Source organism: Daphnia magna, linkage group LG2 (genome assembly GCF_020631705.1).
Source record: "Daphnia magna isolate NIES linkage group LG2, ASM2063170v1.1, whole genome shotgun sequence".
Lineage (NCBI taxonomy): Eukaryota > Metazoa > Arthropoda > Branchiopoda > Diplostraca > Daphniidae > Daphnia > Daphnia magna.
This window is the reverse complement of record NC_059183.1, coordinates 3307137-3375038: the sequence shown is the minus strand read 5'-3', so window position 1 is coordinate 3375038 and position 67902 is coordinate 3307137. Positions and strand designations below refer to the sequence as shown.

Here is a 67902-nt window from a genome sequence, read left to right as displayed (position 1 = left end):
GCCAATCACAGCGCAGGCCGCCTTAGGCTCCTCCCCCTCGGGTTTCTTAGGTTTCATCGCCCGCTCCTTCTTTCCTTTCTAGCAGCTTCTCGCAATGTGTCCTTCTTCATTGCAATTAAAAGAGCGAATCAGATTATTCTTTTTCTGCTTCTTCCTCCTTCCTTTGGCTGGATGCGTAGCTTCCTTTCTGTCTGCAACTTCAGGTTTACCGCAACGAACTGCTTCAGGAACATTGTCTTGAGCCCACGCTCCTCTCTGTCGTGCGACGGTCGGCTATCCGGACCGTCTGGTCCTCCCAGTGCTCCGGGTGGGCATTTCTCGCCTAAAGGCCTACAATCCATTTGTAGGCAGCACCCTCGAGCGACACATCAATAGCCCTTGCAAGATCGTTATTGGACCAACGATTATGGCGACCAATCCCTTCGAATCGGTCTATCCACTCAATTGCGTTTTCCCTTGGCAGGCCTCAGAATTTTTCCAGCTTCTTGTAGTGGAACATTGGGCGTTCCGCCATGTCTTCCTCTTCTTCCAAAACCGGGTCCCACTCGAGTTCAGGATCCTCCAGAGACTGTCGGCTTGGTTATCCTCCGACGCTGAATGCGCTGCGTCCCTGTCTCACCGTTGCTGCTTCCTGCGGAATACTAAACGCTCTAGGCCGTAGGCCTTCGCGTGGGCATCTTCTTTCCAAGCCCCCTCCTCATTCCTCGTCGTCCCTCTCTTCTGACGGCCGTACGCTACCAGTACTCGACGATCGGTTGATGACCCCAGTGATATCAGCTTCCACGGAAGCCGTGCGTCTTCCGTCGGCAGCCACTTCCACCCACGCTGACTTCTGCTGCACCTCTCGGTTTCCAGTCACCGAACCCTGTGTTCCGAGGAAATTTGGGTTGTACGACTTCCTCCGCTCCGACTGCGATACCAGACTCCCTCCGTCTTCGCTTCCGCTGAGACGTCCTGTGCGTCAATTCTTTCCTGGACACTGGCGACTGACACCTGCGGGATAAGCGACACGCGGTCATTGAACTCTGCCTGACGCGTACGCGAAACCTGATCGCGATCGACGACCCTTACTTTCTGCCGCTTCTCGTCCCACCGCTCCGATATGTGCGTCCACCCCTCCTTCGTTCCCTACCTCACGAGCCCCTTAATACTGCTTACGTGCAGCTACCGGCGCGTATGCCCCTTCCGTCACAGCACTCCCTGCTTCCGTATTCCGAGAATCCTGGTAGCTCTGTGCGTCCTCGAATTCCTCGCCCTGTGGCTCGGAATCAGACTGAAATTGTGATGGATCTGGAACCTCCCGAGGTAGGGACACTTGACTGGCCAACCACGTACTTTTCTGTCCCAAAGTGAGGTAGCTAACTTTTCCAGGAGGGCCTCTTGAACGGTTCTTTGACCGAAGTGGAGCTACGTTTGCTACCTGCAATCCTGTGAAGATCGTGTTAGAGGGGCTGCCGCCCTCAAACCCGAGTAATAGGTCTGAATCTCCTTGGCAACCTCCTCTGCTGCTCATATACGGCTTCTTTCTCCAGCGTCTATTATCACACCTCTCTCGTGTGACATTCACACGAGAATCCGCTGCTATCCCACTGTCAAATACACGCTCTCCCAGACCGTTGCTGTTGCCTTGCGTACGGCAATAAATTGCCGAGCTCGTTTTCCAGCGACCCCTCACAGCGAACCCCTACCCGAGTTAAAACGTGTACCTGTTCAGTGAAAAACGCAGGAGCATCTCGTAACAGATTCACTGGGTTAAGGGATTTATTCATAGACAGCTTACACGACACACTCACACAGCAATACACAGTGACAGCACTAACAGCACTAGCAACTAGTCTGAATCACTACATTGGACCGCTCCTCTGGCCGGCCATAGACGGGCTTTTGAGTCCTCTGACATCCGAACAGAGTGGCAAAAGCCATTGACATCGTACATTTGCATCTCTTAGCATCCGACGGTAAGCGATAAAGTACATAAGGCGCTACAATACACCTAATTCAGGCATGAACATAGTAGAAAGTGATACACACCTAACAAGTGCCCAATTTTGGCCTCTTATGCCTATCACTATTTACCATAAGTCATATTGTTACACTTGGGGGTGATGTGTAACACGATTATATTAGGACGTCCACACTTTAGGACGTCAAGTGAGAACATTACATTCAAGAGACACTACATCGCCTATTTATGGTAGGCGAACAGCAAGGTTGAATCATCGAGTGCTTTCGCCCTTGCTGTTTCTACGAACAATCGAGATAACCCGTATGACTTATTACTGAGCAAGGCCGGTTGTACGAGTACATCCGCCCTTGCTTGTTTCTACAAAAGAAGAAGATACCCTTAACCATTTACAACAATGCAAGGCCGAACATTTGAGTACATTTGCCCTTGCTTGTTTCCCCGAAGCGTTAGAGAAGGTGTAAACGTCATGTGTTGCTAACGCAACATTAAGACAAACCAAGGTCGAATGTACTCGTACATTCGCCCTTGCTTGTTTCTAAGAAGGAGATGAGTGTGGCGGTAAGTCTCACGCGTATGTCACGTGATCTCCACGTGACAGATCCCCCCTTGTGAAGGCGGTCGCCCCCGACTGCTTGATAACTAAAATAAAACCCCCATAACGGTTACCCCAAAAGCCCTAAAACCCTAAATCAGAAAACCCAACACACCAAATTAAAGCATAAACAAAAAATCCTGAAAACTAAAATTCCAAAAGAACACCAAAAAGAAACATTCAAAAGGAAATGTCATGTCAAACCTCCGCCACCTGTTCGAGGTGCGGTAGGAAGTGATCGTCTTGAATATCTAATTGTTCATGGGCCCTCATACGGCCTCTCAGCCAAACAGTTTGGTAACTGTGATAAGTTGTTGCCAACACCAGTAATAGTAACATGATCAGAAGTTCAAACGGATATCTTGGCTCCGACAGCTGAAATTCTTCGGTCGTCTTCTTCATTAACTCTTGAATCTGGAATCCTGTCATTTCAGACGACGCACGAGCGCCGTCGTTTCGGTGCAGTAGGTCGCTGATGAAGTTAATTGATGTGGCGTTCGCGTTCGGGAGCTCAATGATGGCGACCGATTAGAACGTTGTTACATTAAATCCCACTGCGGCCAGCGTGGGTGCCACCAGAGGATCTAACGAGGCCTCCAATCGTCCGTCCAAACTGGCGGGGAAGACCCAGTCTTCCGTTCGAGCCGTACATCCAGGAGGGACATCAAAAATCCCAAACGGAGGCAGCAACAGTAATTATGGGGGCCCTTGGCTGCTACCGATCGGACCTGAGAACACCACCGCATGAGCTGTAATGGCTGAGAACACCCAGCGATTCCCTCCAAGATAAGCTACTTCGGATCCTTTCCATTCTTTAAATTGTTGTCTGCATTGCGTTAGCTTACGGTTGGCGTCATTGGTGAAGAACGAAATCGCACAGGATTTCCGTGTTCCACGTTTTCCTAAACCTGCATTAAAATTAAAAATTTATCGTTCCAATTGTTTGCTACCCCAAACGTCGGCAGTCGAAAGTTCAATAAAAGTCTCCAAGTCTGTGGAAACGGCCAGAAAATTGGGTATGTCCCCGATCGCCACTCCATGGGTGCCATTGTCTGCTGCTCGTGGTTAACTGAAAATTTCAAACAGGGTATACTGCTGTGCGTGATCGTATATCGGAATTTTGATAAAGAGACGAAAACGACCCTCCACCGCCGCCACCGTCACCATGGCTTCACGATAGGTCACCCATAATTCTTTACTCGATACTGCCCAACCCAAGGGTAGTTGTCGATTAACTGCTTTCAACACCGAGGCGATTTGAGCAGGTGGAAATATTTGAGGCGCTAATCGGCCGTTTGCCAAGAGGGCCAACCATTCTTCAAGAGCGTCTGCCAAGTCTCGAAGCCACTGCAGGATCGTTTCCATCGACTCGAATGCTGTGTCTGGATTGATGAAAAAATCGAAATACTGGATCATGTAAGCTTGACGCTCTGTCATTCGTCCAAGCAAATTTTTGTAATTCTTTGTTAGTTCCGCCGTTTGTCCTTCCAACTCCTGGATCAACTTGGTATTTGTCCGGATCTCCCAAAGTGATTCGTTCACCACGGTTGACTGCTGGTCCATCAAATGGACTATTTCATTTTCCCGGTGTGTAAGGCCGGTAATCTTCTTATTCAATCCAGCGAGATCAGCCTGAGTGGCTACTCCGAACAGCCACTTTAACGCTGATCCGCCGCCATTGATCAGCGCTCGACGTTGTTTGGAAGGAGAACAAATGGCGTCCCGAAAAGTTGCTAGTCGATGTTCGGATTGATTTAATTCACGTTCAAACCAACGACACTTGACATCAAGTTTTTGTCCGCCGATGCACCTTGTTGATTTCCTGTTTCACGGCATTTAACGGCCATGTCCGAGTACTCCTTCAGCCTCACTTTCAATGTCTGAACCACTGCCTCTGCCGGTCGTATATCGAGGTCTGTTATGACTGTCCAGAACGATTCTCCGAACGCGACACCCAGCTTTTCATTGAAAATCACGGTGTCTCGGACAAGCAACGCCTCTACCTTGACTGACCCGAGGAAGGCCAATACACAGATTGTGTAAGGCAGTAACAAAGCGAGGTAACGATCCGGTCGACCAGCTCGACGAGCCGGCTGTATCCTTGTGGGGAGGCGGGCCGGCCTGCTTGCTGTCTTTGGCTGACGAACTCCCCCAGGGGAAGGTACTGGACGGACGCTGTTGTCGGGTAAAACTGCAGCCCTCTCACCGTGGTTTCCATTATCCGTACCCGTCTTCCGATGAATCCTCACAGGTGGTTGAGGGGCGTTGGGTAGAGGTGTCTCACGTGTCGCCTCTGTGGATTCCGTGTTCAAGTTTGGACCTCGTTCGACCAAGTCGTGGAAAAGTTTCATCTTTATGACGTGCACAATCTCCGATTTTCTTGATCCGGAACTTAACTTCACTTCGTAGTTCACAGGAGTTGTCTGTCTGATCACTTTGAACGGTCCTTGCCAGCGATGAAGCAGTTTTTCTGCTCGTTTTACTTTTCGAAAGGGTTTGTACACCAGGACTTGGTCTCCTACTTTAAATTGAAGCTCTCTGTGGCGACTGTCTTACTCTCGTCGCTGGTTGTCCTGGGCGACTCCCAATCGCGTGTGCACCAATGCTCGAGTCTTCGCCAATTCGGTCACAACCTGGGTTGCATAATCCGGAGCCGTTCTCGACGTAACCAGCCGAGGGTTGGCATCCGCACCTAATTCCAAATCAATAAGGAAACATTGTTTCACGCCCGTAAAGCAAAATAAATGGTGAATATCCCGTAGATTCCTGCCGCGCTGTGTTGTAAGCAAAACACACGTAAGGTAATGCCTCGTCCCAGTCTCTATGGTCCGCGCTGACATACATTGACAGCATAGCCTCCATGGTGTGATTCATCCGCTCAACCAATCCGTTTGCCTGCGGATGGTAGCTTGACGTTGTCTTTTGGGTAGTTCCAAGATTCTTCATAACTTCTTGGGTAAGCGCAGCTATAAAACATTTTCCTTGATCTGAAATGATGGATTTCGGTGCTCCGTGACGCAGCACAATTTGTTCAACAAAAAATGTTGCCACCATATCCGCCTTTCCGTTGGGCATGGCCCGTAGTTCCACCCACTTCGTTAAGTAGTCAACAGCAACGATGATCATCTTATTTCCGGTGTTGGACATGGGAAACGGACCTAAGAGGTCGATTCCCACCTTTTGAAATGGACGTGCCAACTGAATACACTGCAGGAAACCGGCTGGCCGTTTGTTAACTCCTTTTCGACTCTGGCAATTGGGACATGATTGCACATAATTTGTAACATCAATCGCCAAACGCTCCCAAAATAATCGATTAGCAATTTTCGTTAGGGTGCGTCGAACTCCCATATGCCCTGACAACAAGTCATCATGGTATGCCTTTACGACGCGTTCCCGAAAGGAACGTGGGACGCACAGGCAACGATACTGTTTACCGTTTTTAATGGTCTGTAAGCATAGTCGCCCATTGAATAGACAAAAGTTTTTAACGTTGCACGACCTGCTTCCAACTGGTCCATCAGACGACGCCACCGCGGGACTTGACGCTGCTCCGCAACGAATTCTTCCTCCGGTCCAAAATCCACCGATCTGCCACTCCCCACAAGTCCAGTGGCCACACAGCGATCTTCTACTTGGTCTTCGGTTACGGGTAAAGGGCATCGCGAGAGGCAATCTGCGTTGTCATGGAGTTTTCCACTTCTATTCCGGATTTCGATGTCATACTCCTGTATCGACAAGCTCCAACGGGCTAGCCGTCCAGCGAGATCTCATTTGGTTAACAACCAACACAGCGCCTGGTGGTCTGTAACTACCACGATCTTGCATCCCCATACATAACCTTTAAATTTTTTTCAGGCCCAAACCAAGGCCAGGCATTCTTTCTCGGTGATGCAGTATTTATTTCGGAGCTGCTTAACAGGTGTCTGGCATAGGCCAACGGATGTTCTTGCCCTTCCACTCGTTGTGCCAATACCGCACCAATGCCGTAGCCACAGGCATCGGGAAAGATTTCCATTGGTAGGTCATAATTCGGATGAGCCAGGACTGGGGCTGCAAGCAGCGCTTGCTTCAGTGTGTTGAAGCTGGACTCCTGGTCAGGGCCCCAATCAAACACTGCATCCTTTTTGGTTAACAAAATCAACGGCCGTGCAATTATTGAAAAATCTTTGATGTGTGGACGGTAATAAGAGCACAGGCCAAGATAACTCTTTACTTTCTTCACTTTAAGGGCCACGTCTTTCCTTCGTTGCACGGTGGGAACTCTCTTACTGCTGCTAATTTGTCCCGGTCTGGACGAATAACATCCGCATCCACTACTAATTTGTCCCGGTCTGGACGAATACCATCCGCATCCACTACATGACCTAACACTTTCAAACTGGTTTCCGCAAAATGACATTTGGACACCTTCAACTTAAGGCCCGCATTCTTTAAACTCTCCAATACCAACCTTAGTCGTTCGACATGGAGGTCGATTGTTGACGAGTACCCTATGACATCATCCAAGTAGACGAAGCACGCTGTCCATCGAAGTCCGGCCAGTATAATATCCATGGACCACTGGAATGAACTGGGACCGTTCGATAGGCCAAATGGGAGTACCTTGAACTGGTACAACCCATCAGCCGTAATGAAGGCAGTCTTGTGACGGTCCTCCTCTCTCACCGGAATCTGATGATATCCGGCCTGTAAGTCGAGGATGGAAAAAAATTCTGCTCCTTCCAATCGACTCAGCACATCCGCAATTCTTGGTAGAGGATAAACATCCCGTAACGTGACTGAATTCAGCTTTCTGTAATCGACACAGAATCTCCATGTTCCATCCTTCTTTCTGATTAGCACCACCGGTGCGGACCACGAGCTGTCCGAAATTTCGATAATTCCCGCCTCTTCCAAACTTTTTACTTGTTCGTTCACGATGGTTCTAGCCTTCCACGCGCTGGCATACGGGTCCTGATGGATTGGCGGGGAATCTCCCGTTTCAATGTTGTTTTCGGATATGTTGCAGCGGCCTACTTCCGAAGCGTTTGCCGCAAAACATTCCAAATTCTCTTTTAGCAATTGGAACATTTTTTCACGTTTGTCTTTCGGAATATCATGATTGACTTGTTTTTGAGGCCAGCGGGGTGAAATCCACTTTGGCTGCCAGTAACGCGTTTCTTTTTGACACTCCCTTGGTTTGTAGAAGTTTTCCTGATGGTTCGAAACAAAAGTTCTCCGCCTGTAAAGCTGGCGCTACTGTCATCACATTGACCACTGAGAAAGAAGGGATTGTTACATCAGCGTTGGTAATAAATTTAACCGACCGTGTTGGGTGATCTGTCCGCTGCGATTTAATGGCTGCAAGAGGCTGATCTCCAAAAGTAATTGAGGCCTTCGGCTCTCAATAATCGATTTCCACTTTGCCATACTGCTTCAGGAAATCATTGCCCAAAATCAAATCAATTCCGTCCATCCCAAATACCACCACTTTGCCAGTTGCGGTTTCCATTTTGTGGTGGACCAAAATGGTGGCTGCTCCCATCAACGTTGCTTGTTATCCATTAGCCATCACCACCCACGGTCCGTCCCATGGACGCATCACGAACTGGGATGCACGTGGCAGCTCCGGTGATATAACTGTCAGTGCCGCCCCTGTGTCGACGACTGCCATTACTTGCCGTGTTCCACAAGTGACTTCTTCTCTGATCAGCTTGCTGAAATCTAGTCTAAGGATAGGTTGCTCCTTTATCTCGTCCTGTGTTGATGAATCTGCAGTCGTCTCGGCTAGCTGGGACACGATGTTGATTGGCGCGGGAGGACCCAACGGCCCTCTCTGTGGGCCAGAAGGACCTGAGTAGGGTCGTTGTCGGAAACGAGCAGATTGTGGATTTTCCCAACAATTCCGGGCCAACAGTAACATTTGAGTACTCCGTTATTGTTTCTGTAGATTCTCTCCGACTCTCCCCACGTAACTGTCTTTTCGTTTCCTGGTCTCTTCGGAGGTGGAGTTGCTTGAATCTTCAAACTTTCTACCGCACCTTGCAGTTCTTTAATTACTTTCCCTAATTCCATATCAGCCGCAGTTGGAGCTGGGTTTGGAAGGGTCCAAATGAAATCAATTGGAACATCCGCCACTCTTGTCGCCGCCACCCCGAGCACCGCGTCTATTGGCCAAGAGCTTGGCATCAGTAAACCATTTCACCGCCTCTAAACATTTTTCGCCTGTTTTGGGTTGTAACGGGTACAATTTTTCGACCAACGAGGGCGTAATCCCCCAAAAAGGTAGTCGACTTTGGTGGCTTCCGCCATTTTTGGATCCACCACCCTACAAAGATCAATAACATCGTAATAGTAGTTAGTTGTGGCTTCTTCGATACCTTGAACCCGGTTCCGCAAGCGTGTTTCCTGGAACAGCTTGTAGTTTTGTTGCTGAAATTATTTCAAAAACAGTGTTCTGACTCCGGTTACTGCCGGAAGATCAACTGCGTTGAGGCCAACCCCCGGTCGTATGGGTAAATCACGCAACTCCGTCGGAAGTTTGGAGCACAGGTACAATTTTCTTGCCGCTCCATACAGATACATGCTGAAATTCACCCTGAGCTCCGTATCGCCCCATTGATTGTACGCTCCAGTTTACTCGTAATGCTCAAGCCAGTCGAAGGCGTCATCTTCCGGCGTTGCCTTAAAGACCTTGAGACTCAAAAACTTTAGCTGAGGAGGCATAATGCCAGTACCTGAATCACTATCGGTATCTGCAAATAACTGCTCCTCGTCAGTGCTGTCCACGTTTTCCTCTTCTTCGCTTTCGTCGCTACTTTCTTGTGCTGCCTCAATACTCTTGTCTACGTAAGATTCTTCAAGATCTTTCGCAGTACTCTCCAACCTTTTTTCAGCCTGGATTACCCGCTGCCCACTTTCCACTACGTCCTCTGTGCTGTCCGGCTCAAAAAATGTTTCTTCCAGCTGCTGTTCCAGTACCGGGCGCGTAGATGGAGGCAAAGGGTGTAAACGTCTGCTCGGATCCCTTGGACAACTAGGCAAACGTCGATTCGATAACTTTCTCATTTACCTCCGGCAAAAAAAAAATGATTAATGTCTTGCTGCATTACAATACCTCAAAATCTTGTCACAGTAATAAATGATTTCCTTGGGAGAAAGCTAATAGAAACCTAATAGTCCTACCCACTGTCAGCCAAAAACGTGGCTCCGTATCCAACAATTAAAGATTTGGCACAGCCCGTTGGTTAAACCGCTTGTGGTAGAGCCCATAAACGATTTTCGCCTCTGACAATGAATAATACTATAATATAAACTTCCTTGCCTTGTCTCCTTAGTAATGCTGCATCTCCACCATTTGTTACACAGGGGGTAATGTGTAACACGAGTGTATTAGGACGTCCACACTTTAAAGACCATGTATTATACATATGCCGACATGCCTTATGTTGCCATGTATCAACTTGCCCCAACCCAGGGTGTATTCAAATAACAATATTTATTACTGATTAATAATCGATAAAAACAAATCTGTTGTTGCAGTTCAATAGAGGAACAAATTTTCTATTTAATTATATGCATAATAAGTAAAGATATAATTGATGAATACCAAGCACGCAACTTTTGTGAATTTGATGCAAAATATTTCATTATTTTCTATTTTTAATAAACAATTTGAAATAAAGCTATAAAATTTTACACAAATGTGCGCACGATGAACACCTTTTACCACAAATTATTTAAATTAAATCTCTTGGACACAATTCTTCTAAATTAAGAATTGTCTACTTGCCCTCCTGCAAACTAGCCCCACTCTCCCCTAGGTACGTTTTAAGCAAAAATTTTACAGAAATGGATATCCCATGATGAGGACTATCCATTTCTGTAAAAATTGTTTATTTTGGACTAATATTTTTACCGATAGAAGCTATTTGAATTTCGTGTACTCGGACATGGGGAGTACCCGAGACACGTTTAACCGCACCAACCTACCTACCTGAAAAATGAAAGATCGGTTATACCTCGGGTAGGTACTTTTCAAGCGGTTCCTTTCATTTTACAATTCCCAGTGTAAACGATAAGGCGTTGCCCAAACTCGTAAAAGGTGGGCAAGTAAAGGGAAATAAAGTATAATAAATGAAAACAAAATAATACACGTAAATAATGATACACGCAATCACACAGAAAACAAATGAAGGCACCAACCGTTTCGCGGTGGCACTACTGGTAGATAGGGGGAAATGTTTCCCAATGTTAGATTGGATTATATGATATATTAACAAGTACGTAAACATAACCAAGACTAGTCGATAAGAGTCAGCTAGTATGCTTTCATCGACTAGTTCTTAAACATCGACTAGACTAGTACCCTCAACTAATCGATTAGTGCCAAATTGTTTATCTACAGTTACAAGTTCATAAATATGGACTATACCAGGGCGTACACACGTAGCACGTCGACAAATTCATATTAAAACAAGTCGACATTTTTTGACTAGTCGATAGAGTTAAACACGAATCGATCAACCGATAAACGTCGATTCTATTCGTTGCATCCGCTCGACCTCAACGGTGTTGAACCACTGTATTCAGCTCTTCAAAGGGTTCACAAAAAGGCAAAAATTGGACTTTATAGAAAGTTGGCTGGTGTACGCCAAATGTAAAGAGGTTCGACTGGTGCGCCTCACGTGGGGATTATGGAACTGTTGCTGTTTACTGTGCTTCACGGACACCATTCGTCCGTATACTTTTCCATGTATAACGTCCACGGAAGTCACTTTTTGCTTTCAACAGTCCTAGGCTCCTAGTAGGCTGGTTGCTATGATAAATTTCTTTAGGTTTTTTTTTTATTTCTAGAAGGGAATCCTTTATTCGACTTGAGTCACATTTGTAACAAAGTTATCATATTTGTAAACTTTAATGCAGTGATTTCCTGAATCTGCGACATACAAAATTCCATCACATAGACTCAGTCCCTGAGGGCCATAGAGGGGATCGGAGGAACTATCGATAAACTGCAAAAATGTTCCTTGTCGGTCAAACACCTACACGGATGTTTTCAAAATATATTAAAATTTTTATTTTCAATTCATTAAAAAAAATTATCACTTTAATTACCACTTTCAATAAAATTAAAAGTACCTGTACACGAGAATTTCCCCAGTCTGCTACTAAAATGTTGTCATACGGATCTATAGCGATTCCCGTCGGAGCATTAAATTGACCTTCGTCTTCGCCATTGCATCCAAAGCTGTATAAAAATTGGCCGGTAGAATCAAACACCTAACGAGGAAGCTGTGTTCAGTTTAAATTAAGGAAAGGCCAATAATCTTTACGAATTGAACACCTTAACTGCGTGGTTATGAAAATCTGAGATGATGGCATGGCCAAAACTATTGATTCCAATAAAGTGAGGACCAGCTAAATGATCCTCACCAACTCCGCGTGACCCAAACCGTCCGACGAAACGTCCGTTGGTAAGAAAAACACAAATTGATGATGCCTTGTTGTCGACCACATAAATATGGCCTTTTCCGTCAATGGCTAAACCTTTAGGACCTGTATCGATGGTGAAGATTAATTTTCTTTAATGCTACTTATTTTAGCAAGGCCGAGATTGATTCGAGGAACTTGATCTATTATAACGACACGTATATAGATAATGTCTATGTTAGATGTACCTTGTAGTTTGCCCATTCCAAAGCGAGATAAAAATTTTCCTCTGGCTTCAAAAAGTGAGACCCAACGGTTTTCGTAATCAGCAACGATAAACTGGTCACCTTCTGGCAGGAAAGCAATACCTGTTAACAAATTTATGAAAAACTTTAAAGTAAAAAAATAAGAAGCTTTTCTATTTACAATCCTCGTTGTTAAAACAACTTAAAACCTTATTCTAGAAAAACGTTGTTTTTTTTAACTTAAGTAACACTTCAGCTATATGACAATATGCAAACCCTGTTTTCTATGAATGTTTCTTTCAAGGACTGTCAATCATCAATCAATCTCGCAATTGAATCTATTTCCTTGAACACAGCCTATTTTATACAGTATAGGCTACTGTGAAATAGATAGAAGAATACGATACGTTTTGAAAACGAATAGAATAAAAAAATTGAAAATATACTGTACATTTATATACGTACTGTAGATGTATTTTCTAGCCTACACTTGTGCTTCCGCTATTATTTTGAATTGGAAGAAAAATTTCATAAGAATTTGGTCTACCTGTTGGTCGCTGCAGCTGACCCAGAAGCCGTCCGCGTACGATCGGTAAACTTCCAAAGCTGGAAAATTGTATTTCATTTTGAGTTCTTTTTGCTTTGAAAATCTGGACGCATTGGTTGTTAGAGTCTGTAGCTAAAATTCTTCCCGAAACCGCTGTGCTGATATCCTGTCATGGGCAAAAGAATTTTATTTGAATGCTTTTGGTGTTACTTAAACGTTGTCCAATAGAACACATCTTTGTTTCTCGTTCGTTTTGAATAGACGACCAAATAAAGGGTGATAGATGTTTAACCATAATACTTACTTGGGGGTTAATGAACTGTCCTTTGGCTCGTCCGCGGCAGCCGATTCGGCTAATGAGGCTGTCGTCTTCAGCAGCAGCATCTTTAAGTACCGTATCTGTGGCCGACGAGCTTCGTAACTGATCTCCACAAGACTTTTTTCGAATTCCACTGGGAAAAATATCAACCTTTACCACGCAGAAAGTTATTATTTATTGGATTCAAGAAAAATACGGCGTGAATTGTGTATTAGCCTACTAAGGTCTACCAATATTTGAATAGTTTGTGTATTGGTATACAGAACCCACCAAACGATTAGGTACACCCCCGTTTTTTTAGTGCATTCTTATGGCGCTACGGGTCTAAGGAAAACTTGAATATCTTTTTACTGATAAGGACTAAATTTTTTTTCTTTTTTCCTCTATCAGAAGAGAAAGTATTCTAAAAGTTATCTTAACATGAAAAAATTGTAGGAGTTACACCCAGGGCGCTAAAGTATCGTTCACATGATTAGGTACACCACTTTTCTCCCCATAAACGCCATGTTAATACCGGCGTTTCCAAAAATATAAATAAAATACTTCAAAACATCCTTAAATTAATTTTTTTATGCCAAACGACGCGTTTTTCTTTACTCTATTAGAATATAGTGCATGTTTTTGAATTATTTGAACTAAAAAATGCTTCACTATACCCCAAAGTTGTTACACTGAAATGTTTTACAGAGAAAATTATGATTTGTGCTTGCGCCACCAGGGGTGCTGGGATCAATTTCAAAAGCTAAGATTTTTTTCTTTAAACTTATTAAACGAATCTTTCACCACCAGCAGACGTACCTTTAAAGGGCTACCAATGACGGTGCTGTTGGGCAAAATGATATCAATTTCAAACTTGCCGGCTTGAGGAAATGAGAGAATTGTTTCCAAGAGATAACAATCCAGCTGTCGTACAGTAAAGGTTATTTTAAAGATCGGCTTATTCAACTGTTTTTTTGTAACAGTGGGACGCAGGCGTATACTTCCACCGTTGCTGTTGTTAGTCGTCAAATGATGCAAAGGACAGGATATGAAGTTCATGCTTTCAGAAGCCTTGCGACCTGTATTCTCGGACTGGTGGGAGCAATAAGAATTTTCAGAGCCATGCGTGTCGTCTTCAAAAGAACTGTAATGGAATAATTTTTTTAAATGTCATTGATCATCACGATGATTTTATATTCGGAACAAAGAGACGCAAAACAAAGTGCACTAGAATCCCAGTGGGGACAATTTCTTCCCGGTCTATTGGTGTAATAGTCTACTGGTCAACTCACCGAGAAGCTTCACGTAAAGGACCACGAACTGTGACAGAAGGCAAGCATGTTCCTGGTTCAAATTTGTAGGGGGATGACTGCTCTCCTGGAGAGCTCCATATCTTGATGGAGACAGGGTACTTTTGTCCAACAGTTCCACACCTTTCATTTTCGATTAATTTGCCGGAGAATTCCACGACAAGTGAATCTTGAATCATTCTTTTTCTCTTCCGTTTGTCCAAGGAGTTATTGGTCTATTGACTTACTTTCCAGAGCCACGAAAGGTTTAATTAATATCCTACGTACCTAATGAAAACAACAAAAAAAGAACGAATAATTTTAGTTTCTGTTATTTAATACCATACGAAAGGAATTTCGTGGTTAGCTAAGTTAGCTAGTCGACATTTGTTAAAGATGTTTTTGATTAGCCAATCGAAACTATTTAAGGAACTTTTGGATTAGAGAATGCAATCGCTAATCCGGTGTATTATAGCGAATTCACTCGCTAATCGCCACTTCATTTGCTAAAGCATTCGCTAAACGTATGTGAATTAGCCAATACACTAGCTAAAGTAGCTAATGTACACTTCATTAGCGAGACCATTCGCTAAGTAATATAATTGCGGAGCTTGGTCTCACATTGTCAAAAACAGCATTAACGATTGCACTCGCTAATTTAATTTTAATAGCGAAAGTAGTCGTTATTGAATAATTTTTGGTCCTAGGACCAAAACTCGGTCCCACAAGTCCTTTGCCAATTAGCGAATGAACTCGCTAAATCACAATTTCGAGGCCTCTTTCCACACTCAAAATTCAAATAGCGAATCAGCTCGTTAATAACTATTGTTCAACAATTCCTACAAACATTGATGATACAAATTTCTTTTTATTTTTGCAATCGCTGACCATAAAACAACAACCGCAAAGATGTAGTAATAATTTAAAGAATGGTAGGTCAGGCTTCTAGTTCTTCGGTTTGATAAAAACGGACCAATTTCTCGTCATTAATATCAGGAATAAATGTTGTTGTCTTGTCCGATCGAACAACTGATGCAACAACAGTACAAAAACCATACAAAAATTGCTAGAGAACCAACACACAACAAAAAGAAAATACCAGAGTGTGGAAATTGATACATAAAATTAAACGAAAACGAATGTGAGGATGGCATTCAAGATGGAATTCAAGATGGCCGTCTCCGACTAACAGTCTCTCTAACACTTGACTAACAGACTGGAATTAAAACCTTTATGACTAATCTCAGAGGAGGACACGGTTGCCAAATTAATCAAAACTGATCAGGTCAGAAATAGTATGTTAGCGAATGCATAAGCTAAAAGGGGAATGTTTTAGCGAGTTGATTAGCTGTTTCAATTTTTTATAGAGTTGAAAGAAGGTTTGAAATTAATAATAAGTGAATGCACTCGCAAAAAGAGGAATCTATTAGCGAGATGACTCGCTATCTAAGTTTTTCTATGGTTGAAAGAGGGTCCGGAATTTTGAATTAGCGAATGCTATCGCTAAAGAAGGAATGTAGTAGCGAGATGATTCACTATTTAAGTTTTTCTCAAGGATTGAAAGAGGGTCCGGAATATTGAATTAGCAAATACTCTCGCTAATGAAATTCCAATAGTGAATGCATTCGCTAATGTCCTTTGGGACCGTTTAGGACCAAACTTCGAAATTCGACACATTAGCGAATGATCTCGCTAATGGAGTGCACATTAGCTTGTGCATTGGCTAATTCACATACGTTTAGCGAATGCTTTAGCTAATGAAGTGACGATTAGCGAGTGCATTCGCTAAAATACACTGGATTAGCGAATGCATTCGCTAATCCAAAAGTTCCTTAAATAGTCTTGATTAGCTAATCAAAAACATCTTTAACAGATGTCGACTAGCTAACTTAGCTAAAAAACCAGACCCCATCATACGAAAGCTGTATCACAAAAGTGGGATGAAACTGTAATAATTGCGTAATTGATGACTACAAAACTTTATTGTTATTGTAGTGCTTTTCTTTTTCGTGCTTTTCTTATTCAAAAACCGAAAGAAAACAAATCAAGAAATATTTTCTTATCTTTGCTTTTCCTAAATGATCTGAATGTTGGATAAAAATTTTTTAATTTTTTTGTTGATTTTTTTTATTGAGTTTTAATCTTAAGTAACATTGCGTATAATAGTTTGGCGTGAAAACCAGTAAAAACTCTTTTCTATTTATTCAAAACTTACTTCCGAAGAACGAACAGTATAACTACAGTATATCTAACTAAAACTAGATATATAGGTAGATTAAGACTGTTTTTAATCATTGTGGAGAAATAGCCAATGGAATGAACAGTGGGAGTTATAGAAACGATCTCAGGCGGATTCGTTCTGAAGGTTTTAGTTTTCGCAGAAACCCACCCAAACGGTAAAACTGAGTTAAACGGGGTTGAGCTCTTTTCAAGAGGCATATTGGCCTACAGTTATGGGTAAAAAGTGTCGGTCACAGTTGCTTTTTCCAGCGTTTTTCCGTGTCTCTTCAACATCAACGTGCAAGTTATACTACGTAGAAACAACTCACAAACGAAAGATTTATGCCTACTCGGCATATCAAGAATTTTTTTTTCCTGGTTGATATCAGGGTATACGTTTTTCTTTAACAGTCATCGTAAGGCGCACAATTCTACGAACACTAGTCTAAAGCCTAATAGAATCAAGAGCTGAGTTCTTGGAAGGTGCAATTTCATATCTCACCTTGTGGGTGCGCAGTGTAGCTTGCGCCAGTGGAAACCCGTGCTTTCTAGGAGTTAGCATAATAGCTCTTTGTCCAGTTACAGACCCTTTTCTAACGAAGTAGAAACAAACAATCCCTGTTCGGTAGATTAGGCACATAATCTTAGCCCCAATTAAAGGAGTTTTTCGTACGTGTTGATGCCTTTATTTTGATGCGAAATGCAACAAATATACCTTCATCCTGCCATCAGAAAAACACGACACTTGTGCAGCATGTAAAAGAAAGTCGGTAGTTCCGAATCTCCTCCTCAATCCTTGGGAGGAGTGGCAATAAGATTTAATCTAGGTGTTGAAAACTTCCTTGATTGCTTGTTTGTTGCGAATGAAATTGTCGAAAGAAGATAGAGCTCAAGCGATTGATGGTTAGCATCAGAGATATTCCATATACAATAGTAGCCAAGAAATGGCTGAACTAGTCAAATTTGTTGGCCGCTCTAGACAGTGCAGTGTTCTTTCGAATAAAACTTTCGAATAAAATTCAATGTAGCTTGTTGTACGACATACAGGTAAACGGTGTCTCGCGCCATGTGGCGCTTCGACCGTGCTCGGAAGGGGCTGCGTTAACGTCGCCCCCGGAGGGGGCCCCCGACGTTAAACGCAAGCGCCCCTCCCTCGTGAACGCTAAAGCGTGAAAGCACTGAAAAAAACAAGAAAAACGGACTGATAGAATAACGCAAAAATTCGAATATTTTTTCGTTAGTCGTCGAATAAAAATTTTCCTTATTCGTATCCGTTATTCTTATTCGTTGTAACTCAAAATTGTATCATTTCGGATACAATTTCGAATGTATAATTTTATTTTCGTTCGGCAAAAAATCTCATTTTGATTGCCGTTTAGTACAAATGTTTTCCATTTTTAATGGTCTAAATTCCTTTTTTATTTGAAAATTTATTCGTTATTCGTTATTCGAATATTATTCGTATTTGCGAATAAAACAGCCTTTTTATTCCTTATTCGTTATTCGTATTCGTTTATACTGCTTATTCGTATTCGTTTACAAAACGAATCAAGTCTTTCCTTATTCGACAGAGCACTGTTAAAATATACCGGCTTATTTTAGGCATAAAAACCCAAATTTTGACTTAAAATCCAAAGGTTTTAGCCAAAAGTTCAAAATGACAGGATTTAATAATATGGATGGATAATTAAAAAACTGCTTTATGCTTAAGTGTAAATCCTTAAAAGGTGCATAAAATTAGTTTAGAGTAGCTTTTTTTCACTCTTGGTAGAAGTATAAGTGTTTATTAAACAGGGAAAAAATTTTGTCTATTACGTGATCGAACTCTGCCATATATATTTCAGCGATGTGATACAGGTACTGTAACCATAGCGCTACTAATAAATCAAGTTCAAAAATACTTTAATTGAGAATGGGTCATCATGTCAATGCCGTCAATACAAAGGATTTTTTTTTCAAATAAGATTGAGAAATAGAAATTTTTCCTTTGAGAAGAAGATAATTATTGAGATCTTCGACTCCCTTGCCACCTGGTATTAAGAAGTGGGAATCCTCTATAAATGGGAACTTTGTAAAATTATCTTTTATTGAACCCAATATTGAAAAAAAAAACTAAAGGGGATTAATCTCAAGTAGGGGAGAGTGGGGCTAGTTGGCAGGAGGGCAAGTTTGCAATTCTTAATTTAGACGAATTGTGTGAAAGAGGTTTTATTGAAATAATTCATAGTCAAAGATGTTTATCGTGCGCACATTTTTGCAAAGTTTTATAAATTTATCCCAAATAGTTTAGGAAATAGAAAATAGCGAAATTTTTTGCGTCAAATCCACAATAGTTGCGTGCTTGGTATTCATCAATTTTATCTTTTTTTGGTATGCATATAATTTTTAAAAAATATTAGTTTTATAGAAAATTGTGTCCTCTATCGAACTGTAACAATGGATTTGTTTTAATCAATTACAAAGGAGTAATAAAAATTTTTATTTGAATAAACCCCGGGTTGGGGCAAGTTGATACATTGCAACATGGGGCATGTCGGCATAGGCATTATACATGCATATGTATAGTACATGGCCTGTAAAAATGTCAGGGAATTGTAAGTCGAATTTTTGCTAGATATGACTTATGGTGAACAGTGGTATGCATTAGAGGCCAAAATTTGGCAAATTTTAAGTGTTTCACTTTATACGATGTTCACCTGTGAAATGTTTACCTGAATTATGTATATTATTTTTTATTTTTTGCATTTAAGGCTATTAATCTTTATGTAAGTTATCACAACTTATTTCTGAGTTTCCCACTCTAAAATAACTATAGGATTTTTGTTTATTGTAATTTTATTCTAGTTTGTTTACAACATCAACATTTCACTGAAATCCGTATTTGAAATACATGTGGCCAACTTACCCCACTACCACTGCCAACTTACCCCGTTAGTGGGGCATGTAGGCAAATTTTTTTTAGCTTTTTGAACGTTGATTTCGATATGAATTCTTCAACGTAGATCAAATTTAAAAATAGCACGAAAAAGCTGGTTATCTGAGCTTTCTTTTACAATTTTTTGGGTGTCAAAATATGAAAAATTAAAGAAACCAGAGAAGAAATTAAAAAAATTGTACCAACTAGCCCCACCCTCCCCTAACCCAAAAAAAACGTGTGATACAAAATTCGATTTGAATGACGGTTTTTCCAAAAAATCGATTTCTTAATCTTGGCTTGAACTTCAGCTTTCGATGTATCAATTTCTCTTAAGACGCAAACTGATTCTTGGCTAGGTGTACGACTTTTGAGTAAGTTGACGGCGTCCCTTCCCAATGTAAGAATTTGCTTCCAAAGATCGGGCCGTAGCAGTCATTGTTTTATTCTGTTATGCTAATAGAACTTATAGTCCAGTCAACCCTAAATTCCATTCTATCAGAGCTCACGTACGTAATACTTCACGAGTAAAACTTGGTATGAGCCGTCAGCAATCGGCCTAGGGTAATATGCCGTATATCCAATTTGAAACAACAACAGCTTGGAAATTAGAAAGAAGTACATTACTAATAAATTCATAAAACTACGGTACATTTTTTTAGTAAACTAGTCTATATTTGAAGTGATTTCAAGGTATGAGTGAGGATCACGTCCACTGGTATAGTGAAAGAAATTTTTAACGAAATAGCACTTAGGCACAAATACTCAGCAACATGGAACTTGTAGTATGTCATGCTAGCGTGATCAAGGATGGATGGCTCTGTGCAAAGGTTTAAGCCTCTTTTCCTTATACTGTGAGTTAGTCTCCTAGCCTTGGCCATAATGCTAACAAAATTAAAAATAACGTCATGCTAGAGATTTCAAGCTTTCCCAACCAAAACTAAGAAAATCGCAGAAAAAAAGATGCACATAAATGGATGACATTGGAGAAATTATCAGAGCAGGGTATATTGACTAGAAAGACTGCTTTTGCCTAAATTTTCACCTCACGGATTACAAGCAGGCCAAGGTGACAATCGCTCTCCTACGAGTGACATATAATCAACACAGACCAGTTGCTGGTCCTATACAATGGTTCTGCAGCATAAGAAATAGTTAGCGAAAGCAGGAGAAGATAGGCTACATCATGAAAACGTTCTTTGCGCATTTAATAAGTAACACCGTAAGCGTATGAAGTGGTACGGCGGCTCCAATTACGGTACTCATCCGGCTATAATATTAAAAGCAGCCGATTGGATTTCGAAATTGACTGTTTATTAGCTACCTTATTCTACCTTGGCGAGTTTACTGAGATATTCCTAATGAAAATGAATACGAGAGTCCAATCTCATTTCGTAATTATAATTTTCTTTTGCGTCTTACTTAAGCCTACCTACTATTAGGCCTACTATAGTGATAGGTCTTATGACAATTATGTGACAATCAAAAGTGACTTGACGATATGTTTATTAGTATACTAAGTTTTCTTTACTCGTCTAGGAGAGCAGCGAACATGAATGCGGTTCAAAAAAGTGCATTTGAAGTTTTCGTTTCAGTAAAGTTTTTCTTAATCAGACAAAATATGGCTTGAGCAAACAGGTCAGTCTTGTTTTGATCAGTGAATGGTGTTTAACTAATCAAACGCACAGAAAATGTTTAACAAACTTATAATATTGCATTGATTATTCATTGGCATTCAATATTTGTTGCTTAAATTCTGTTGGATAGGACACATAATAGGAGCTTTGAATTCGAAGATTTCAGCTGAAAAGACACGAAATCTGTTGACGGCCGAGAGAAGGACTACATGAAGACAGCTTAAACAATTTCGGGCTAGCGCTATTAGCCTACAGCTAAAACTTTTATAGCGATTTTCGTTTCTGATTGTTTTTCCTTTAATAAACGGAATGCTTAACTCGTCAGTATAAGGATATGATTAAGAAATTGTATTTCCTTTAATGCAGCCTTTTAATGACTCGGAAGTAACTTCAACATTTTCAAAAACAGTGGTGCAATTGGCTAATGATTATGACTGGCGTAATACAGCAAGCTTTCTATTTTTTTAAAGCAGTTTTTTATTATTTTTTGAACAATCCTTTTGATTTCGTTCAAGGGCAGTGTCATGGTATAGGAGTTATATGGTACGCGTACTTCCCAGAGCCGTCGACTGCGAAAATGGGACGAAAATTGGAATCGTCAACATCGGCAACTCTGGCCGGGTGTGTAACTAGAGGGCCTACTTTAACGTAGGCTCTTATGGGACTACCCCCTTTGAATTGTTACATTAAGGTGTTTGAATTTTTTTTTCATTTAGAAAAATTTTTATCGTGCGTAGAATTAATTTTTATGCAAAGTTCATTTTTTGGATTTTAATTTAAAAATGTTTGTATAATTTAAAAAAATAAAAATGGTCCAAGAATTTCTGAAAGTCTAAAATAAATGTCGTAAAATCACTACCAAGATCGTACATAGCGCTCGGCCCCGCGCCAATCGGGGAGCTTTTTATTTGATCCGGTGCGGGGATAATCTTAACCGGGGAAGTGATTTCGGTGCTTGGTGCGGTGATATCGGTGATCGGTGCCTTCCCCGATTATCAATGAATAGTGATCTAAATTGGCAGTTGCCCTGCGGTGAACAAGAACAAAATGTGACCCTAGTCACGTGATTCTCGTTGGTCTATCAGAACTCAAGGTCACTGGTAATACTAACCCCCTATGGCTGAAGCGGTGCTATCGGTGCAGCACCGATTACAGCACCGTTCCGCACCGAAAAAAGAAATCCCCGCACCGAACTTCCCCGATTCATTTAAATCGGGGAAGCTTAGCGGTGTCCCCGATTAGAATGTGATCGGGGCCGAGCCCCAATCGTACGTATACAACGAGAAATTTTTACTTTAATATAACTTACAACCCTGGACGTTTACAAGCTCTAATCCGGTGATTATAAAGCGCCAAGCAAGAAGAAATTAGTTCGTAGAGACACGCAGCAATATTTTTTTAAATCAAAGAGAAAGGAACAAACAAAAAAAAAAATTTAATATAGGGGGGGGTCCACCGTCCGCCAAACACAAATAACACTGTGAAATATTGACAAAATAATAGCCTAACTAAAATTTATGGACTCCCAAGTTCATGTGCTCCGCATGGCGTGGCTCCGAAAACCAGAAAGAATCTAATAATTAAAATAGTTTTATTTTGACATGATAGCCAGCACATTTCAATTGAACCTGAATTAGTGGTTCGTCTCGTTCTTGGGTTAAAAAATCCCCCCTCCCCCCTTATGCAAAATTATTTTTTTTTTACCATGAAACTTACGTACCTGAATAGACGGAATAACTTCAGCAGTGGGCGCCTCGGTTGGAGAAGAAGAACTGGATGATGTACTGGAAAGATGAAACAGGAATTCAAACAAACTGGAACAAAACGCGGCAAGAGATAAGATAGCTAAATCTTAAAAAAGTTTATTAATTCCACGCGTGACAAAACTTTTTGTGCATTAACTGGGCAGCATTCGGCGTTCCGTTACGCAACTATACGCGGTTGCTACAGCAAGTTTACAACTTGAGGAACGATGAAGAAACTGATCTTTCTCTACTAAACTTTTACTGAGACTAAGGTATGATGTACAGTGTTGGCCGGTTAGCCATAGCAAATACTTCGTGTGAACAAGCAATCCGTCCTGGTCTACTGGGCAGCACGATAACCATGCCTAAGGGTGTTACTCTAGCTGGTAAGCCCTGGTGTAAGAGAACTAGGCGTTGGTAGATAATTTTTAACGGATACAGTGGAAGGTACTTGGTGCTATGATTTTTGAATGGCCGACCAAGCGATGTCTCATTATTGCCAATATGTTGTAACGAAAAAGCCACTTGCTTTCAACTTATTACAATTGTCTTTATGGCAATTTACGCAACTACATGATAGAATATCTCTTGACAGGGCTAACTGGCCAGTACCTGCAACAAGTGCATGCATAACAATTAACTTTCCAAGGTAAAAGGGGGGTTCCATACCACTGAACTTGCGCAGCCATTTCCGGAGGATTTCCTTCACTGAAGCTCGCGCTACGGCCGAGAACCTCGTTCCGCATGATAGAGTAGTTGGTTTGGTATTCGCCTCCTGCTCTGGCGGATGTGGGGCAGTGAATGTCCAATTTGTTAATATCAAGGTAGCTAAAGCTGACTAAAGAGCTACGGCAGATGCTTCACTAGAACATTCTGTTCAATAGACGTTTCCGAAGATAAAAATTAAAGTAAAATACTTAGATTTGGTAACATGAAGAGATAATTCAAGTTTACCTCATGGGTACACAAATCAGACAGATACAACTGAAAGCTGTCGCTAGTTCGTAGGCCGAGGCAATACCTTACTTTCCTTTTCTGGGTTGTATATATTCTTGTAAATTCGCCCAGATCTTCATTAACAGCTGCTGTGAAATAACACGTTTAAGATCGATGACGATAACAGTCTAACTTTCTCTGTACGAAGAATATTCAAATAAACCGCGCAATGTATAGTAAAAATTGATAAATGCAGAAAACTACAAATCTGCCTTTGTTCTATGAAACATCAATCCTATGGTTGTACTCATCATTCCTGTTAGTCACATGTTGATAGTCATACTGAATAACCAATTCCAGTTGTACAACACTAATTGTGTGTAAGCTGTGGCACTCAATGGAAATATACCATCCTTGCAGTCAAATAGGAATGCACAATAACTGAACCCCGATGTGTCTGGCAAAAGATTAAGTTCCTGGAAGCACAATTTTTAACTATAGAAGTGACATTAGCTAGAACACCAACTCGAATCACAAAAAACTTGAATGAGGCCTCAAATTTGTATTGAAGAATCGAAAGATGGGCAAATGATTTCATACAGAATTTACTGTTCTTTCAATTCTCTCAATCGTCTGACTGCTGAACGGACTGTTGCAGCAGCTGTTGTCGAGTATACCCATGCACCACCGGCAACTGTCCGGCGACACCTTTTGCAGGACCAAATGCCTACACAAGTCCGTTTCATGGCATCCTGAAGAAAAAAGTCATTGATTACATTTGAGTATGACTGCAAAGCTACAACAATAACACATACCTTTCCACAGAAACTGCAGGTATACTTGGCATGCTGAGTGATTTCCATCTTCTTCACCATTTTACGCAAAGACGCACCATAACGGGTACCGTATTTTCCTACGATACCAACCTTCTTAGTACGCTTTGCCTGCAAATTAACGAATGTCAACAAATGAAATCGTATTGTAAAATACTTAGAAGTATGAAACTTTACATTGCTTGTCTTAAAATTGAATATGTTTCAAGGATGCTAGAGATTTCATAGGATATTTTACCCACCATTGTGTATGCTTCGTAGAGACCTGACGTTAAGTGGCCCAGAAAAGAATGGAACAGTCAGACGACGACCAACAGACCAAGGAAGAAAGGGCAAAAGAAGAAATGGTACTAAACAGAAGTTTCCATGAATGAATTCCAATGTTGCAATGCCTTAATATTTTTCTTTTTTGTTTGTACCAATTTATTATATAGTACTTAAAAAATTCTAGTTTGATTGCTTTGTATCGCCGTTAAGTTTCAAGAATTTTTCATATGGTCTTCGAATAGTTGGTTGAATCTCCTGATTTCCTCATCTGCGAGCTACGACCGACAAGTTAACCGAAGTTAACTTAATAGACAACTCTATTTTTCCTCCTCTTGAGAAGATTATTTTGTGGGCACTAGAGGCGTGGAAGAACCCAATTGAACATCATTAATTCATTATAATTGTCCAGTAACAGCTAAAATGTCTCTTGATGAAGTAAGTAAAGTTGTATGTTGACAGTTTTTTACAATTAATTTGGTCTTTTTTCGTACATGCTTTATAACAGAAATTCAATAAAGCTGCCGAGGATATAAAAGCCTTGACTGCTAGGCCTACTGACGATGAACTAAAAGAAATTTATGCGTTATTTAAGCAAGCCACTGTTGGAGATGTTAACGTTGGTTAGTTTTATTCTGTATTTTCCACATGAAGTATTTTAATATCCTATTACCATGTTCAGCACGACCTGGAATGTTGGATTTTAAAGGGAAAGCCAAATGGGATTCCTGGGAATCAAAAAAAGGCATGTCCTCAGATGCAGCCAAAGAAGCATATGTTGCAAAGACAGAAGAACTGCTGGCTAAGTATAGTGCATGATGTACTTCTAGTCGAATAGGGGAGGAAAATCTCATCTCATTGTATAGTGCTCACACTGGAAGGTGTCTTTTTCTCCCTTACATTTTCAGAGTACTTCAAGGATGAGGATTTTTAAAACCATACAAAGTAAAAATGAAAATGTGTATTAATTCTCTTTATTTGCAATTGATGAACTTTGTTCTATTCATTTAAAATGAAACAGCTTGCAAAAATTTCTGATCCAGTAAAATGCAAAAAACACATTGTTTAAAGCATTGATCTACAGTAATTCTCAGTTTTCTGGTGAGAAAGTATGGTAGATCCAAAGGATGGTAGCTGTTTATATGTTTATATATAAATGACTCGACATAAAGCATTAGAAAATGCGCCTCTTTTTATACAACTTCGTTTTGTAGCCAATTTTATCTTCCAAAATGGGAAGATGATTCAGTGACCTATCCGAAACGGACCAAGTTTATTCTGCTACGGTTGATACAGTTGGGCTTAAGAAGGCCCCACGTGATTTTTCACGAAGAAAGAATCAGTTGCAAAAAATTAAATCAATAACCAAAACTTCAAGGAAGAATTCTCATTGGCCTACGAATCCTTTCCAAAATCCACATTCGTCAGCTTGAAAAATAGCAATAAATTGGACTTTAAATTTCTTGTTCTAGACGATGAGCTCATAATCTAGAAAAGACAAGATATCCCGTTAACCCGCACGATCCCTTTTCCTAAATTATTGAGCGTTTTGTACTTTTTCATTTTCTGAATGCGTAATTTGCTCCCCTGCCGGGAATGCGTAAGCATTAAGTTATTGTTTATTAAATATATTATTATTTTATTTTCCATCTCAAATTACAACTGTTACCAATCGAACCATGATTGGCGTGGTCGGTAGCACTAAATAAACCCTTCAATAAAACTAACTTAAGTAGGTTTTTACCAAGGGGGGGGGGGGCTTTAGGGTTTACCAAGTTTTTGCCTTATTTTATACTTATCCATTTCTTTTTCGTTACAACGAAAAGGATAACGATGCGATGCTAAGGAATGCGATTGAAGGAAGCAAATCGCAAGCCAATACTTATATATAGTATATATAGTACTTACGGAATTTGATGAAAAACAAGAACAAGGATTAGATAGTGGAACAATCTATGGTTGCTTTCTTTTCGGAAGCCAACTAATCAGGCTTCCAGATTTCTGGAAGCGCAATAAGCAATCTATTTGATGGTCTAATGCGCGATTGATAATTACGGTAATTTATTTCAAATGATAATTGATTTACACAAAAATCAATAGAAAGAAATATCACCACAGTATGTTACCATAGTCGAAAAGGGTTTTCGTCGGAATTTCCGGATTCAATAAAAGCCCTCTTCCTCCTCCTCTATTTTCCGATTTTTTATCTGGTCCTGGCTCTTGTAAAGATCGGCAATCTATAAAATAATACATTAGTAAAAGGTGAAAAGGCTAAATCATTTTTGTTACCTGTTCGGCTGATGTAGCATTCTCCGGATTCTTGTCCGGTCGTATTCTTATAAAACGAGGAAATCTCAAAGAAATTCCTTTAACAGGATCAATTATTCCGACTGCGGCTCTATGTACTGGCGAAATGGACAAGTCAGCGCATTTAATTTCCCACACTTGAACGGGTTCAAACCAATGATCGGGTGATAACGTTTGGTCAAACTGCACAGTAAGATATCAACATGATAAGATTATTGATTAGGTACACGACACGATTAATGTAGCACATTATCTGACCCGGTAGTAGGGTTTTGGCTTTTGAATTATGTGGTTTTTAAGAAAATCACTGTGGGTCTGAAAATCTTCATCACTAAATCCTGTACCAATCTGCTCAATAAAAGTCGGGACAGTCGTTTATAATATTATAAAATTTACGTAAGGAATATGTAGCAAAACTTTTCAAATTCTACAGAAGACATGCACTTACTTTACAAAGTGACTGGTAATCTTCATTATTTTCATCGTAGCATGCCAGTAAAAAGCCTCCGTAAAGACCAGTTCGTTTGCCTCTGCCTAAATATCCTCCAATTACGACAGCATCGATAGTATCACCAACTCCTTCCAAGTAGTCTTTCTTTAGTTTTAACCAATTTTTTGATCTCTTGGCTATCTCATATGTCGCGTCCTTAACCAAACCTTTAACCATCAGCCCTTCACAATTGCCTTCAATAAAGGAACAGTGTTTGAAAAATATATAAGCATTTCGGATTAGATAAAATTTAGTTGGCAGAGGCATGTAACAGTTTAAGATAGAGCATGTGATAGTACTATCCGCCAGAGCTAAATAAAATATCACCTTTCAACGATTCGTCCAAGAATTCTTCGATTTCCTCAATTGATTGAGGATCTCTGCTAGTTGCAAAATCAAACTGACCACCAACTCTATGAAAAGAATTCCAAAGCTTTTGTCGACGTTCTATTAGCGGCATTTCGACAAGGGACTCTCCGTTGATGAACAACAAATCAAATGCGAATACGCAAACCTGTAAATATTTTTTAATTGTGTTGCAAAATTTTTTAATTAACAAAAAGGCAACTGTTTGCAATGATGAACATAAAAATCTTACTTGAACTTTAATGTCTGCTTCTACAGCATCTTTTCGTTTTCTCGTTGAAAGAATTTGAAACGGAAGGATTGTTTTCTTCTCTGTATCCCAAGCTACAGCTTCAGAATCAATAATGGCAGATCGAACGGAAGCTGACGGAGCAATCCAAGACTGAAAGCGACTGATTATGTCGGGGTATTTTGAGGTGTTATTTTCTTGGTTCCTGCTGTAAATTCTGACTTCACCATTCTCGAGGAGGTGTATCTGCGCTCTTTCACCATCATATTTCCACTCACAGGTGAACTTGGTAGATTCAAACTTCTGTAGTACTTCCCCGACACCTCTTGTAGGACACGCCAACATGGGTTTTAATGGAACTCCTGGAGTTAGGGTACAATGCAGTGGGAGCGCTGCTATGCCTTCCCGTAAAAGAACCGGTATGATTCGATCGTAGCTAGGGCATTGGCTGCAAAATAAAATGAAAAAATAAAAAATAATAAAAAAAAAATTAAAAAAAAAAATAAAAAAATGAAATAAAACATTTTATAAAAAAAATAAAATAACCCACAAAACTGTGTCAATACTAAGTATACAGTAAATTGCGTCTTTTCAAAAGGAAACTTTTCATAATATCATAAATACTCGTAAAAAAAGAAAGAAGCCAGAAAACTAGACCAATAAAGGAAACACGGTAACGTGGCTTAATTTTCAACTTGAATAACGATGACTTGAACTTAAGGCAGAAATAGAAATAGGAGATAATAAAGAAAATACTTGCCAATATGCTGTCTTTAAAATGACTGCTGCAGTTTCTACTTTGGCTTTAATGGCTTCAGTGCTAAGCCCCTGAAAACAGTTCAGTTGGGTAGGCGGTGAAGGCTGATTTGGGGGAGTTGCGGAAGCTGCAAAAGCTAAAGCTTGAAGAAGAGACTGTTCAGCCAACCCAATTCGTAGCTTGCCAGCCAGCGATCGTGCTATGAAACGGGCTTCTAATTGCTTTGCAGCAACGAGTAACCCATGAATCTTATCTACTTTCTTCGTCTGGGAACTATTTCCTGTCATCACAGCTACTTCGGTCAGTTTAGTGAATACGCTATTCACTGTTAAAATAGCTGGCCTGCAAATGGAAGATTCACTAAATCAACTTGATAAAGATATAAAAGCTTTTCATTAAATACACAACCTGAACATTGAAAGAGTTCTTTGCGTGCTTTTTGATGCCTCTGCTACTAAACCCACATCTCCTTTAGCTGATACATCAGCTTTAACTTTGTCTGCTGTTCTTCCTGTAGCTTGTGCAATAGCTTTAATGATTATACCTTCACCTACTCCAAGCTCCAAGCCTGAAAACATTAAGTAAAGTTTTTTAGTTTCAACAACTAGTTAAAGGTTAAAAAAAAACCAACCAACCAATATATGCAGGTGCTAATTGATTTAAACATAAATAAACAGAGCACAACAAATCATTTGGTGACAAAAGAAAAACACTTCTGAAGTAGTTTGCCAAAATTTCAATCATTTTCAACCTGGAGCTAGTTTCTTCAATCTGGTGAATGAATAAATAAGTAGATAATTTTAAAATTTGGAATGGAATTTTGCTCATTTAATATTAAGTGAAGTTTCTCACAAGTTCCAGTGTTTTAGCTAAGGCCATGTATGGTACGTTTTCACCCATTTTCCATGTTGAATCTTTTAGAGGATGATAACTGTTCTTGCCAGGATTATAGTACTCGTGGTTCCCTAACTTGATTTCATCCTTTGAATCACTTGTATCTATATCAAATAACAAACATTAAGCAAATGAGAGTATCAACCTAATAAAAATACAATAACGTTGAAATTGGTTAAAATATCTTGTAGCATTCAAACCTTCTGTGCCTACTAGTAGAACACTTTTCTTATTTAACTTAGAGTCCTCCTTTTTCTTAAAAGATGTAGTACTATTGTCATTAGTAGATCCTGATAATTGGTTTGGTGATTTAAGTTTTGGTGTCATTTTTTTTCTTATAGTCCTTATTTCTGGTTCTGATTCATCACTGCTGCTTACAGCACATTTTCTCCTCCTAGATAACTTAATATTAAGAAAAAACAAAAAAATATTTCACACTCTGTGCCTTACTTATTTTTTCGAGAAACAGGAGCTTCATCATCACTTTCAAGTGCTTTTACTTTTTTGTTGGCTGTTTTGGCTGGACTGTCACTGGCAGAACTTTTAATCCCCCTAAACAATGGTACAGATGTGATTTTTTCATTAAAACATAAGCACTTTAAGGTGTGTAATCTGTGGAATGTGTGAAAAATCTTCTGGGTTGTATTATATTGCACGAGCTTGGAAAACATCATTATTCACGTCTACTCACGGCAACACAGATGCTTCATCAGTGCATCGCACTTCTTCGCTCTTTTCTTTTCCTTTAACGACTTCTGCAGAAGATGTTAAACGTGGTTTCGAAAAAAAAGATCTGAAAATTCGACAAGAATTAGACACATGAGTTGTACGTAACTGTTCTAGTTATTACGTTATTAGACGCTGTCCTTGTTGCTCCATTTCTTGTTTTTCTGTTGTGATAGATTTTGGCGCGTAAGCCATAGCCTTCTATAGGAACGGCCAGGAAGCTGGCTATCTCCCTGTAGAAAAAAAGTTTGTCATCCTCCCACCGACCCACAGCCGCCTCTGGCTCTTTGTCCCTAGCGACGCCCTAGCAACGAAAGCGTGTCCTTTCCGCTTTCCACATTTTCTTTCCCAATTTTTCCATTTTTCACTGGTTGAGAGCATGCTCAGCCATATCTTGTTCAAGGGTGCAAGGGTCAGTGCCGGTCAATGCATAGGTCAGGGATAATTATTAAGAATGAGGAAAAAGTGCTGTGTAATTAATTGTTTGAATAAAAATTACGGAAAAGGAGTTTTAAACCAAAAAGTGACTTACCACACTTTCCCAAAAGATGAAAACAGAATCGAAAAATGGATAAAACATTTACACAGCAGTGTCGAAAATGGATCTTCAGCATACAGCCTCCTAAAATTCAGTGATTACACTGTTATTAGTAGTGATCATTTCGAAGAAAACTGTTTTTCTTTTTCAGTTACTGGAAATACCAAAATATTGAAGAAATCTGCTGTTCCAACGTTGTTCAACAAGGTATAACATAAGCAGATTTTGCTTCAGTCGATAACATGATTATATATTTTTTTAAAGGTGGCAGTCATTCAGGCAAATGAACAGATTAATATGCCAAATAAAAGAATTCTGATGATGCACAACGGTAATGCTTCAACTCAACCAATTCACAGTTCTATCAATTCAACTCAAGACGCAGTAAGTTACATAGCCAAATTAGTTCACCGAATAAAGAACTAACTAACTACATTCCATTATTCTACAGGGCTTAACAATTTTTGACTTGGTTAATCGTGTTGCACCCATCAACCACGTTGTAAAGCAAGGAATAAAAATTATTGCTCCAACAACCGTTTCTATTAATGTTGAAGATTGGTGCATTCCGACTGACATTCCGCCTACAGCTGTAACATCTGTTGAAACGATGGAACAATCCTTGAATGTTGTGGTAAAATACTTTAGCTACAACAGATCCAATGGGCAGCCCAATTACATTCGTTTACCATTACAGAGTTCTCTTGAAAATGAGGTTACTGCGAAAGCTAGTTCATCCAAAAAGATTTACAGAAAGCAAAATGGAAGTCCTTTTACGGAAATAAGTTGCAACGTTACCAGTATATGATGAAAAAACTTCGCAAAATGGCAAGCAGTTTGCAAAAATCTGTGAATAAGATAACCACGTTAGTTGGCGAAGAGAATATTGAATTATTGAAAGAAGATCCGCGAATGAGAAAATGTATTACGTGTGTTAGAAAAATTATTGAACAAGAGGGAAATAAGAACTGTGATGCAAATGCCAAATCTTCCTTCTTATTCATTTTGGTAGTAGCCTGCGGGATTTAGTTTTTAGCGATCAAATTTTTTACTGAAAAAAGTCCGCCCTGTAACTGTAAGCGAGTTACTGCGCTTTTTTTCCTTAAAAAAAAAGTGTCGTAAACCAATAACTCCCGCAGGCTACCACCAATATGAATGAAAATTACACCTCTAACTCAACTTTTGACGCTGAATCGGAATATCAGGTCAGAATAAGCCTTAAATGAACACACGTTTGTGTAATTAACCGCGAACGAATTTTTATTTTCACGCACGCTACTAGGCGGCTGACAACCAAAATTAATGAAAATTACAATTCCGACTCAGATTTTTATGCTGAATCGAAATATCAATTCAGAATCAGCCTAATATGAACATACGCATGTGTAATTCACTGCGAACGAATTTTTTATTTTCACGCTCGCTACTAGGCGGCTGACAACCAAAATTAATGAAAATTACAATTCCGACTCAGATTTTTATGCTGAATCGAAATATCAATTCAGAATCAGCCTAATATGAACATACGCATGTGTAATTCACTGCGAACGAATTTTTTATTTTCACGCGCGCTACTAGGCGGCTGACAACCAAAATTAATGAAAATTACAATTCCGACTCAGATTTTTATGCTGAATCGAAATATCAATTCAGAATCAGCCTAATATGAACATACGCATGTGTAATTCACTGCGAAATAATTTTTATTTTCACGCACACTATTATGCGGCTGGCTAATAATTCAATGAAAAAACGCATAAAAAACTTTTATTTACTTGCATGCGGTAAACGACTTCCCAAGAAATACTTGATCGGAGCTAATGATTTTTCCCCCACAAATTTTACGTGATTGCGATGGGATTTGTACTTTTTATATTGGTGAATACGTACTTATATCTACGTGACTACGTTACTTATTTTGATTGAATTCTTCATTTATCAAAATATATTTTAATGGAGTTACAATGCATACATATCGTTTTGAACCCGCCACAGTTCTGATGGAATGAACTTCATCAATCATCATGGCGAAAAATCCTATGTTCATCACAAGTTAGTAAGACGGTAAATTGTTCAAAGATAGTTTTTCCTTCTTTATGCTCATCACAGTACATTGGGTCAACCTGGGGGAGGGGGTCAACTACTTATGTAGCGTTGAGACTAAAAATTGGCCAGGTCTGAACTAAACCAGCAATAAAACCTGAATTGACACTTTTGAACTGCTTTGTTTACCTTGTTTATATTGACAGTATGTTGTAGGACAGTGTGTTGTAGCCCTTCGCCACCACGAGCGCTACCGTGCCTACGGTCGTCGGGGCGAACCCTACCACTTTCTATTGTCCCCCAAAAAGCCGGTAGGGTTCGCCCCGACGACCGAGATCAAGTTGGCCTTCCCAGATTTCACGTAGTAACGAAATATCAAAACCGGTTCCATTACCCCGTTTCAAACCCCGATTGGAAAATCCGGCTACATACTCCGTTGACACCGTTTGCTTTCCCATTTGCCCTGAATTTTACCGTTGATTCATGATTCTTACCTAGAAATTTGAATATGGTTCAAATTCCGTAAAATATATTGTATGTATTTTTTAAAATTAGGATCCATTTAACCATCATATTTTAATATGGCGGTGCGACGGGGGCGTCATATCGATTACACCGGGTATTTTGTACCAACCCTAATTACTTGAAAGGTACTATCCGGGTAGTAACCGATTTGCCATATTTCGGGTAGGTCAGTGCGGTTTAACGGGTCTCAGGTAATCAGTGCCGAGCCCTACTTCCTCTGTTGGCCGTTAAGTTTTAGGTGCGTTAATTGCCAGTTAACCGGTTGCCGTAGCAAACCCATGTAGCTCCACGTTATGAACTCCTTCTACCAAGAGGCGGGACGCGGTCATTCCACGGTATTTTCCACGTTATAGCTGTATGCACTACGCGAAGATTCCCCGTGGCTCGGCTTACCATGGACTACTCTAACTTAAGGACGGGACTCATCGACAATTCCTATGTCGGCCATGTAATTTATTTTTTATTTTTTATTTAATTTAATTAAAAAAATAATTATTGACTTACCAAATTTCCCTATATTGAAAATTTACCCTTAACGAGATACTAATTATTTTCTATCAGAAAATAGGGAAATTGGGTGGGCTGCCGGTACCATCTGGGAGCCAAAAATCCTAACTCATTGCTTGTTTTCTTTCTACAATTTCAAGTTCAGTTGTCAATCAGCAAGATCATGCGATTTTAGTTGATAGATGGCACCCGACAATTTTGAGTTCAGTTGTCAATCAACAAGAACTTGCGATTTTTGGTTGATAGATGGCACCGGGGCCCGCCCTTTTCCCCTTCCTTCCAAAATTAAAATCGCAATATCTTCTTAAATGATACGTTTTATAAAGAAAAAATTTTGTGGTTAGAATTGCCTTTTAAAGCTGCATTTAATTGTCTATTTTTTATATTTTTTCGTGAAAATAGCCCACCCGACACCCTTTAACAAGGCGGGATAGGGAAAGAATCCCGTCCTTAAGTTAGAGTAGTCCATGGGCTTACGCCATAGCCTTCTATAGGAACGGCCAGGAAGCTGGCTATCTCCCTGTAGAAAAAAAGTTTGTCATCCTCCCACCGACCCACAGCCGCCTCTGGCTCTTTGTCCCTAGCGACGCCCTAGCAACGAAAGCGTGTCCTTTCCGCTTTCCACATTTTCTTTCCCAATTTTTCCATTTTTCACTGGTTGAGAGCATGCTCAGCCATATCTTGTTCAAGGGTGCAAGGGTCAGTGCCGGTCAATGCATAGGTCAGGGATAATTATTAAGAATGAGGAAAAAGTGCTGTGTAATTAATTGTTTGAATAAAAATTACGGAAAAGGAGTTTTAAACCAAAAAGTGACTTACCACACTTTCCCAAAAGATGAAAACAGAATCGAAAAATGGATAAAACATTTACACAGCAGTGTCGAAAATGGATCTTCAGCATACAGCCTCCTAAAATTCAGTGATTACACTGTTATTAGTAGTGATCATTTCGAAGAAAACTGTTTTTCTTTTTCAGTTACTGGAAATACCAAAATATTGAAGAAATCTGCTGTTCCAACGTTGTTCAACAAGGTATAACATAGTTAAGCAGATTTTGCTTCAGTCGATAACATGATTATATATTTTTTTAAAGGTGGCAGTCATTCAGGCAAATGAACAGATTAATATGCCAAATAAAAGAATTCTGATGATGCACAAAGGTAATGCTTCAACTCAACCAATTCACAGTTCTATCAATTCAACTCAAGATGCAGTAAGTTACATAGTCAAATTAGTTCACCGAATAAATAAGAAGGAAGATTTGGCATTTGCATCACAGTTCTTATTTCCCTCTTGTTCAATAATTTTTCTAACACACGTAATACATTTTCTCATTCGCGGATCTTCTTTCAATAATTCAATATTCTCTTCGCCAACTAACGTGGTTATCTTATTCACAGATTTTTGCAAACTGCTTGCCATTTTGCGAAGTTTTTTCATCATATACTGGTAACGTTGCAACTTATTTCCGTAAAAGGACTTCCATTTTGCTTTCTGTAAATCTTTTTGGATGAACTAGCTTTCGCAGTAACCTCATTTTCAAGAGAACTCTGTAATGGTAAACGAATGTAATTGGGCTGCCCATTGGATCTGTTGTAGCTAAAGTATTTTACCACAACATTCAAGGATTGTTCCATCGTTTCAACAGATGTTACAGCTGTAGGCGGAATGTCAGTCGGAATGCACCAATCTTCAACATTAATAGAAACGGTTGTTGGAGCAATAATTTTTATTCCTTGCTTTACAACGTGGTTGATGGGTGCAACACGATTAACCAAGTCAAAAATTGTTAAGCCCTGTAGAATAATGGAATGTAGTTAGTTAGTTCTTTATTCGGTGAACTAATTTGGCTATGTAACTTACTGCGTCTTGAGTTGAATTGATAGAACTGTGAATTGGTTGAGTTGAAGCATTACCGTTGTGCATCATCAGAATTCTTTTATTTGGCATATTAATCTGTTCATTTGCCTGAATGACTGCCACCTTTAAAAAAATATATAATCATGTTATCGACTGAAGCAAAATCTGCTTATGTTATACCTTGTTGAACAACGTTGGAACAGCAGATTTCTTCAATATTTTGGTATTTCCAGTAACTGAAAAAGAAAAACAGTTTTCTTCGAAATGATCACTACTAATAACAGTGTAATCACTGAATTTTAGGAGGCTGTATGCTGAAGATCCATTTTCGACACTGCTGTGTAAATGTTTTATCCATTTTTCGATTCTGTTTTCATCTTTTGGGAAAGTGTGGTAAGTCACTTTTTGGTTTAAAACTCCTTTTCCGTAATTTTTATTCAAACAATTAATTACACAGCACTTTTTCCTCATTCTTAATAATTATCCCTGACCTATGCATTGACCGGCACTGACCCTTGCACCCTTGAACAAGATATGGCTGAGCATGCTCTCAACCAGTGAAAAATGGAAAAATTGGGAAAGAAAATGTGGAAAGCGGAAAGGACACGCTTTCGTTGCTAGGGCGTCGCTAGGGACAAAGAGCCAGAGGCGGCTGTGGGTCGGTGGGAGGATGACAAACTTTTTTCTACAGGGAGATAGCCAGCTTCCTGGCCGTTCCTATAGAAGGCTATGGCTAAAGCCCATGGACTACTCTAACTTAAGGACGGGATTCTTTCCCTATCCCGCCTTGTTAAAGGGTGTCGGGTGGGCTATTTTCACGAAAAATATAAAAAAATAGACAATTAAATGCAGCTTTAAAAGGCAATTCTAACCACAAAATTTTTTCTTTATAAAACGTATCATTTAAGAAGATATTGCGATTTTAATTTTGGAAGGAAGGGGAAAAGGGCGGGCCCCGGTGCCATCTATCAACCAAAAATCGCAAGTTCTTGTTGATTGACAACTGAACTCAAAATTGTCGGGTGCCATCTATCAACTAAAATCGCATGATCTTGCTGATTGACAACTGAACTTGAAATTGTAGAAAGAAAACAAGCAATGAGTTAGGATTTTTGGCTCCCAGATGGTACCGGCAGCCCACCCAATTTCCCTATTTTCTGATAGAAAATAATTAGTATCTCGTTAAGGGTAAATTTTCAATATAGGGAAATTTGGTAAGTCAATAATTATTTTTTTTAATTAAATTAAATAAAAAATAAAAAATAAATTACATGGCCGACATAGGAATTGTCGATGAGTCCCGTCCTTAAGTTAGAGTAGTCCATGGTAAGCCGAGCCACGGGGAATCTTCGCGTAGTGCATACAGCTATAACGTGGAAAATACCGTGGAATGACCGCGTCCCGCCTCTTGGTAGAAGGAGTTCATAACGTGGAGCTACATGGGTTTGCTACGGCAACCGGTTAACTGGCAATTAACGCACCTAAAACTTAACGGCCAACAGAGGAAGTAGGGCTCGGCACTGATTACCTGAGACCCGTTAAACCGCACTGACCTACCCGAAATATGGCAAATCGGTTACTACCCGGATAGTACCTTTCAAGTAATTAGGGTTGGTACAAAATACCCGGTGTAATCGATATGACGCCCCCGTCGCACCGCCATATTAAAATATGATGGTTAAATGGATCCTAATTTTAAAAAATACATACAATATATTTTACGGAATTTGAACCATATTCAAATTTCTAGGTAAGAATCATGAATCAACGGTAAAATTCAGGGCAAATGGGAAAGCAAACGGTGTCAACGGAGTATGTAGCCGGATTTTCCAATCGGGGTTTGAAACGGGGTAATGGAACCGGTTTTGATATTTCGTTACTACGTGAAATCTGGGAAGGCCAACTTGATCTCGGTCGTCGGGGCGAACCCTACCGGCTTTTTGGGGGACAATAGAAAGTGGTAGGGTTCGCCCCGACGACCGTAGGCACGGTAGCGCTCGTGGTGGCGAAGGGCTACAACACACTGTCCTACAACATACTGTCAATATAAACAAGGTAAACAAAGCAGTTCAAAAGTGTCAATTCAGGTTTTATTGCTGGTTTAGTTCAGACCTGGCCAATTTTTAGTCTCAACGCTACATAAGTAGTTGACCCCCTCCCCCAGGTTGACCCAATGTACTGTGATGAGCATAAAGAAGGAAAAACTATCTTTGAACAATTTACCGTCTTACTAACTTGTGATGAACATAGGATTTTTCGCCATGATGATTGATGAAGTTCATTCCATCAGAACTGTGGCGGGTTCAAAACGATATGTATGCATTGTAACTCCATTAAAATATATTTTGATAAATGAAGAATTCAATCAAAATAAGTAACGTAGTCACGTAGATATAAGTACGTATTCACCAATATAAAAAGTACAAATCCCATCGCAATCACGTAAAATTTGTGGGGGAAAAATCATTAGCTCCGATCAAGTATTTCTTGGGAAGTCGTTTACCGCATGCAAGTAAATAAAAGTTTTTTATGCGTTTTTTCATTGAATTATTAGCCAGCCGCATAATAGTGTGCGTGAAAATAAAAATTATTTCGCAGTGAATTACACATGCGTATGTTCATATTAGGCTGATTCTGAATTGATATTTCGATTCAGCATAAAAATCTGAGTCGGAATTGTAATTTTCATTAATTTTGGTTGTCAGCCGCCTAGTAGCGCGCGTGAAAATAAAAAATTCGTTCGCAGTGAATTACACATGCGTATGTTCATATTAGGCTGATTCTGAATTGATATTTCGATTCAGCATAAAAATCTGAGTCGGAATTGTAATTTTCATTAATTTTGGTTGTCAGCCGCCTAGTAGCGTGCGTGAAAATAAAAATTCGTTCGCGGTTAATTACACAAACGTGTGTTCATTTAAGGCTTATTCTGACCTGATATTCCGATTCAGCGTCAAAAGTTGAGTTAGAGGTGTAATTTTCATTCATATTGGTGGTAGCCTGCGGGAGTTATTGGTTTACGACACTTTTTTTAAGGAAAAAAGCGCAGTAACTCGCTTACAGTTACAGGGCGGACTTTTTTCAGTAAAAAATTTGATCGCTAAAAACTAAATCCCGCAGGCTACTACCAAAATGAATGAAAATTACACCTCTAACTCAACTTTTGACGCTGAATCGGAATATCAGATCAGAATAAGCCTTAAATGAACACACGTTTGTGTAATTAACCGTGAACGAATTTTTATTTTCACGCACGCTACTATGCGGCTGAACCACTAACATTAATAAAAATTACACCTCTAACTCAACTTTTGACGCTGAATCGTAATATCATGTCAGATTAAGTCTGATATCAACATAGGCATGTATAATTAACTGCGAAATAATTTTATTTTCACGCGCACTCGGATAGGCCTATAAGGATGACGAATAATGTTAATGAAACAAATCAAAAACCTCATAATTATACTTTTATTCCCTTTCATCAATAGCTCCATTTCAAAAGTAGCCCTAATTACAGGATTAGCATAACTATATATAAGAGAGTTTTAAACGATCGATATTAATTGTTTCCTTCATTGTCCTCGTCAGCGTAGTCTTGATAATCGTTTGTCTCTTCGTCGCTGTAATCCTGGTAATCAGCAGTCTCCTCTTCGCTATCTTCTTCGTATGCTTCATTTTCCTCATCACCATCTTCTTGAATATTATCTAATAGAAGGTCTTCGATGCCATTTTCAATGTCGTAGGCGAACGTGTCTTCATCCAAAAAGTCGGATTCAACATCAGCCTGAATCTGTTTCCCTTTTCACTATAGAATATACAGGTAATTAAAAGTCTAATGAACAAAACATGTTACTTATCTAAACTACTAACATTGGTATTTTTTAACCAACGCAGTCCAAGCGACTACTGCAGCATGACATTCTGGTGTTTTCATTAACTCACCTGCAAGATTCCCATACCCACTGACGTCAGTGGACCATTCCTGTACATTTTGGGATGCAGACAGCGTAAAATGGTCCATTCCATTTTCGAAGGCTGTTTTAGATTGCTTTAAAATTGTGAAGTGTTAATATGTGTCAGAAATATGGTAGCTTTATACTTACAATGCTGTGAATGGATGTACGTCTGGAGCTGCAGGTTCCTTTGGACTTTTTAAAATCCAACCAAAGGGCTGGGCGGGTTGGATAACTGGGAATTTCAACAAGGCCTTGTGCAGTTCTTCTTCTTGCCTTTCTTTTTCCTCGATATTTCTCCTATAAGAAAAGAATTAAATTAAGTAACTTATAAGCATATACATCTTAAAAACATACCCTAATATCTTTAAAATAAGTTAAATCGTATCCTTTCCCAAACTCAAACTTTTCTGTTTCGGCTACATCATCGATGGGATTTCCCGTTTCTTCCTCAGATGGCACACTTGTCATTGTAATAATAATGAAAATGTAAGATTCTAATCTAAAACTACAACTACATAAAAGAATACTGAAAAGAAAAGATAACCAACAAAATTAATCCATTGCAGACTGCATGTAGCCTATTCGTGTTTATAATGTGTTGTAGCCCTTCGCCACCACGAGCGCTACCGTGCCTACGGTCGTCGGGGCGAACCCTACCACTTTCTATTGTCCCCCAAAAAGCCGGTAGGGTTCGCCCCGACGACCGAGATCAAGTTGGGGAAGGCCATAGACCAAGATCGGATGCTGAGTTGCCAAGGCTGAATTCCGACCTGCGGTATTTGTCCTCTCGGGCCCTATAGGAGGGAAATGAAAAATAATATATTTAATTAAGTTGTAGTTAGTTTTATTACAAAATCTTTTGGAATCGTGTACTATACCTCTGTGCTGATATAATACAAAAAATTTTATCTCCAAAAAAGCTGTTATTTTTCCAGAAAACTTTTTGAAAGGTACTTGTTTACAATGTACCGTAGCAGACGTAAAGTGATTTACTGTGACTAGTGACTGTAGTGTCAAACTGTTTTCGTTTTTTACGTCATGAGTAGTGTAGTTTGTGACGTCGGTAATGAGTTATTTGACACAATTAGTCTTTTTAAGTTATCTGATTATGCTAAAGGACTTATTCATAAGGAAAAAGAAATTTACTTAGAAAAACGTCTGCTTCTTGTTCTACAGTTGTAATACGGGGAGGGGGGGGGGGTGTTGTGGAAAGGTAAACAAGTATCTTTCAAAAAGTTTCCTGGAAAAATAACAGCTTTTTTGGAGATAAAATTTTTTGTATTATATCAGCACAGAGGTATTGTACACGATTCCAAAAGATTTTGTAATAAAACTAACTATAACTTAATTAAATATATTATTTTTCATTTCCCTCCTATAGGGCCCGAGAGGACAAATACCGCAGGTCGGAATTCAGCCTTGGCAACTCAGCATCCGATCTTGGTCTATGGGCAAAAGAACAGAAACGATATTTTTTTTATCATGATCGCGATCAAATCTTTTGAAAATGATTTGTTTGTTCGATGTTTCATCAAATCTTTTTACAATCATTTTTGTGAAACATATTTGGAATATCTTTTCCAGCTTCCAAATATATAAATTTTTTGTTTAAATGTATGAAATGTGCACCAAATAGAGCAGTAAAACATCCTACGTTGCACATTCTCCACAAATGCGAAAATCTCATTTGTGTCCAAGTTGGTGCGCAGCGGTCTTCTTATGGAGAAACCAACTTCTTCATGTTAAAAAATAAGTTTTCATAAATATAATTAAGATTTCCCCCCTTTTCTTCCTAGCAGTGGGTACCCTATTCATTTTTTCATTTCCCAATTTTTTTTTTCTAGCCCTAGTTCGATCTGGTTTATTTTTATTTAGCTATTGTTTGTGAATGGTTTGTTGTTCATCCCCTTGTAGCAGACGAATTTCTGGAAGCAAACGAAATTCTTCGGCTAAAAGAGACGAGCAACTTACAAACAAAAATAAAATAAAAATAAAGTAGATAGAACTGGAGCTAGAAAAAAATTGGGAAATGAAAAGAAGAATAGGGTACCCACTTCTAGGAAGAAAAGGGGGAAATCTAAATTATAGTTAAGAAAACTTAATTTTTAACGTGCAGAAGATGGTTTCTCCATAAGACGCTGCAGCCGCAGCAGACCAACTTGGACACAAATGAGATTTTCGCATTTGTGAAAAACGCGCAACGCAGGATGTTTTACTGCTCTATACATTAAATAAGGACGGTTAAGAATCGTTGCTGTCAAACAGTAACATTTCCAGAAATCACAAAGAACGACACGAGAAGGTATTTGTTTTTTTCATAACTTACATCTAGCGTAGCAAATTCTTAAACTGAATAATTTAGTATATTGAGTTAATATTTTCAAAAATATTTTTTTCCCATAAGAGAACTATAGAGTTGGCTAACGTCCGAAGTTGCCAGTTCGATGAAATTGTGAAAAAAAATGGGCACGAACTAGTAACAGTTCTTGCAGAGTAATAGAATACTGGTGTAGCCACGCTTATGGCGGGCCCTCCCATTGCCTTTTTGGCCTGAATGTCTTTCTGTCCCATAACGAAAGCGCCACAGCGGCTGTGTTGTGAACTTGTGATGTATTACGTTTTCGCTATGTTTTCGCTCATTTTCGTCGTCTGTACTTCAAAAAGTAAACAAAAAGAGGCTTAATTGATTAGTGTGAAAAAATGTATGTATAAACATATGGGTTGTTATAACAATAACAACCCTTAAAACTCAATTCATAGGTGGCAGTTACGGTTATAGGACACTTAAATCGATATCTTGCCTCATTTTCTCACAATCGATACGCGAAATTGGCAACAACTTTTGGGAAAAAATCCGAGAGGGGGGAGTTAACATGGCCGTGGCTACACCAGTATTCTATTACTCTGGTTCTTGCATGGCAGCTTACGGAGTTTCGCCCGTTGTAGTTTTAGTTTTAATTTTTTCCATTGAAATTATCTTCCGTTCCATTCATAATTGGATTACGAAATTCCTTCGTTATCAGGTAATCTTGTAATTTTTATTTGACCTCGATATAGACCAAGATCAGATGCTGAGTTGCCAAGGCTGAATTCCGACCTGGGGTATTTTTCCTCTCGGGCCTTATAGGAGGGAAATGAAAAATAATATATTTAATTAAGTTGTAGTTAGTTTTATTACAAAATCTTTTGGAATCGTGTACTATACCTCTGTGCTGATATAATACACAAAATTTTATCTCCAAAAAAGCTGTTATTTTTCCAGGAACTTTTTGAAAGGTACTTGTTTACAATGTACCGTAGCAGACGAGTGATTGACTGTGACTAGTGACTGTAGTGTCAAACTGTTTTCGTTTTTTATGTCATGAGTAGTGTAGTTTGTGATGTCAGTAATGAGTTATTTGACACAATTAGTCTTTTTAAGTTATCTGATTATGCTAAAGGATTTATTCATAAGGAAAAAGAAATTTACTTAGAAAAACGTCTGCTTCTTGTTCTACAGTTGTAATACGGGGAGGGGGTGTTGTGGAAAGGTAAACAAGTACCTTTCAAAAAGTTTCCTGGAAAAATAACAGCTTTTTTGGAGATAAAATTTTTTGTATTATATCAGCACAGAGGTATAGTACACGATTCCAAAAGATTTTGTAATAAAACTAACTACAACTTAATTAAATATATTATTTTTCATTTCCCTCCTATAGGGCCCGAGAGGAAAAATACCCCAGGTCGGAATTCAGCCTTGGCAACTCAGCATCCGATCTTGGTCTATAGACTGTACTTTATTTAATATTAATTTTTTTGTAGACGTGTTTACTTTCTGTAGCAGACAAATGGATGTTGTAGAGGAAACTGGCGGACTGATAAGGGAGCCCATAATAACAATCTGTGAATTAAGTGACTATGCACAGGGACTTGATGAATAAGACAAACGACAGTATGTAGAAAAACTAGTTAAATGTGAAATAGATGGCCCATTTTTTATTCCACAACAAATGTGGGTAGTGGAAGCCGTTGTTATCGAAAAACTGTGCCCTTCGTTATAATAATTAATTAATTAATTATAATGGGCAATCTATTTCACATTTAACTAGTTTTTCTACATACCTTTATGAATGGAATGGAAGATAATTTCAATGGAAAAAATTAAAACTAAAACTACAACGGGCGAAACTCCGTAAGCCGCCATGCAAGAACTGTTACTAGTTCGTGTCCATTTTTTTTTCACAATTTCATCGAACTGGCAACTTCGGACGTTAGCCAACTCTATTGCTAGCGCTCGACCCCGCGCCAATCGGTGAATTTTTTAGTCGATTGGGTGCGGGATGATCTTTATCGGTGCGATGATTTCAGTGAAGGTGCGGTGATATCGGTGATCGGGGCCTTCCCCGATTATCAATGAACAGTGATCGAAATTGGCAGTTGTCCTGCGGCCAACAAGAACAAAATGTGACCCTAGTCACGTTCTCGTTGGTCTATCAGAACGCAAGGTCACTGGTAACACTAACCCACATTGGCTGAAGCGGTGCTATCGGTGCAGCACCGATTATAGCACCGCTCCGCACCGAAAAAAGAAATCCCCGCACCGAACTTCCCCGATTCATTTTTATTGGTGAAGCTCAGCGGTGTCCCCGATTAGAATGTGATCGGGGCCGAGCCCTACCTATTGAAGGGTGTGGATAGCAGAATTCTTGTAGTTCGATAAGGTAGTAACTCGCCATGTTGTTTCAACCACACCACTTTTCCTCTCCCTTTTCAAAGGGAATTTTTAGAGTGAATTTTCTCCTAAGTAAATTACTGCACAATAAACTATGTGTGTTAATATTACACCTCAGGGGTCGTATTCCGAACGTCGACTTAGACTTGACTTGGACTTGACTTAGGCGTTTTTCCTACTTGACTTGAAAAAATTTTCAGACTTTAACCGAAGTTGAATTCCGAACCAAAAAATTTCAATTCAAGTAAGAAACTTGGACTTGAAAACTCAAAAGTCGAGCATTAAAACTAAGTTAAGTCTCTCGAATCTCAAGGTACCTTTTAGGTGCCTTGAAACTGACTTACGGGCTTAAGTTCTATAAGTAGCGGTGAGAATAGGCAGTGGCGTTGCGTTTGTTTACACAATGGCCGATTATTGCAATGACGTCATTGATGAATTCTTAGAGGATATGGGTAATTTAACTGATAATTTTGACGATTTATCTACGGGGAGTGATAATGAATTGCGAGCCGAAAATTGCCGAGCCAAAAAGCGTCGTCTTATTCCATTTTATCGTACAAGGAAAGATATTCTAAGTTATTTTTCTGCTGACAAATTAATTGCGACTTTTAGGTTCGATCGACCTTCTATAGAATTCATCACAGGTTTTATCACACAAAAATTAATGCAGAATAGGATTGTCCAACCCTAAAACTTCTTCGTAATACTTCTAGTAGATAGGTCTCAATATTCCACCCTCATCCAAAGGGCCACCAGATGACAAAAATTTTACGGTGAACATAATACAACTAAAATATTTATAGCAAAGGTTAACCAGTCTCAGTAAGCCCGTTGTTGTAGTTCCTTATTGCAACTCTGGCTGCAGCGATAAAGTTTTTCCACTTTTTTTCCACTTGTTCCTTGGTCTTCTCCGTACAATCTGGGTGTTCATTATGAACAGTTGCAGTTATTTCTCTCCAAATCGAATTTTTTCGTTCTTTGGTTACAGATGAAGAATATGCTCCATTCAAAATACCCTACATATAAAATAAACATAATTAATAGTCTTGTTTCCTGTTGCACAACAATGATTAACACGTTACCTTGTAGATAATGAAGTTTTCCAAAAGGGTGTAGGTTTCATTTTCAACCCAAATATCACGCTGCCTTTTCTAAGCTATATCGCGCCTCATTTTAAAAACAACATCAAAAGTTTTTCTTTGCTCGTTTTTTGTGGACTAGGGTCTGAACGAGAAGATGATGTCCTATCACTGCTTTCATCTGAGCTGTTACAAAAATGCAAACCGAGATTTACTTTCGTTTTGAAATTTTGAAAACTATAATAACTTAGGAATCGGACATCTCCGTTGCGCCTTGCAATCGTTGGTATTCACATTTAAAGAAAGATTTTGCGCGTCTTATGTCATCCTCACTCTCCAACCATGACAGCTTTAACATCTGATTGGAAATAGTAGCCAGTCTCAACTCATTATCTGAAAACATCTTATCAAACCTAATAGAATAAAAATAGATCGTTATTTGAATAGATAGCAGTTAAATAAATAAATAAAAAAACCTTAAGTGAAAGGCATCCAAAAGACTTGTTAATAAAGGTTGACAGTGGATAATGGATACATCGTCCCTAAGCAATTTTAAATTGGTTTTTAACACAGAAAGAGTTGCAAAAGAAAACGCATTCCGACATTTTTGTCAGGTTGAAGAATGTCAAGGGCTTCTGCGACTGACTTCATCACCGAAACATATTCTTTAAGAAATTGTTCTTCATTAGGAGTGATCGGAGTAATGCCAAAGTCTTCAAACAGTTTCTTCATCCCACGAGCTTTTTTCCTTATTAGTCGAACAAAACAACAGATGGCAGAATATTCAGAATTCCAACGGGTGTCGTTTTTCAGAATTAATTGTCTACCCAAGTGATAGAAAATTGTTTCTGAATTTAAGCAACTTGAATTTTGCTTATTCCAAAGTTTCTGGAGCTTTTCAAGTGCACTTGTCCTGAGTTGCTGGAACATGTATTCTTGAGTTTTTTGCACATCAACCTTTGACACCAGGCTCAAGAGATGACAAGCGCACCGTCGGTGAACGGGAAGAGTGACCTTTTTAGAAAAAGGTACTGCAGTGTCAAGCATAGGATCGTCTAGGATCTCTCCGATTTCTAAGTAAACCATCTCCTCAATGGCAGATTCAATCCCAAGATATTCATCTTCTTCTTCTTGAGTAAAGGAATCGTAGTCTGGAAGTGTATATGTGGCCCCTTTTTCACGGAAGCACTTAATGAAGTTAGATCCATTATCCGTTGTCGAGCCACGTAACTTATCCTTCACTTGGTATTCGTTGTGAATGGTCTCAATAAGTTTGGACAAAATGTCAAATGTATGACGTCCAACAATACGGCGAGTGGCAAGGCAAGCGCTTTTCCTCTCTAAGCTGTCAGTGCTATACCAATGTATTGTCTCTCCAAGATAAGACCTTCTCCTACACGTCCACGCATCAACAGTAGTAGCTGCGTCAGTGCAAAGGGACAACGCAGTTTTCAGTTGCAGTTTCCTTTTTTCATATTTATTTTCCATCATACTCGTAAAGATTGTTCGCCCCCGTAACTTTAAGTGCGGCGCTAAACTGGAAACCAGGGTTTTAAAACCAACTTTCTCAACCACTTGCATGGGCAAGATATCTTCGATCAAGAAATTCTGTCAGAGAAAAAAAAGTAAGTTAACAACTTAATGTGGTTTTAAATTAATGAAGATATTACCATAACCCAGTCATCTAAGTCTGCTTGCGTGGCAATTCGTTTGGCAGATGGACTACAAATTATACTCGTAGTATATATCGGAGCCCTCTTTTAATTTTTCAACTGCTGCTTCCCACTTTTCCTTATAGCCAAGCGAATTTTTGGGATCGTGAGACTACAAATGAATTAAAGATACCAACAATATCGCAAATCTAATATTAAAATAACTATAATTACCAAATAGTGTCTTTTGGAGTTACATCTAGTATTGTAATAGACGACTAGTGGTTTGTGGGTGCCGTCTTTCTTTACTTTCATTTTACAGCCTTCTAGTAGGCACCTGTAAAAACTTGCATTCTTTCCCTCTGCATCTCCTAGAAACTCGAAAAATTCAGGTGGCAGCTCAAGTTTTTTGTCACTGGTGCTAGTAAAAAACAGTCCAAACCAAAAAAGAAATATATGGTAGTACAATTAACTAGTTGCCAACAGTAGCCTAAAGGGAAATACTTCAATTAATTATCTTCAAAAGACACCGACCAACAAAACATTGTTTGATATTGTCAGACCTAGTATTTCCACCAACACTTGCGTTTAAGTCCATCTGATCAAAAGATTCAGTATCTGACGTCTTAGGGATTGCACTTATTGCTGTCTAATCCTTTGTTTCCTAGGCAAATCGCACACGTTACAATTGTTTTCCTTAACGGTACATAATGTAAGGATCCGCCGACCAAATCAAAATTCAAACGGTAAAATTTAACGCGTTGCTTTTATTGCCCTGTTTTGACCCCAAATTTGTTGCCCCGAATGACCGACTTTCTACTTTTATTACTCTAACGGTAAAGTCAGCCTTCTTCCACCGACCTTATATTTTTGAACACGCCTGACCTCGTTTGACTTTAAATTCGACTCTCTGCGTTGCCATATAAAAGACGGACAAACTTCACCAGCAGGGAGAGTCACCAGTCGACCAGCGAGGAGTCAGTGAGTCAGTCTTCCTCCCTCCGTCTGTTATCTTTTCCCTTTTGTTTTTGCCGCTGTGTTTTGAAATGTAATTGGTGTCAAATTTAAATAAACATCATCACCCCAATTGTTTCATCTGATGGCAGCGAGGACGAACCCGCCGACCGAAGTCTTGGCCGTTACGGACGCGTTACCAAAACTCTACTACAGCAGTTCTTCGCCGATGATGGCACAAATTGAAGAAAAATATTCTTTCACTGACATCAAAGAAAAACCATTAAAGAAGAAAATAAAGGCATTGTGGTTGGAGAAATTCAAGTAACTAAAAAAATTTGTAAGTAAAACAATAAAAATTAAAATATCTCGACCTGTTTTTTCCGCTGCTATTGTCGTAAGCCGAGTCACCATTAAGAAAGTCTCTTCCCACCCGGAAAAACACGAAGACAAGGAAAAACACCAAAATGGAAACAGCATATTCGTGGATGAATCTGTCATACGAGCATCAGTGTTGGAACATCAAACGACTGTAAGTTGCATTTTTCCATCCCTCTTCCTGAACCAACTTGCGAAAACACAGCTGTTACCACGTCGGCAAGTGAGGAATCAAAGGAACCAAAAATCGCTGTGACTTCCGACCACCTTTGTGACCACGAAGACCAACCCGGGCTGAAACATCTGGACCAGTTGGAGCTCTTACACTCGATCCTACACGATGCCCACTTGACAACAGGCGACGATCAACGCGCTTCAAACGCCGTACACCAAGCCGAAACCTTCAGAGTCTTTGATCGCCCATGGCCAACGGCCAAAATTAAGAAACGAAGCAGAGGTTGCACGAAAGAGCCGTTGCTTTTTGCGCAAAGACGGTGCGTGCTTGTCTGCCCAGCCGCCTAAGCCCTCATCACCTAGACCACGCGAAAACCCGACCAAACCGACATTGGAAATTCAACATTACAATTCGAAACCGATCCAATTTATTTCTTAACTATCTTAGACCCCCCTTCTCTTACATAGTTTTTCCACCTAAAACTAGTTCCCCTTTGAATTTGACACCTCCAGATTTATATAGACTACGGCAAAAGAAAATCAACTTCACTTCTATTCCCCCCTCTATACCTCCACTTAACCAAAGAGGACATTCTCATGCAAACCATGCTTTATCTTTTTTTTTATTTTGGAACAGCTGAAGTTTTATTGAGGTTATATCTCGCTTCTTCTCTTATTGACACATCTGTTTCCGAAGCTGTGTTCTAGGTTTAGGCACACCTCTTGCAGAGGCAATTGTATCTGTACCGGGCTCCGGGCTCGAGGGCGTTACATATTTCCTTCGACGGAACACGCCACATTGAGCTCCGCGCTCCCAGACGTCCGCGTCACTACTCATTTTTTCATATTCATTATTTTGCTGTTTTTAATCTGATTCGTAAAGACTGTCTAGGCTTAGACACTTTGGCTTCAGATTTGTTTTATCGAGCTCCGCGCTCGAAGGCGTAAAAATTCCTTCGACGGAATGCGCCACACTGAGCTCCGCGCTCGTAGACGTCTGCGTCAGCACCCTTTCTTCATATTCTTTGTTTTGCTGTTGTAAAATCTGATTTCAAAAGACCGTCTAGGCTTAGACACTTTACTTCAGATTATTTTTTATCGAGCTCCGTGCTCAAAGGCGTACGTATTTCCTTCAACGGAACACGACACACTGAGCTCCGCGCTCCCAGACGTCCGCGTCACTACTCGTTTAATGCTGTATCTTTTCTCCTTCGCTGTATTTGATTCCAAATAAAAAAAATTTCTCATTCCATCTGAGAAAGCCACCAACGCGATAAAGCTCCTCGAATATTCCTGGCTTACTTTTTCTTCTCTTGAACTGCATGTTTTACTATGTTGAGAAAAGAGATCGCAAGACGCAATCTATTTTGGCGGGGACCCATGTAAGGATCCGCCGACCAAATCAAAATTCAAACGGTAAAATTTAACGCGTTGCTTTTATTGCCCTGTTTTGACCCCAAATTTGTTGCCCCGAATGACCGACTTTCTACTTTTATTACTCTAACGGTAAAGTCAGCCTTCTTCCGCCGACCTTATATTTTTGAACACGCCTGACCTCGTTTGACTTTAAATTCGACTCTCTGCGTTGCCGTATAAAAGACGGACAAACTTCACCAGCAGGGAGAGTCACCAGTCGACCAGCGAGGAGTCAGTGAGTCAGTCTTCCTCCCTCCGTCTGTTATCTTTTCCCTTTTGTTTTTGCCGCTGTGTTTTGAAATGTAATTGGTGTCAAATTTAAATAAACATCATCATCCCAATAGGGTCAGGACCGATGAAATTCAAAAAAAGAATGACTTATACTAAAATTAAGAGGAAAAAAAAAAAAATATTTCAAATTTAATGTGTCTCTCGGAAAAATTTATTTTAGAAGTTATTTAGCTTTAAAATTTCGATCACGTGACTTTCCTCAAAAAACGAGGAGGGGCCTAAAGTCACGTGACTTGAAAACATTAGCCGTGAAATTGATTGGGTCCAATTCAAAACCAATAGGAAAAGATCACGTGATTGGCAGCTTGGCTTTCCTATTGGCTTTCCTAATTCCTATTGACAGCTTGGTCTGGCTTGGTTTTCCTATTGCACTGTCACTGTCAGGTCACTGTGTCTGTGAAATCTGAATTAGAAAATGTCTAAGAAAAAGCTATGTGTAGCAAAGTTCTGCCCTAACGTAAGTGATTCAACTAACAAGATTTTCATTAGTGTGCCAGCCCCTGCAGAAAAAAATAACTTGGCTTAATGCCTGTGGACGTAATCCAGCTGAAATTAAGAACAGTCATGTATACGTTTGTGAAGACCATTTCAATGTAAGTTTATACAAAAGTTATCAATGTAAATCGTAATAACTAGATTATTGTTTTCTAAAATATCAGATGGAAGTTGATTGCAAAAACCTGGCAGAGTACAAAAGTGGACGCCACAAAAAAATTTTGATGAACAAAAATGTCATTCCCCACATATTTCCATTACTGAAATCTCTTGGTATTTATTTATCATATCTAATTTGTGGTTTATTCAGTCATTATAATGATTTGTTGTACATGTATTTCAGCAACAACAAGCACATCCAATTTAGTAGAAGAACCAACAAGTGTTACACCAACATCCTGCATTTCTTTTATCGAAGGAGATGTTAATGAAAGAGAACACCTCAGTAAGTTATTATTGTGTATTATTGTATTTAATTATTGTAATCATTATTTCTTTATAGATTTCTGCCACTCAAATGTCACTCCCTAGTGGAGTTTTTTGGTGTGGATCTGGTGTGGTGTAAAACACTTATTTCAAACCCTTCATTTATGGTTCAAATTGGGTGTGCTTCACGCAACCGAGGAATTTCAAATGAAAAGCCTCGTTTAATGTATTTCTGAATTTGCGATGTGAAAGCTGCATTTGATACTCTTCGGATCCTCGTGTTACGAAACTATTTTGCCTCATTTTTACTTAGAGTAAAGGTAATTTTTGTAAACCAGATTCAAGAGCATTCCTAACGGGTGCAGGACACTCCTTAATGATATTTCCCCCTCTAGTTGATGGCATTTTTCGGAGGGTGTCTGACACCAATATGAACTTTAGGTAGAACTAGATTTAAGCACCTTAAAAATTCATCTAGTTGGTGTTGGGGATTTATTCGGGGAATATTGGTTTCATAATAGTGTCACACACTTACATTTTTTTGTGGTTTCTATGCCTTTTTAAGTGTGTGTGACACCAGTTTGAAACCGTGGGTAGGCTAGTTAACGAATCAGCATATTGGTTTACTTTTTCTGCGATAAGGACTTAGAAATATTCATCAAAGTGGTTGACATATAGCTTTTAAAATTACATCTATATGCATTTCATATTGGTTTGCCACACTCATATTTTTTATTTCAATTTGTTACCACAGTTTGTAAGGAACATATTGGTTTGACACTGCAATGAAACGCGTCTACATCTTGTTTCATAAATATAGTTTTCCATCCAATGTTTACTGCGTTTCAAACGCTCACTTTACAATATTGTAAAACACAAGTGGGAATGCAGACGACGACATATTTTGGTAGCCATGGATACCAGCAGTAAGAATGCTTTTGCTGTCGCTTATCAATCGTCTTTTGTTATTTGACTTTCCATACCTTTAGAATTCTCCAAGCTGCAAAAGAGCAGACGAACTTGGAAAAAAGACATATCGTGTGGTGATCGCATTTAGTGGTGAATAACACCGATGGTAAAACTAAGCTTATTAATTTAATATTTCCCGACTAATGTTTAATTATTCCTCGTGCATGTCAGTTGGGAATTCCTGTTGGCGAGTTTGTGTGAATTTGTTACTTCAAGCATTAGTTAACTATTTTAGTCTTTAATTTGTTTTGTCGTTGGTATACTAAGAAGATTCCAATGTTAGGTTTTTACATTGTGACAATTTTTATTTAACATTTCATGGTTATTAGACCTTCTGGACTGCATCAGTCAATCAATTACTTGTTTTGTGCCCTAATGTCATGCTTTTTCATTCAGCAGTACAATAGAAATAAAATACGTGGCAGTAAAAAGCACTTGTCTGTTTACTGAAAATGTCTAGCTTGTTTGCAATCGTGAAAGAGACGGACCAAGATTGTAACTGTGAAAACTGGTATGTTTGAAGGGTTCAAAACCAGTGCGATGCACCAAAAAAATGCAATAGGGTAACACTAGTGTGATCTACCAACAAATTGCATGAGATTAAAACTGGAGAAAATCACCAGTACATGTAAAGGGTTTGATACGGGTTTATGCACCCATTATACAAAAAATTCAGCTGGAGAAGTGCACCAGTTACATATTAGTGTATTACACCGGTTAATATAGTAGGGATAATCAGAGAAGTACACTGGGACAAATTTGAGCTTTATACGGGTATATTTAACTAGAACAATACCGGTGCAAAATAACTATAACATTTGCGGGTAAAGCTTTATAACTTACACCGGTGTTAAACCCGCCCTATCACGCGAACAAGAGGTGTAACACCAGTGTGTTTCACCAGTGTCACACTTCACACGGGTGAAGCACACTGGTTCAACACGGGATCCGACCCGACAAAACTCCGCTAGGGCTGATTACATCAGCCAAGAAAATTTTGTCGAAGAACCAATAATTCTTACTCCAACATCCAGTGGGTTTGTTATTGGAGAAGAAGTCAATGAAAGAGAACATTTCAGTAAGTTATCATTGTATATATTTTTGTATTCATTTCATTGTAAGAAGTTTTTTACAGACTTCTCCAACTCAAATGTCAATGACATCAGCCATCAGCCAATATCCATTCAGTTGAAAGATATTGGTGTGCAAACTGACAAACACTTTAAAACGTGTGTACGAGTTCGAAGCAAGGCAGTTCAAACTAATAAATTGGACTTCGCCAAGCATGGCTTACTAGCCAATGTAGCATGCTCACCTTTTGGTTCACCTTGGAAGGTAACGTTTAGTGATTCTAAAGCTTCCCCTGTCAAACACGGAAGTACTAAAAGAATATTAGAAATTCCATCGGAAGAAGAAGAACTGTCATCATCTTCAACAGGAGAGAGTTGTGGTGACCTATCAGAATCAGATTCATGTAAAAGCTTTGAAGAAGTTAACAATCTGGATACCATGTTATTTCGAAACACCAGTTTACTTAGAACAAGAAAGTTACTGAATATGGACCCTAGAGTATATCTAGGTATCCTACCAGAACGTATTTCCTTTATTCATCTTTTGTCGAACAAATTTTCATGTAATGACGGCTTTTTTACTTCTCACGATGCTGTATGTCTGATTTTTAGAAAAATTAGGTTGAATGAGTCTTTCGTAGTCCTTGCTCACGAATTCGGATTAAGCCCACGACAAGCATGTAGGATTTTTAATCGATATGTTAGTTTTATTGCAGACCATGTTCTGGAGATCATTGTGTGGCCTAACAGTAATTCTTTAAAAAGAGCATTGCCGGTTTCGTTAAGGAAAAATTATAGCAGGGTCCAATCAATAATAGACTGCTTCGAAATAGAAATACAAAAGCCAAGTGATCCCGTTAATCAAGCACTTACTTGGTCTGAGTACAAGGGATGCAACACCTTGAAATATCTCGTTTCGATAACTCCTGACGGTTTAATTAATTTTGTTTCAACAGGATATGGAGGCAGAACCACTGACGAAGTGGTAACTGCCCAGAGTAAATTTCTTGAAAAGCTACAGCCGGGAGTTCATGTTATGGCAGACCGAGGTTTCAAAAGAATAGAACCTTTCATATCCAGCAAAAAGTGTGTTTTAGTTCGTCCATCATCGGTGTCATCAGGTGTACATTCAAGCAAGAGAGATGTTATTGATAGTAGAAGGATTTCAGGTTTACCCATTCATGTGGAAAGAGCTATTAGGCGAATACGTGAGTTTAGTTTTGTTTCCCCTCATGCATGCATAACAAACCAGCAACTTAAGCATGTTGATGATGTAATAAAAATTGTTTGTGGCCTTGTAAATTTGCAAAATCCTTTAATAAAGTAAGTAAAAGTTTATCGTCTGATTTAATCATCAATGTATTGCAGTGGAAACATTAAATTGAAATGAGAACAGGCCATATCGAATCTATCCAAAATTGCAAACTCTTTTGAAGCAGAGACTCGACATACTCTTTGTCGTAGGGTACAAGGATGATTTCGACATTTTCGGTATTTTCAAAATCTGGATCAGCTACACACAAAAAGCCCATTTCTCTACCAGTAAAAGCCATTTGCAGTTGTATTTGGGATTTCACTTTTTCGGCTATTTTCCCATTCGATTCAATGTAATTTAACTTAGTTTTCGCGGTCAAGGGACATTTGATTTCCAAAACATGGGTACTGCAAATTCCATCAGGTGAGGCTCCAAACACCGGGTGATCAGATGAAAGAAAAATACCACACCTTTCAAACTTCATTTTTGTTTTGATTTCGACTTGTTTCAACACCAAGGGCTCGAGTTTTCTTCCCCGACTCATTGACTTTGAGTCTCTTAACTTAGAAGCGCCAAACAAGGTATTAGTTAAGCTGCCATCACTAGTTCTGCACTTGGATGCTTCGTAAACTTTCGATGCAGTAATACGACAGTACCTTAGAAAAATTAAAATAGATGAAAGGGAAAAATTTGAATTTGATTAATATTTTGTTTCATACTTCAATCTAAACCAGTCTTTGTTCTCTGATTGATCTTGAGTTTTCAGTTCAGCTACTCGGCAGGTTTCCTTTGTCATATGGGATTTTAAAAAGACGAAGAAGTCGTTCACGTTCGTTGATTGATTGCCACTTCTATACAGAAGAGACAAGACATGAATGTCGACAGTGTCACACCAGCTCAGTTCTGCATTAACATGGTAGTAGAATGTCGATTGAGATCTTGATGATTGTGATGTAAGAGTATTAGACCAGTTTACAACTTCTTGGTAAAAACTATTAGCAGGGCTTGATTTTCGAAGACGGTTGACAGGATCTTTTGATTTCTTTGACTTGGAATACAGTGCCTTGGCCTCGACAAATTTAATAGTGCTTCCAACTCTGGATAGTTTGCTTTTCTTCCAGTAAGCCTTTACTTCCGTAACGCTCTTCTTTTCACTTTCTCTATGAAGCCAGCCTAACACAGCCAGGGAATGTTTGCAGCCACCTGCAGAGGCCACACAGTCATGACAAATGGCAGATTTTATTTCTGAATTTTCCAAGTCTACTTCAACTTGGACTCTATAACTTTTACTTCGAACACTTTGTTCGGGGCAGCATGCTGCAACAATAGTGCAGTACTTTTCCGTCCTTTTTATTTGTACATAGCCAATCGCTGAATCTCCATAGGACTCGCGTCCATTTCTTGTTGCTTTGACACAACGGATCTCAGGAGAAATGAAATTAGCATCTTTTTTTATGTAATCAGAAAACATATGTATATCGACGACAGGAATGTTATTTGAATCAGCTTTAATAAAGCCTTCCAAGAGGCGGTGAGACATCTTGTATTCTCTAGGTCGTTTGAAAAGAAATAGTAATGCGGGCTAAAAAAATTTTGAGGCTGACGCACTCTATTGGTTTCACGGATCACGTGATCCATTTCTATTGGTTGTTCATGAACCAATGAACCCTTGGGCTAATAACGGAAGATCACATGACTTTTAAGCCACCTCCTCCGTTTTTGAGGAAAGTCACGTGATCGAAATTTTAAAGCTAAATAACTTCTAAAATAAATTTTTCCGAGAGACACATTAAATTTGAAATATTTTTTATTTTTTTTTCTCTTAATTTTAGTTTAAGTCATTATTTTTTTGAATTTCATCGGTCCTGACCCTATTGTTTCAATAACATGACAAATACGTACCAAGTTGTAGCTACACAAGTCCTATGTTACTTGTCTACTTGTTGTGTGTGACTTGTGTAGGTAAACAGTACAAGCAACATAGGACTTGTACAACAGCAAGTTGCAGTAACTACAACTTGGTACGTATTAGTTGTAGGACTAAAGCTGCAGTATAAAAAGGAGCATAACCTTGAGAACACAAGCTTCCATGATCACGTAAGATTATTTTAGAGATAATAATTTATTGTGGCAAATACCTTTATCAAAGCTCGAGAAATGTGTTTAGTGCTGTGGCCCGTGGCACTTTCTTTCAGTAAAATAACACACGAATAATTTTAAAAATTTTCTGTTAAAGAATGCACTACATTAAATTTAAAACTATATAAGTGAAGTAAAGTCTGTCTGCAATTACCTATTAGTTTGGAGTTTTGGAGTCAGCCAGTCAGGTGTTCAGATTTAAGAGTAAGATTAATTTAAACTGTAGAACATGACATGACAGTATAAGCTCTGAATCTGAGGGCTTGCTATCGGCCATTCACAATAAATAGACTAAACAATTTCAAACAATTCAATATTTTCATGCGATTAACAAATTTACCGATAGATGGCGAAAAAATTGATCGCTTAAATTGATTTGATCGGATCATTTTTTTTGGATCGCCGATCCGATCGCCGATCAATCTCAAACGATTTGATCGGCGATAAATTTTTTTATCGTGATCGGATCGGCGATCAATTTAAGATCGCGATCGCGGCAAGTCTGGCTGAGAGATAAGAGAAATAAAAGCAGCAAATTCGTTTTATCTTTCATAAATTCGATCGTTTGAAGAAAGTTATTTGAAATGTACAATACCCACCCTTAGTGTCCGCCCACCCACCGTTTTTAGAGCTTTTTAACATGGGCTCTTACGGTGGTGTTCTGCGCGGACGGCTAGACGGGAGGGAAACAGTTGACGAACACAAATGAAACTTTTGTAATGTCGTTAAGAAAAAAACGGCCTATTTTGCACTGTTTTTTAAATGGTTTTATTAGTAAGGTTTGTTGAGTAGAATACTAGTTTTGAACATCCGAACATCGCCATTCGGCTTATGGGACTACCACATTACTTTGGAAAATATTTAATCGGCTAAAATTTTTTTTGAAACCTTACTTTAAAACTGTTTGATAGAGCATGCTTTTTAGATTATCCATTATAAGTTAAGTTTAAAATAATCAACTTAATATAAAAATTTTTTTTTTTAGTTTGTGACGGTCAAGCTTTTTCCCCTTCGAAAATTGTGTTTCCCGTTGCCGGCAGAGGCACTAGCAACAATTTAGGAAGGGTAACAAAAAACACTATAGAGCTGTTCGACATCTTTTTTCGCCTTTGATTTGATCGCGCAACGCAGCATTCGATGGCCGATTTTGTCTGCTATGACTGTATTTTGTTAATGTGCGAAATATGAAAAAATTTGGAAGTTTCACTGAAAAAGTTAGTGTTTCGTTTCACGTTATTCATCGTATTTTTTGTTTTTGTGTAAAACTATGTCCGACTATGCAAATGGACTCGTAAGTGATGTGAAAACTCGTTACTTGGATAAGTTAAAATAGTTAAATAGTGAGTGTCCCTATTCAATTCCCAATTCTATGTGGAAACACGGATTAGATTGTTGCTCAATTGTTTCCAAAATTTCTCCCCCAGACATATTCATCTATTTGGTCGAAACCAAAAGTTATCAAAACCACTTGGAGGCCCTTGGTGCATACAAGGGCATTTCTTCTGAATCGCAGCAGGCTGTTAAAGATGGCTCGGTTAGAGAGTTCATGGCAATTGCTCTCGCAACCAAAGTTGTATTGATGAAGGCCAAGGTATCTTAAAGTAAAACTACATTTCCAATGACATAATAATAATAATCCATTGGTTTGTGTGGGCTCCTAATTAAGGCTTGGGAAGGTGAGACCTAACAATCCGCATCAATGCCAACAAACGGCATGCAAATGGTTCAAGCCGTTTGGATACAATTAAAGAAATAAAAACACCCTTTCTCCGTAAGCTAACATGTAAGAAACACCACGTACAAAGATAACTGGGTTTTCCTGTGATGGAAAACCAGCAATCAGAAAATTTTTTCAATCTCACCGCTAAATAGAAAATTTTCTTAGTTATTAAGCGATATAAATGTATAAGAAATAGCTTATATGTTAGACCAGAATCAGCGGGTCTGAGTCGTGCGTGTTTAACAGGGGCGCTTATGGTAAAACGCACGAGTGTTCAAAGTGAATGACGGTTATTGTACATATTAGGTATTACATTTAACAATAATCAACACATTAAAAAAATCGCGCCACTACACAAGGGTCGGTCCACGCCAACTCATTTTTTTCCGTCGCAAAAAAAAAAATTGATTTGGCTGATTTTTTTTCTGTGTGTTCTCTATGATATTGCAATACACCTTGCAAAAGGAAATTTTTTTTTGCTTAACAGGAGATGAATTTAAAAAATCTAAAATTTCCGAGCTTTTCACTTATTTTTTGCGCGTTTTTACGATAAATTCCATTTTTGGCCCGGTAAATTTCATTTAAAAAAACCGAAAAGAACTATAAGAAAGAGAAAAATTTTTTCTTTTTTTTTGGTTTGGGTACAATTTTTAAAATTTTTGGTCGCCAGGGCGTAATTTCCATTGAAAAAATTTATTTTTAAATGCTCGCAGACAAAATCTTTTTGCTCAACTGTGATGGCATCCATCATCCGCTTCTGTACGGAGCTACACTGCTCTACCCGCAAAGGGTGGGTCAACAAACAGCCGACGTCCGCGAAATTCTCCGAATCCATCGCAACCGAATCAGCAGGTAGCCACACTTGGCTGCCGATTGTTCCGGCCATCCTAAAAGTAAACTGTAACGCAGCTGCCAAATAAACAGTCATTCGAGAAAGTTTCTTTAGCAGGCAAATGCCTCTATATCCTTTTATTTCTTTTTGATGGAAGGGATGGTGCATACCGTACCCCTTCATGCTGTACCTATTTTTCTTATATTTATTATATTTCTTATATATCTTTATGTTTGCAACCCGTGAAAAAAGTCCAAAATTAAAAGTGAGAAAATTGACACAAAGGCAGAGGAAGAGAAGAATAGAAAGAAAACCAGGGTATGGTAGGCACCATTTTTATTTTTTTTTACATTCATTTGCATGTTCTTATAAACGAAAAAAAAAAATTAAAAATCACTTTTTGTTTAACTTACTTTTGTTTTTTCTAACTTTCCGTGAACGGAAATGTGTGTTAAAATAGTAAAAAGTGTCTGCTTTTGCATAAAAATTTTTGCTGTCAGAAAAAAAAGTGTAACAAATCCAGCGCCTCAAGTGGAAATGAAATAGACTATGTCTGACGAAAAAAAAACTTTGTATCCTCTTCACTTAAAAGAATTCCCTTTCCTAAAGTATTTAATTTTATGTATAATTACAGATACGGAGATATAGCTTAATGAATATAATATTTAACCAGATAATTTTGGGAACTAGAAAATATTTCTTTTCATGCCACTGTGCCACATGCCATTTACATGCCACTGTGTCATTTGGCCCCCCATAGGTAGAAAGCGGTGTTCGTAAATTTGTTGACTAGCATGCTAGTAAAAATAACTTGTAGGTAGATAAATAAAAAAAAAAGTATTGGATAGCATATTGTTTATTTAACACTAGAAAGTATTTTTGATTATTTGTCTTAATTTTTATTACCCCTTTCCCTATCCGCTCTACGCACCTTGCGCCGTAAGACGCTGGGTTAAGTGGCCCCACCGTTCGAATACTAAGGGCGGTACTGTAGCTATTAAATATTTGTCATTATTACTAGCTATAATTAAATGTTTGCTACTGGGGATGTCCTAAAGCTGTCTTAAATAATTATCTGCTTAGTAAAACTTTTTAAACTTGCATAGTCTTATATTATTTTGATTCGATTATCTGCAGTTCCGTCATTTCAAAAAACAGCAAAATTAAATCATATAACATAACTTCTTATAATAAATAGTTATAACTTTAACCTGTCGAATAGTCGAATACAAAAAGCTAAGAGTTTGTCTTAGCCGGTTGACATTCCTTAAACTATCCATAGAGGACATGGATATCTAACGGATATTCGACAATGAATCGGATTGACGGCATAAATATGCTATGTGGGTCGGCAGAACTGGATTCCTAAAGGTCGTATCTCAAATTTATGTTCACCATTATGTTATCCCTGTAGAAAATTGACCACAAAGGGAACAACCCCAATCATGGCTGCTCTTCCCGCCTATTGTTTAAACGTTGGGTACCACGCGTTTTCTCAAACGGGAGTGTACTACTTCTGACCCATCCAAGTACAATCTTCCGTTACCCAACTAAACGCTGGGGTTGCATATTTAATTGTTAAACATCACAATACGGGCACCTCGAAAAGCTTACTCATTGGATACCAGCTCTTTCGTCTCTGCGCTCGACCACTTCTAGAATCGTCGTAGTGTCCCAGCGTTCTATCAAAGTGACAATGGGACAATTTTTTTCGGGATGCAGCGGGAGTTGGCCGAATGTCTTCAAAACCTAAGCATGCATGATATCCTACGACATCTAGGCCGTAAACTGTCTAAATAGGTGTTTCACCCACCAGCCGCCCCACACTTGAGATAGCTGAGAAGGAATGATTCGATCCGCAAGGGTTGCTCTGCGAGCCGTTTTGTGAAACCAACGACCCACCGACGAAAAAAGTTGGCCGCACTTACACTAATTGAGAACATAACAGCCGTAAACTTACCCAGGTAAGCGAAGACCCGAATGGTCCAGAATACTTGATTCCCAACCATTTACTGTTTGGCCGCCCAACTCCGATCCCTCCCGATCTCTCCGATGTCTTCACCGACAATAATTTAACCGCCAAGCAGAGGTGGCGCATTGCACAAGCAGTCGTTTACAATTTCTGGATGAGGGAGGTATTAACGAGCCTCACCAAATATGAAAATGATCAAGAACGTCCTAATCTCGAGGTGGGAGATATCGTCGTCAACATTAACCCAGCTACTCCTCGTGAAACTTGGCAAACTAGGAGGATTGTTCAGACATTCCCTGGACATAATGGAGTCGTCTGCTGCGCATCTATCCTGACAAATGGAGCTAAACGCCACCGACCATCTCATGTATTGTTCTTTATCGATTCCGTACAGACACGGGAAGGTGCGCATAGCACGGCAGTAACAGTCGTAGTAACCGTTGTAGTAAGCAAAACTGTCTCTTTTAATTTAGTTGCGGCAACGCCACGGGAGGAGTAGGGTAATCGGGAACGAAGGTGGAACTTCGATAGGAAGAACTCACTCTCGACCTAGCCGGCAAGTTTACCACATCTCAACCTCGTGTTTCGTCCCGCTTCAATCGTATGCACTTGAGTTTGCTAAAAAATATTTGCTTTTTTTGCAACAACGTTAATGGTTGTATTTTTCGGTGTAATTTGTGTGACATCTCCTTCCGTTTTCTGACGAGACGCAGGGTTCGGAAACCATTGTGTGTGGTTCTCGCTCCCCGATTGTGCTTCTGGTTATCCGAATACATCGGCTCATCTAAAACTACAAAAAAATTGTACAAATTTTTTTTTGTTTATAAAAATTCTTTTAATTATCTTACGGAAATGGACAGCTCTTATCGATTATTTTGTTATTAAATCATATTAGGGCATTGAAAATTACTTAACTAGATTTAATAGATATATCATTAGTTATAACTTTAGATTTGGAAAGTTTCTTTCCAACTGCTTGTCCTGATGTTGCTTCGTTTTCGTGAAAGTTAAAATACAATACGTGAAAGGCGCAAATAAAAGATTAGGACTTTATAAAAAAGACTTAGGACCATTATAACTAGATCAACTAAAAGCCCATTTTGGCGCAAACATAAATCTCGGTTTTACTTCAGATGAAGTGAAGAAAATTAACGTCAAAATGGTTTTAGCTGAAGACAATTCAGTTGGACCAGAAATCAACTTCAATTCAGCTGAAGTGTAGTATAAGTGTCACCAAAATGCTTTTTCATCTAAAGCAGAATTTTGCTACTCCATATCGGTGGCATTACTAGGTACCTAGTTTTGACAAATACGAATCGGTGCTGCTGATATCTTCCAGTTAACTATTTCCATTACAGCCGCTTTTGTTACACTTGAACAAAATGGACTGTACTTTTAAAATAAAAGTGGCAATATCTGGGAGGTTACACACAGGGAAAAGCTGCGGCAATTTCAGTTCAAAACTAGGTAGTAAAAACAAAACTAGGTTGCCACCAATACTATTCCCTTAAATTCTCCTACTGTGTAGCAGACAGGTTTCATACCCGTCAACATTTGTTAACACTGGAAAAATACTTTCAAAATATTTTGATTGTAATTTTATGTTTGCTGAAAAATTAAATTTCCAGGATTGCTACTGTCTTTTGATAAGATAATGCACTATTCTGCAATAATCGATCAGTCACGTTTGACGTGACTTATTTAATTGTACGCAAGCAGAGGGATAAATACATAAAATATTGTTAGTACAATTAAAATTAGTATTTCAGATTGTGTGGGTGGTTTACGGTTATTTTTGTTAAGATCCGTCAGCCAGTCACGTCGGCTGCCCGGATATGAAGAGAACCAAAGGTAGGAAAGCTAGCAAGATTAGATGGAAGGTTACTTACGCTGGAGTTGATGACATGTTAAAGCCTCGTTGGTTACGGTGAGAGCCGCGACGTCGGGTCTGGAAGCACGGATCGGGCTGGCAGCGGGGAGCGACGATGCATAAGAGAACACGTTGCGTGCGGTGAGTCTTGGCACGAATCGTTTATTTCTCCAACACTTGTTATTAGGGTTCTACACGATAGTAGGGAACACAAAGTGCAACAAGTACACATGATTGCTAAAAGGGGACGAAAAAGATGTGGGTTTTATACTGCCTCTAGGTTTGGGGACGCTAAAGTTGGCGTGGGTCATAAAAGAGAAACATTTGCCACCCGTTCACGAAGGAATGTGAACTGGTGTGAAACAAGGTCAAAAGATAAGTGAAGGCATTTACATCTCGGTCAAACAGAAGAAGGTGATAAAACAATAAAATCGATGGTGGGGAGGGGGGAGGAAAACGAGGTCAAGGGAAGGGACGAAGGCACACAGAATTCAGCAAAAACAACTTTAAGATTAAAACGTTTATGGTTAATTTAAGAGTCCTTACAATTCTAAGGATACACTATTATTAATGTTTGCCATCTAGGTTTACTAGATATGAATCGAACATAGAATTTAGTAATCAATTACACTTAGTCACCATTAAGTTCCTTTTATAAGTTGCTATAAAGCCTTTCACATAAGGAAGATGAACGTAGGTGGCGCTATTTTTGCTGAAATTGAAATGGTTTCGGTTATTCTTTGTTGGTTCCCCTCACCGGATCACAAAAAAAACATGTTGGACTAGACGGCAACGGCAACTTTATTTAAATATAATCATAGATCACGTATTATTTAAAGAATTATTTTTTGCAATAAATAGCTTTCTTCTAAGCAAAAAATACAAAAAATATAAAAGATTCCTGTTCGTTTCATATATTTTCCTTATTTATCGTTTTCATCAAATTTCTTCTTTTTTTCTTCAGATATTGTTGTTCTGGTATTAAACTATAGTTCAGTCATCTGCGAAAGTTTCTTTAGCAAGCAAATGGGTGCAGAGTTGCCCCGATTGACTCAATTTTGGAGCGAAAACACAATTTTGAAAACATTTTTGGCCTGGGCTCAAATCTTTGGTTCAAAATCTCAAAATGATTTCGATGAATTTTTGATTTCCGAACACTGAAAGCGATCAATTTTGGAATCCAAAGTGACATTTATAAACATTTCTGGAATCAGCATACATATTAATTTTTCGACATTTTGTTATTTTTGTCACCGTCGCCTGCACAGTTTTTGATTGCTGAATGAAAAGTGAATAGGCCTAGAGTTACAATTCTTACAGTCAAATGAAGAAAATAGTGATCTGTGATCTTGGAAAAGATTGAGCTGAGATCAGATCTTTTTCCACCTGAGATGAGCGCAGATCAACTCTTTTAACCTTGATCGGAAAAAAGATTAATCTTCGAAAAGGTGATCGGTGGGCAACACTCAATGGGTGTATATTATTTTATATCTTTTTGACGGAACGTATAGTATGGTCATGGTACAACAAGAGAGGTAGCAGTAGAAAAACGCGCTACCCCTGGCAACAGCCAGGATGTACAAGGTACTTGAAAGTTAATTTTTACGTTCACAGTTAATGTGTGCGCCATATAGAAAGCAGATTCAGGAAACTACACAGGTGGCGTTCCTAGTGGATTGCCATGGGACAATCTCGAATACCTTGTACACCCCACGTTTATGGTGTTTGTCTACCTCTCGTGTTATACCGCTGTATGAAAGTAGCCTACCCTGGTTTTCCTTCTATTCTTTTCCTCTACCTTTCTGCATTTTTCCCACTTTATATTTTGCACCTTTTTGCGGGTAATAAAGAAAGAGGAATGAGTGTTGGATAAAAGGGTACGATAGGCACCATACTATAATTCCATCAATACGAAATAAAATGATAGACTCATTTCCCTGCTAAAAATACTTTCACGAAAAACTGTATATTATTAAATTATAGGAGTTGTCATAAAACCCTGGTTGATCCATGTGGTTTTTCCCCACTCGCAGAATACAAAAGCCTTGAGCGGACCAAATGACAATTATTCTCAATGCGATGCTGTGCCTCTGGTGGGTTTTTCAATTTTAGATCAAAATTCGTCAACCACAAAAAATGTTTACAAAACAAATTCATACTTAATTTAGCCATTAATTCTGGGAGAAGTTGTGAACGTAAATAGGGGGAACCGGACCCACCTTGAACGCTACAACCAGGTGAGACAGTGGCTTTAAAATAGTAGAATTTATTTTAAAAATCTAAATTTTTTATGTTATTAAAATAAATGTTAATTTGTATGATGTATAGCTCCATTTATATCCTATGGTTATTTCTTCCATTATTGAAAAAATAAAAATTCCGTTAACGTTTTGCCAATATTTTTCCTCGCTTAATTTAACGTAGAATCCAAGGTATTAGAGTAGAAAAAGGTAATAACCCCAGTATGTAGATAATCCATTTGTATAGGGGAGACCGGGGCTGATTGGACTTTGGGGTTGAATGATTTTTTGATGTTATTCAAAAACCGGTTGTTAAAAAAAAAAATTGCACTTCCTTTTTGCAAATACCAAAAACTTTGGGGGGGTGAATTTTCGTTAGTTAAAACGCCTTTGTTGTTTAGTAAAAACAAAATTTAAACAAAAGTAATTTGTGTAAGTAAGAAAAAAATTAAAAAATTGTAACACTTGTAGAAAATTCTATTCTACATTTTTCTACACTAATCTTAATTCTACTGAGTGTCCTATTTCTCTAGAAACTTTAAGTTTATTTGCAAAGAAATTTGGAGTAAGTTGGCCATGACACCTACAGGGTTGTTTGGCAGTGTTAGCTCAACTGAAGGGGAGAAGTTGTGGGAGGAGCTGAATAGACGTTTGGTTGAAAAAAAATGTATTAATTGATAAGCGAAGGGTGAAAAAAAATTTCAACAATTGGAAATCCAATTTTCAAGAAGGCCATGTTTAAAAATCAGATTGCTCCTAGGTTTGTTTAGAAATGGGAGGTTCTTAGAAATCGATTCATTTTTAAAAAATGATCGATAATTAATAGAACTATCCTCCATCAACCAATCAGCCCCATTACGATAATTTAACAAGAAAGCAGATTTATGTAACTTTTTACACATAAAGTGATATTTTTATTTAGAATTTCGTACTAAAATACAAAAAATGATTTTTAGAAATTGTATATTAAAAGCATAGCTACATACAAATCTAAAAATTTTTTTAGCTTGTAGGGTTAGGTCACAATTTAATTTTGGAAGTAGATGGAGATTCTGTGGTCCCTTTTGGCAATGTTGTGGGTTAAAGTTGAACAAAAAAGGGGTATAGAGGGTGAGGAGCTTATAATTTTTTTCAACCTGAAAATAAACTATATGGTCATTATTTACTTGTCATTGCAAAATATAAAGAAAAAATGGCAATAAATATGAATTATCGATTATCGTTTTATTTCGTACTGCTCCCTCTATATTGTCCTTATCTTAAATCGAATTTATTTTCGGTTTAAGAAATTTTCTTGATTTTTAAAGTTACATTTACCCAATTTCGTTTTTGTTATTATTACCTCAGTCATTATCTATATACAACAAATTTTGGTCCGTCTATCCCCCCTTAAATACCTAGTCCAATCTGGTTCATGCACCTGTCCAAGTAAACCGGGTCGGACCAGAAAGACTGAAAAATTCAAATCTTAATAACTTTTGTACTTTTTGTTAAAAAACGAACGATTTGTGGAGTATGACATGTTAAGAAAATTCTGCATTCAAAACCTCTACGTTTAATTGCAACAATTCTATCTGACCATAGATTCGGCGATCGCAGGACTGCGAAGTGGAACAGCAAGTTAAACTGTCGGACAAATGTCGGTCGGGGGAAGAAAGGAGGAACTCGTCAACCCAAACGGTGTACCAACTGACTTTTACTAAATCAGACACGGCAGGGTGGGAGGACGTACAAGAATCATCATTTTTTGAAAAAAAACCCAGAAGTTTCACGTTGCTGTTTGGCCGTTGTGCGTGTTATCACGTTTTAACGTACATGTCCACCTTTTAAATTTTTCACGATGTTTTCACAGTTCTTCCCTGAATCCCTTTTTTTTACACCATAGGCTGATTTTGCTTTTTGAAAATCTGTAATGGTTCGGGAATTGGCCATGGAAAAGGGTTTACCAATGTGGTTTTTTCACTTAAACTGTGAAAAAGAGTTCCGACTTTCGGAAAAAATTGGTTTTTTCCAATTTTGACTGACTTGCAATCACCCAATTTTGATTTTAAACCCATTTTAAGATTCGTCGTGTCCTGGGCTTCAATTTAGGTGTTTTTTTTAATTGCTTGTTTTTATGGATTATGATTTTTCACTTTCTATTTTCCCTTTTTTTGTG

At 38.9% G+C, this 67902-nt stretch overlaps 9 protein-coding genes and 2 pseudogenes across 17 annotated transcripts; 5 read left to right on the top strand and 6 right to left on the bottom strand.

Moving 5' to 3' along the window:
- Positions 1–11379: 11379 nt before the first annotated feature.
- Positions 11380–24398, bottom strand: LOC116917655 (tripartite motif-containing protein 2). Of its 2 annotated transcripts, XM_032923206.2 has the most exons (11): positions 23822–24398; positions 23537–23740; positions 22843–22906; positions 14355–14639; positions 13882–14206; positions 13069–13233; positions 12765–12930; positions 12221–12340; positions 11887–12098; positions 11682–11822; positions 11380–11584 (listed from the first exon to the last, which is right to left on the bottom strand). In XM_032923206.2, exons 4-11 carry the CDS (start codon positions 14549–14551, stop codon positions 11408–11410), a joined length of 1503 nt encoding a protein of 500 aa, XP_032779097.1. In that variant the 5' UTR covers positions 14552–14639; positions 22843–22906; positions 23537–23740; positions 23822–24398; the 3' UTR covers positions 11380–11407. The 2 variants fall into 2 exon arrangements, with proteins under 2 accessions (XP_032779097.1, XP_045026248.1); XM_045170313.1 differs by lacking the exon at positions 23822–24398 and having other exon boundaries at positions 23537–23759.
- Positions 24399–25150: 752 nt separating this feature from the next.
- On the top strand, positions 25151–25961 carry LOC116917657 (acyl-CoA-binding protein homolog). Of its 2 annotated transcripts, XR_006643875.1 has the most exons (4): positions 25151–25338; positions 25409–25523; positions 25583–25845; positions 25922–25961. XR_006643875.1 is itself a non-coding variant. In XM_032923208.2 (3 exons), exons 1-3 carry the CDS (start codon positions 25324–25326, stop codon positions 25717–25719), a joined length of 267 nt encoding a protein of 88 aa, XP_032779099.1. In that variant the 5' UTR covers positions 25151–25323; the 3' UTR covers positions 25720–25858. The 2 variants fall into 2 exon arrangements, 1 of the variants encoding a protein (XP_032779099.1); XM_032923208.2 differs by lacking the exon at positions 25922–25961 and having other exon boundaries at positions 25583–25858.
- Positions 25962–26944: 983 nt separating this feature from the next.
- On the bottom strand, positions 26945–36932 carry LOC116917654 (DNA ligase 1). Of its 2 annotated transcripts, XM_045170312.1 has the most exons (15): positions 36884–36932; positions 30794–30862; positions 30635–30736; positions 30394–30495; positions 30144–30337; positions 29902–30047; positions 29685–29820; positions 29458–29617; positions 29053–29391; positions 28296–28740; positions 28025–28211; positions 27656–27891; positions 27466–27555; positions 27190–27390; positions 26945–27137 (listed from the first exon to the last, which is right to left on the bottom strand). In XM_045170312.1, exons 2-15 carry the CDS (start codon positions 30820–30822, stop codon positions 27063–27065), a joined length of 2442 nt encoding a protein of 813 aa, XP_045026247.1. In that variant the 5' UTR covers positions 30823–30862; positions 36884–36932; the 3' UTR covers positions 26945–27062. The 2 variants fall into 2 exon arrangements, with proteins under 2 accessions (XP_045026247.1, XP_032779095.2); XM_032923204.2 differs by lacking the exon at positions 36884–36932 and having other exon boundaries at positions 30794–30864.
- Positions 31049–32202, top strand: LOC116921832. 2 transcript variants are annotated; one of them, XM_045170317.1, is made up of 6 exons: positions 31049–31104; positions 31165–31301; positions 31359–31414; positions 31472–31591; positions 31659–31841; positions 31905–32202. In XM_045170317.1, the coding sequence occupies exons 1-6, from the start codon at positions 31049–31051 to the stop codon at positions 32013–32015; spliced, it is 663 nt and encodes a 220-aa protein (XP_045026252.1). In that variant the 3' UTR covers positions 32016–32202. The 2 variants fall into 2 exon arrangements, with proteins under 2 accessions (XP_045026252.1, XP_045026251.1); XM_045170316.1 differs by having other exon boundaries at positions 31165–31414.
- On the top strand, positions 34767–35735 carry LOC116934369. 2 transcript variants are annotated; one of them, XM_045170319.1, is made up of 4 exons: positions 34767–35004; positions 35065–35201; positions 35259–35314; positions 35376–35735. In XM_045170319.1, exons 1-4 carry the CDS (start codon positions 34949–34951, stop codon positions 35733–35735), a joined length of 609 nt encoding a protein of 202 aa, XP_045026254.1. In that variant the 5' UTR covers positions 34767–34948. The 2 variants fall into 2 exon arrangements, with proteins under 2 accessions (XP_045026254.1, XP_045026253.1); XM_045170318.1 differs by having other exon boundaries at positions 35065–35314.
- On the bottom strand, positions 35695–36814 carry LOC123470250. Of its 2 annotated transcripts, XM_045170315.1 has the most exons (6): positions 36633–36814; positions 36436–36572; positions 36323–36378; positions 36146–36265; positions 35896–36078; positions 35695–35832 (listed from the first exon to the last, which is right to left on the bottom strand). In XM_045170315.1, exons 1-6 carry the CDS (start codon positions 36686–36688, stop codon positions 35722–35724), a joined length of 663 nt encoding a protein of 220 aa, XP_045026250.1. In that variant the 5' UTR covers positions 36689–36814; the 3' UTR covers positions 35695–35721. The 2 variants fall into 2 exon arrangements, with proteins under 2 accessions (XP_045026250.1, XP_045026249.1); XM_045170314.1 differs by having other exon boundaries at positions 36323–36572.
- Positions 36933–39595: 2663 nt separating the features above from the next.
- LOC123470249 lies at positions 39596–40613 on the bottom strand. 3 transcript variants are annotated; one of them, XM_045170309.1, is made up of 4 exons: positions 40456–40613; positions 40249–40398; positions 40016–40193; positions 39596–39950 (listed from the first exon to the last, which is right to left on the bottom strand). In XM_045170309.1, exons 1-4 carry the CDS (start codon positions 40567–40569, stop codon positions 39925–39927), a joined length of 468 nt encoding a protein of 155 aa, XP_045026244.1. In that variant the 5' UTR covers positions 40570–40613; the 3' UTR covers positions 39596–39924. The 3 variants fall into 3 exon arrangements, with proteins under 3 accessions (XP_045026244.1, XP_045026245.1, XP_045026246.1); XM_045170310.1 differs by having other exon boundaries at positions 40088–40193; XM_045170311.1 differs by having other exon boundaries at positions 40088–40180.
- Positions 40614–45980: 5367 nt separating this feature from the next.
- On the bottom strand, positions 45981–47858 carry LOC116917866 (annotated as a pseudogene).
- Positions 47859–51171: 3313 nt separating this feature from the next.
- On the top strand, positions 51172–53265 carry LOC123469817 (annotated as a pseudogene).
- Positions 53099–54885, top strand: LOC123469816. Its single transcript, XM_045169160.1, has 4 exons — positions 53099–53157; positions 53618–53724; positions 53782–53981; positions 54673–54885. The coding sequence occupies exons 1-4, from the start codon at positions 53099–53101 to the stop codon at positions 54703–54705; spliced, it is 399 nt and encodes a 132-aa protein (XP_045025095.1). The 3' UTR covers positions 54706–54885.
- Positions 54886–55092: 207 nt separating this feature from the next.
- On the bottom strand, positions 55093–56511 carry LOC116923192. Its single transcript, XM_045169159.1, has 3 exons — positions 56081–56511; positions 55691–55987; positions 55093–55627 (listed from the first exon to the last, which is right to left on the bottom strand). Exons 1-3 carry the CDS (start codon positions 56509–56511, stop codon positions 55093–55095), a joined length of 1263 nt encoding a protein of 420 aa, XP_045025094.1.
- Between the last annotated feature and the right edge of the window lie 11391 nt (positions 56512–67902).

Bases quoted from the DNA above. Each gene is read 5' to 3' on its own strand.
- LOC116917655 (XM_032923206.2), bottom strand. From the start codon at position 14,551: ATGATTCAAGATTCACTTGTCGTGGAATTCTCCGGCAAATTAATCGAA. The intron at 14,207-14,354 runs GTGAGTTGACCA...ATTCCATTACAG, and splicing joins CCTTTACGTGAAGCTTCTCG to TTCTTTTGAAGACGACACGC. The intron at 12,931-13,068 runs GTAAGTATTATG...TGCCCATGACAG, and splicing joins GACAGTTCATTAACCCCCAA to GATATCAGCACAGCGGTTTC.
- LOC116917657 (XM_032923208.2), top strand. The intron at 25,524-25,582 runs GTTAGTTTTATT...TACCATGTTCAG, and splicing joins TGTTGGAGATGTTAACGTTG to CACGACCTGGAATGTTGGAT.
- LOC116917654 (XM_032923204.2), bottom strand. From the start codon at position 30,864: ATGGCTTACGCGCCAAAATCTATCACAACAGAAAAACAAGAAATGGAG. The intron at 28,741-29,052 runs GCAAGTATTTTC...TTTATTTTGCAG, and splicing joins ATTTTAAAGACAGCATATTG to CCAATGCCCTAGCTACGATC. The intron at 27,892-28,024 runs GTGATATTTTAT...CCTTTATTGAAG, and splicing joins CTTGGACGAATCGTTGAAAG to GCAATTGTGAAGGGCTGATG.
- LOC116921832 (XM_045170316.1), top strand. From the start codon at position 31,049: ATGCTCAGCCATATCTTGTTCAAGGGTGCAAGGGTCAGTGCCGGTCAA. The intron at 31,592-31,658 runs GTAAGTTACATA...ATTATTCTACAG, and splicing joins TCAATTCAACTCAAGACGCA to GGCTTAACAATTTTTGACTT. The intron at 31,842-31,904 runs GTAAAATACTTT...TTACCATTACAG, and splicing joins AACAATCCTTGAATGTTGTG to AGTTCTCTTGAAAATGAGGT.
- LOC116934369 (XM_045170318.1), top strand. From the start codon at position 34,949: ATGCTCAGCCATATCTTGTTCAAGGGTGCAAGGGTCAGTGCCGGTCAA. The intron at 35,005-35,064 runs TCAGGGATAATT...TTTGAATAAAAA, and splicing joins AGTGCCGGTCAATGCATAGG to TTACGGAAAAGGAGTTTTAA. The intron at 35,315-35,375 runs GTATAACATAGT...ATTTTTTTAAAG, and splicing joins TTCCAACGTTGTTCAACAAG to GTGGCAGTCATTCAGGCAAA.
- LOC123470250 (XM_045170314.1), bottom strand. From the start codon at position 36,688: ATGCTCAGCCATATCTTGTTCAAGGGTGCAAGGGTCAGTGCCGGTCAA. The intron at 36,573-36,632 runs TCAGGGATAATT...TTTGAATAAAAA, and splicing joins AGTGCCGGTCAATGCATAGG to TTACGGAAAAGGAGTTTTAA. The intron at 36,079-36,145 runs GTAAGTTACATA...ATTATTCTACAG, and splicing joins TCAATTCAACTCAAGACGCA to GGCTTAACAATTTTTGACTT.
- LOC123470249 (XM_045170309.1), bottom strand. From the start codon at position 40,569: ATGACAAGTGTGCCATCTGAGGAAGAAACGGGAAATCCCATCGATGAT. The intron at 40,194-40,248 runs GTAAGTATAAAG...ACAATTTTAAAG, and splicing joins GTACATCCATTCACAGCATT to CAATCTAAAACAGCCTTCGA. The intron at 39,951-40,015 runs GTTAGTAGTTTA...TATATTCTATAG, and splicing joins GTTGGTTAAAAAATACCAAT to TGAAAAGGGAAACAGATTCA.
- LOC123469816 (XM_045169160.1), top strand. From the start codon at position 53,099: ATGTCTAGCTTGTTTGCAATCGTGAAAGAGACGGACCAAGATTGTAAC. The intron at 53,158-53,617 runs GTATGTTTGAAG...AAACTCCGCTAG, and splicing joins GATTGTAACTGTGAAAACTG to GGCTGATTACATCAGCCAAG. The intron at 53,982-54,672 runs GTAACGTTTAGT...TTGTTTCAACAG, and splicing joins CTTTTGGTTCACCTTGGAAG to GATATGGAGGCAGAACCACT.
- LOC116923192 (XM_045169159.1), bottom strand. From the start codon at position 56,511: ATGTCTCACCGCCTCTTGGAAGGCTTTATTAAAGCTGATTCAAATAAC. The intron at 55,988-56,080 runs CAAACTATCCAG...TGTCAACCGTCT, and splicing joins AAGGCTTACTGGAAGAAAAG to TCGAAAATCAAGCCCTGCTA. The intron at 55,628-55,690 runs GTATGAAACAAA...AATTTTTCTAAG, and splicing joins AAAGACTGGTTTAGATTGAA to GTACTGTCGTATTACTGCAT.